The 72,089-nt window shown below is 38.8% G+C and overlaps 1 long non-coding RNA gene across 1 annotated transcript; it reads right to left on the bottom strand.

Moving 5' to 3' along the window:
• Positions 1-20,684: 20,684 nt before the first annotated feature.
• LOC141278472 (uncharacterized) lies at positions 20,685-42,029 on the bottom strand. Its single transcript, XR_012331229.1, has 3 exons — positions 41,681-42,029; positions 24,904-24,986; positions 20,685-20,778 (listed from the first exon to the last, which is right to left on the bottom strand). It is a non-coding gene; the product is annotated as an uncharacterized lncRNA (long non-coding RNA).
• Positions 42,030-72,089: the final 30,060 nt, after the last annotated feature.

Raw genomic sequence — 72,089 nt, 5'->3', positions numbered from 1 at the left:
GCTTTCTAGGCAAACGCAATCAATTGATCCCCTCCATCAGCCCTCTGGATTGCAGTGTGTGACTAGAGAAGCCACCAGAAGAAGACCTGTTGAAGTGGGCACTCTAAGAGGGAGAGAGTTGGAATTAGTTTATGGGTTATATTTAATGACCTTGGTGAACTGCTCATCACAGAACTGAGACATACGAAGCAGTCATTGTTTTAGCACAGATACTCACCATGTTAGAAATTTTTAATGCCCCAATAAAGACCTAAATTTTAGGGCATGACTAATAAAGAAAAAGTCCAAAATGACAGAATAGTCATTTTTAGCCTAAAATCTTAAACTGAAGAACCACATCATTATTTGGGTTCCTATCTGGTTACAGCAGCCCTCCTCCCTGAGTATAAAAAACCTGTATATCCACCTGCAACCTGGCGTAGAACATTGGTGTCTATTTGTCAGTGCTTCTGGAGTTCTTGGAAGTGACAAAATGTGACACAAATGCTATTATTTATAGTCTGTCCCTGTTCAATGAAAAGAATCCATGGGCTGCTGTTGCCAAGAGCAGCATTAGTTACCCAGCCTGACAATTTCATTTCAGGGTTCTCATTGGTTGAGACTGAACAGAGTTCTTTAGGCAATGAAAATCATAGACCTCTCTTATGACTAGCGAAGCTTCTTTCAGACCCAAGTTGCCTCTGGTTTCTAGTAGTGTTTGCACTGCACACATTCTCACAGGGTTTGACATGACAACCAAAGCCATTCTGTCAGGGAATAGATTATAGGTGTGGCCAGCCACCACCTCTAGTCTCAAACCCAATTCATTTGCCTTTTTCACTTCTATCAACTTTTTTTTCCCCTAAGATTTATTTCTGTTGTTATATGGATATGAATTCCAATAGGTCAGGTCCCTGCCTGCCTTGTGTCTCCTATTTGGTCCTTTACTTGATCTGAAACAATGTATCAAGTAAGGGAAAGGTAGATAAGGAGTGAGGGAGAGAGAACAAAAATATAAAAATGTAGAACAAAAACATTCTAACTGAATTAAACAATTATTGAATACCTACTATGTTCCGGACTCAATATTAGACATGGTATATATTCATAAATAATTAAGAGCTTAGTTATTTTAAGTAAATACATATAAATACCTTTACAGAAATATAAATAAAGTTCTATGGCATATGAGAAAAGAAATATAACACATTATTTGCAATGATAAGCAAAAGCATTATTCACTCAGCCATTCACTTCTTCGTTTATTTTGCATTTGTAAAGCACCTCCTATATACACTCAAGGAATATCAAAATAAACAAGACAGTCCCACCACTTGAAAGTTGTATAAGTAGCTTCTCAAAATTCAGTGTGATCAGAATCCCCTAAAGAGTGTGTTAAAATACAGATTGCTGGGTCACAACTCCAGGTATTTTTTTGATTCAGTAGGGCTCAGATTGGGCCTGAGAGTCAGCATTTCTACCTTGTTCTTGGGTGCTGCTATTACTGTGATCTCAGGATTATACCTGGAGAACTACGAGGCTAGAGCAGTGCTTCTCAAATTTAGTGTCCATGAATCCCCTTGAGTTCTTGTTAAGAACATTTAGTAGGACTGATGCAGGGCCCCAGATTCTGTAATATTCCATGTACTTCACTTTGAGTAGTGAGGGTTTAGTAGGTGGACAGAAACTTGTAAGGAAATACGCACAGAAGACATTATGAAATAAACAGTAATTAAGACAAACCTTGAAGAAGGGATGGGGTTTTTGCAGGGGGCCTGTGAGAGTGTGCAGACAGAACAGGTTCAGGGCAGGCTGGGGGTGTGAGAGAGGGAAAGGGACAATAGATTTTGATCAGAAATGGAAGTGTGAGGTGGTATGATTTGGGACTGCAATAACTTCCAGTAATGAGGAAGTCCAGGACATGGTTATATGGGTCAGTAACTGGAACAGAGCAGAAATGGGAGCTCCTTGAGTTAAGGAAGCCAAGGAAATGTGAGACTACACTATAGGAAGGACATCAAAAGGATACTGAAGTTCCCAAAGAGTTGGCAGAAGTAAAGAAGAAAATGGAGCCAAGTTACCGAGGAGAAGCTCCTAAAGTCAGTGCATTGTCATGAAGTTCAGTAAATCACTTTGATGGAAGAGGTTTCAGAAGACATGAAATTAATGAGTGATGGTGGGTAAACAATGATCTGAAAACAGCAGTGTTGAACGTGAAATATGTTAGGTCCATCCCTTGGCCCTCTGAATAAAAAGGCTTTGCTTCTACTGAAGAACAATGGGTAATATGGGTATTTGCAGAGAAAGAACAGCTTTCAGTTGAGACGAGCTAGCAGAGGAGTACAAGGAACAAAAGGTCAAGGTGGTGGCAAGTCAAAATACCACACTGGAAAAAATGTCACATGGGTAGTGGAAATGGGCAAAAAGGCTGAATTAATTTGGATAGAGTTGAGAGAATGTGGAAGAGGATTCTATTTATGTCACCAAATTTCATAACAGAAATTAGGGAATGAGGGATTTGTGAATTATTAACAGCAATGGGGGAGCAAAAGTAGTGATTCAAAATAAACAACAACAGTTAGAAAACAATTAAACTAAGGACAAAAGTCATCCCTACATAGAATCTACTGAGAGTTAATTAAGGTATGACCATAAAAAAATAATGTTATAGAAATCAAGATCCTACTCATCTCCACCAGTGTCCAGCTATTTTAACCTGGGCAGATTACACAGCCTCTCTGTGCCTCAATGTCTTCATCTGTAGAATAAGGATAAGAGCTATCGCCTATACAACACTTACTATGTGCCAGTTGCTGTCTTTAAGTCCTTTGTACAATTAACTCATTTAATTCTCAAAGCCACTCACTCAGGTAGGTGGTCTATCAATCATGCATGAGAAAACAAACACAGAGATTAAGTTAGGAGATCTAACAACTGGCAGAGAATTTGAACCAAGGCACCCTGGCCACAAAAACCAGTCTCTTAAACATTATACTACTGTCTCTTGGTTAGTAATAGATAATACTAGTAAATACCTCTTAAAGTGATTTGAGAATTAAATGTGTAAAGTGCCTAGAACAGTTTCTGACACATAATAAGAATTCAAAAAATACTAGATATTTAGTGGCTTATGTCTCATCCTCATTTTCTAAAAATACAGGATCAGAAGTTGAGATCCTAGAAAATTAGTAATCGTGGTTTCTGTAGTTATCTAGTTAATAATAAAAAAGTGCTAATTAAAACCATATGTCATCTACTAAATTAGCAAAATTTAAAAATAATATCTAAAACTGGAACTCTTAGGCAAAATTTATTGGCATACCCTTTTAATGAACGATGTTTTCCAGAAACTTGAAAAAGTATATACACTTTTATTTGCTAACTCTCTTACTTCTTAGCTGGCAGCATATTCTGGGGGAAACAGAAAAGACTTTAGATCAGGTCGTCCTGGTTTCAAATTCTGACTCAGGTAAAAATGAAAATACAAAGAGTTCCTTCCACATACTAGTTAAGTCATCTTGGTTCAGCTAGTCATTTCTCTGAGCATCATTTTCTCATCTGCAAACTGGGCATATTACATAGCTAAGAAAAAACAGATTACATGAGATAACAAGGGTAAATTACAGAGCAATTTGTATAGATTGAAAATGTATTAGTTGCTTTCCTTAAATATTTGGTTCATGAAATGAACCCAAGAAAATAACTCAAAAAAAGTGGCTATATACTATTTTTAACTTATAATAACCAATCTAAATATTCAATAAGGGAAATAAATGTATTAATTTGCATTGATATGATGAAATCCTTATGCAGTTATCATAAATACAAAATATATGACAAATGGAAAGGTCTTATGTAATTTATGTAATAGAATATTGAAATTATTTTATGATTACAATTTATATATAAAAATTATGGAGCCAGAAGATGACATGGAAAACAACTGTTTTACTAGATTTGTTTTTTTGGCTTCTACTATTGTTGAGAACACGTCATTTCTCTAATAATTTTTGATATCATTAATATCAAGTCACAAATGCTTTTATCTGAATATTTCATCTGAGAATGAATATTTCATCTAAAGTGCTCTGACATTTATGTTTCGACCTGAGCTTCAAAGATCTTTCTTTAACTTGCACTTAATTCATATGGTGCTAGAAGATCTGATATAGCAAAAACCAGTACTTAAAAACTTTGAATTTTTAAACTTCTTATCATATATTCATTTAATAAATATTTACTGAACATTATTGAATAATTTTGTAGTTTCCAGTAAGTTTGGACTATTTAAGCCTTTGTCATTTCCTTTTTTCTATTCCTCCTTGTCACCCCAACAAACAATATCTATCAGTTTATTTAAATATTTGCTAACTTACAAAACTCCTTTAAAATCTGCTTAGCAACTCAGATAAACTAGATAGCAATACTAAGACGTATTTTTAAATAAAATCCAGAAGTTATATATTTTGTCAGTTCTTAATTTTTGATATGTGGCTGTCATAATTTCTCTCACAAAATGCCCCAATTTTACTTTTGCAGAGCAAAGCTTGAACTAGTTTTTAAAAAACTGTTTTGTGACATTTTTAGCTTTTTCAGGAATATTCTATATTCCCAAGAAGCAAAGATACACAGAGCTTCTATGAAAGAGAGAAGGAAGAAGGGGGAGAAAAGTAGAGAGGGAAAATATTCAAGATTTAGAGGTAAAACTGTATATACATTTTATGTAGGAAGATAAGGTGGGTCCTCAAATGTCAGATAGAAGGGCAAGTAGTGCTTTCATAGACAAGCCTTTCACTCAGTGAAGACATGATTCAACATAAGATTCTATAAAGTGTGCCACATTCACACCAGTGCTAATGTGAAGAGAAGTCATCCAGTGAGATCTCTTCACTAAGCTTGAAATATTCATTAAAACCACATCAGCCTCTACAGGATACTAAAAAATAGCTTATGCAGGTCCATAGATATATCACATTAGATTGAGATGCTGACTTTTGATTGCTCATAATTTAGTTGGAAAATCCTGTCAAGAAGAAAGTTTTTCATTCATTGCCTGAGATAAAAGTGTTCACAAGAAAAATAAAATGGAAACATACATCTTATTAGCACTTTTTACTTAGGGGAGGTTGCAATGAAAAAAGTTGGAAGAAAGTGAGTTTTCCCATGGAAATCTTCAATAAATTATTTAGGTAGTTAAGAAGTAAATGACACTACTAAGTTCAAGCACAGAAATGGAAACACTGAGTCAGAAAAGGAAAAGAAAAGCTAATGCTAAATTTCAAATAAAATATCTAAAGCCTGATATTTTTAAGGAAGCTCTAAAAATTGACCACCTTGATGAAATGTCAGGATATGACTGGGGGATAAGTTAAATACAATCAACATGGGGGATAAGTTAAATACAATCAACAATCTTAAGACATGACACACTTAACTTTAGAGGCAAAAGTCTCTATTGCAGTGTTACCCCTGTCATAAATTTGTACGTATTCTATTATTTATTTCAATCTATATCACCATCTGTAAAAAAAGCTTACATTAAAAATCTACTCTAGGGCTTCCCTGGTGGCGCAGTGGTTGAGAGTCCACCTGCCAACGCAGGGGACACGGGTTCAAGCCCTGGTCCGGGAAGATGCCATATGCCGCCGAGCAACTAAGCCCGTGCACCACAACTACTGAGCCTGCGCTCTAGAGCCCGCGAGCCACAACTACTGAGCCTGCATGCCACAACTACTGAAGTGCGTGCGCCTAGGGCCTATGCTCTTCAGCAAGAGAAGCCACCGCAATGAGAAGCCCATGAACCGCAACGAAGAGTAGCCCCCACTCGCCACAACTAGAGAAAGCCCGTGTGCAGCAATGAAGACCCAATGCAGCCGAAAGTATATAAATTTTTTTTAAAAAAATCTACTCTAGGTAACCATGTGGCTGATTAAATTATCACACTAGCTTCCAATTTCGTACTTCTTTTTCTTTTTAAATTTATTTATTTTTGACTGTGTTGGGTCTTCGTTGTTGTGTGCGGGCTTTCTCTAGTTGTGGCGAGCGGGGGTCTACTTCGTTGCTGTGCGCAGGCTTCTCATTGTGGTGGCTTCTCCTGTTGCGGAGCATGGGTTCCAGGCATGCGGGCACCAGTAGTTGTGGCTCGTGGGCTCAGCAGCCGTGGCTAGCGGGCTCCAGCGTGCAGCCTCAGCAGCTGTGGCGCACAAGCCTAGCTGCTCCGCGGCATGTGGGATCCTCCCGGACCAGGGCTTGAATCCGTGTGCCCTGCATTGGCAGGCGGACTCCCAACCACTGCGCCACCAGGGAAGCCCCCAATTTTGTACTTCTTGACTCAAAATGCTTTATCTGTCTTATTATTATAATGCTGGTATTGCCCTCAATTATGAGACAGCTGCACGAGTTCATGGAAAGTGCGAATGGGTGCTGTTCAACTTGAGAAATTAAGTTTGCTCACTTGAAACAAAAGAAAAAGATGCGAGAAATTTAAAAGTGGCAAGGAGATTTTCAGCCCTCATAATTCTTCTTCTAAGCTTAATTATTTCACTCTGAACTTGAAAGAGTCTAATTCATAATAAAAAGAGTCAAATGTAAGTGAAGATTGGAAGGCAAACGATAAGAATAGAGTGACAACTCTCTCCGTCTAAATTATCCCCCAAATATTATGGCTTAAGGTAAAACAGAAATGTTAATAACTGTCATTTCCCAAAACCTGACAAACCAAAAAGTACACACCACCCCATGTCCATGTCTCATCCTATTTTAAATGGAACAAAGTGACTTTCAGAGGCTGGGAAGTGCATAATTACATAGGCTGGAGTCTTTGGACTTTGATCATAATTATAGTGCTTTATCCATCCATCACTTGTTGCTTGAGGAGTATTCCTTGGTGAGTTCTTTAAAGGAGATAGAAACCCTGTCAGGACAAATTTGAGCTACAAAACAGCTAATCAAAAACTTGGCTCTCTTGACTTGAAACAGATTGAAAATTGCCACTTTAATCTCACAATCCACTCGGCTTTTAAGTAAAGTGAGAACATGAAGTCTGTCTTTGGAAAGGCATGTGGTCTCTGCTGTTCATACCACCGGGGGTACCTTTTTACGAGCTTCAACTGGGACATTGGGTCCAAGTTTGTCTCGCTCTCTCAAAATTGGGTGCGCATACAAACCAATCATCTGGTGTGCTTGATAAAAATGCTGCTTTTGCATTCCTTGCCCTCACCCTCAATTTCTCAGAGGGAGGCATCAGTGTAATTTAAACCTAAAATTAACTGGGAAGCGTATACCACCAGAAGGCCTGCAGCTGTTTTTTCCCAAGAGTGGTCTGAGACGTTCATGAATCAGAATTGTTTGTTTTTGTTAACAATGCAATTCCGAAGCTCCACCTGGACTTATCAAGTCATAGTCTCAGGGTATCGATGTAACAGCTCTCTGAATTCCTGACAGCATCAGAAGTGAATGTGTATATTACTATATTTTCCTGAATCTGAATTTGGGCATCACAGTTTCAGTTACCTCCTAAGAGTCAAATGTATTTCACTATGAAGCATTTTGAGAAACCTCAACAGATGCTACTAACCAAAGTCACCCTTCAAACTTGCTGCCTTCAGAGGGGTGCTTTGTACTTGCAGTCCCCAGCCTGCATGGCCAGGGCCTTCTACCCTTCCTTGCACCTCACTGTAGTATTTCTTCTTCTTTTTTTTTTAACATCTTTATTGGAGTATAATTGCTTTACAATGGTGTGTTAGTTTCTGCTTTATAACAAAGTGAATCAGCTATACATATACATATATCCCCATATTTCCTCCCTCTTGCGTCTCCCTCCCACCCTCCCTATCCCACCCCTCTAGGTGGTCACAAAGCACCGAGCTGTTCTCCCTGTGCTATGCGGCTGCTTCCCACTAGCTATCTAGTTTACATTTGGTAGTGTATATATGTCCATGCCATTCTCTCACTTTGTCCCAGCTTACCCTTCCCCCTCCCCGTGTCCTCAAGTGCATTCTATAGTAGGACTGCGTCTTTATTCCCGTCTTGCCTCTAGGTCCTGCATGACCTTTTTTTTTTTTTTGATTCCATATATATGTGTTAGCATACGATATTTGTTTCTCTCTTTCTGACTTACTTCACTCTGTATGACAGACTCTAGGTCCATCCACTTCACTACAAATTACTCAGTTTCATTTCTTTTTATGGCTAAGTAATATTCCATTGTATATATGTGCCACATCTTCTTTATCCATTCATCTGTCGATGGACACTTAGGTTGCTTCCATGTCCTGGCTCTTGTAAATAGACTTGCAATGAACATCGTGGTACATGACTCTTTTTGAATTATGGTTTTCTCAGGGTATATGCCCAGTAGTGGGATTACTGGGTCATATGGTGCTTCTATTTTTAGTTTTTTAAGGAACCTCCATAATGTTCTCCACAGTGGCTGTATCAATTTACATTCCCACCAGCAGTGCAAGAGGCTTCCCTTTTCTCCACACCCTCTCCAGCATTTATTGTTTGTAGACTTTTTGATGATGGCCATTCTGACTGGTGTGAGGTGATATCTCATTGTAGTTTTTGTTTGTTTGTTTGTTTGTTTTTTTGCGGTACGCAGGCCTCTCACTGTTGTGGCCTCTCCCGTTGCAGAGCACACGCTCCAGACGCACAGGCTCAGCGGCCATGGCTCACAGGCCCAGCCGCTCCACAGCATGTGGGATCTTCCCAGACTGGGGCACGAACCCGCATCCCCTGCACTGGCAGGTGGATTCCCAACCACTGTGCCACCAGGGAAGCCCCCTCATTGTAGTTTTGATTTGCATTTCTCTAATAATTAATGATGTTGAGCATTCTTTCATGTGTTTGTTGGCAATCTATACCTAGGAATAAACCTAGCTAAGGAGACAAAAGACCTGTATGCAGAAAATTATAAGACACTGATGAAAGAAGTTAAAGATGATACAAATAGATGGAGAGATATACCATGTTCTTGGATTAGAAGGATCAACATTGTGAAAATGACATACTACCCAAAGCAATCTACAGATTCAATGCAATCCCTATCAAACTACCACTGGCATTTTTCACAGAACTAGAACAAAAAATTTCACAGTGTGTATGGAAACACAAAAGACCCCGAATAGCCAAAGCCATCTTGAGAAAGAAAAACGGAGCTGGAGGAATCAGGCTCCCTGACTTCAGACTATACTACAAAGCTACAGTAATCAAGGCAGTATGGTGCTGGCACAAAAACAGAAATATAGATCAATGGAACAGGATAGAAAGCCCAGAGATAAACCCACGCACATATGGTCACATTATCTTTGATAAAGGAGGCAAGAATGTACAATGGAGAAAAGACAGCCTCTTTAATAAGTGGTGCTGGGAAAACTGGATAGCTACATGTAAAAGAATGAAATTAGAACACTCTCTAACACCACGCACAAAAATAAACTCAAAATGGATTAAAGACCTAAATGTAAGGCCAGACACTATCAAACTCTTAGAGGAAAACATAGGCAGAACACTCTATGACATAAATTATAGCAAGATCCTTTTTGACCCACTTCCTAGAGAAATGAAAATAAAAACAAAAATAAACAAATGGGACCTAATGTAACTTAAAAGCTTTTGCACAGCAAAGGAAACCATAAACAAGATGAAAAGACAACCCTCAGAATGGGAGAAAATATTTGCAAATGAAGCTACTGACAAAGGATTAATCTCCAAAATTTACAAACAGCTGGTGCAGCTCAATATCAAAAAAACAAAGAACCCAATCCAAAAATGTGCAGAAGACCTAAATAGACATTTCACTGTAGTATTTCTATGTGTGAAGTTCTTCTTTGGATTCCCTGAGGTCTAGGATGGTATCTTACTCATACCTTCTATCTTCCCCACTCAGCACCAAGAAAATAAATAAGCTCATGGAATACTTTAGTTAAACAAACAAATCAAAACAAAGTTTTAGTTTCCATACCTACAATTTGAGGATAAAAATCCGTTATGTGGTGAATTCATTTCCTATTGCTGCTGTAACGAGTTACCACAAACTTGTGGCTTAAACCAACCCAGATGTATCATCTCACAGTTCTACAGGTTGGAAGCCTGATACAGATCTCACAGGGCTGAAATCAAGGTGTTGGCAGGACTGTGTTCCTCCTGGTGGCTGTAAAGGAAAATGTGCTTCCTTGCCTTTTCCACCTTCGAGAGACAGCCAGCCTTCCTTGGATCCTGATTCTCTTCTATGTTCAAAATCTGTTGAATCTTTTCTCACCTCACATCACTTTTATTCTTTCTCTACCTCCCACTTCCACTTGAGGACTCTTGCGATTACATTGGGCTCCACATGGACAGTCCAAGATAATCTACCTATTTTAAGGTTGGGTGATTAGCAGCTTTAATTCCATCTACAACCTAATACCCCTTTGCTGTGTAAGTTAACATATTCACAGGTTTTGAGCATTAGGACGTGGCTATCTCTGGAGGCCATTATTTTGCTTACCATACCTGCCACAGTGGATCAGCTACGTAATGTGTTGAATAGCACTTTGTTAATCATAAAGTTCTATACAGATCTAATAAAATGTTATGTTCTCTGGTAGAAATAGCACTGAACAGGGAAGAGACTTGAATTCTAGACTTGGTTCTGCTACTATTTTTGTGTGTGTGATTTTGGGCTAATCACTTAACCTCTCTAAGGTTTTAGATTTCTCAATTCTAAAGCAGAAGAATTGGGACAAGTCAAGATCATGTCAAGACTCATAATCATCTTTGTGCTTAATTGAAAGATGATATAGAGCAAAATGGAACTTCAGGTTTGCCTCCATGAGGACACAACTGTCGCTGGGAAGGAATCTCCAGTTCACTGTTGTGCCATACCCACAAGAGTAGAGCTGAGCAATACCCTAAGGGGATGCATTTCAGACTCTGGTTGGGTTAATATTTAATTCTCAATGTCTTAGTTGTGAACAGTTGGCCAGAAGTTGTTATCCCTACTTATCTCATGAAGAAACTTTGATTTAGATAGCTTAAGTGATTTTATGAAGGTCACATAATCAATGAGTGGTGGAGTTAAGACTATTGGATAATAGTCTTTTGACAAGTCCTATGTGCCCTCAGCTGACACACTTCCCTGCCTCTCTGCCATTTAAATGCACTCACAGCTCAGGAGCAGCATACAGAATTATAATACGTCATACTTTTGGCTAACTCTACAGTGGGTCATGAAGGTCTTTTGACATGTATTCTTGTGGAAATTGTAAGGGTTGGAGGCAGATTTTTCTTGACTACAACTGGTGGCTACATTAGTCCCTGCTGATAAACTGTACCTTTGTATTTCTTTATGAACCAGCTCTTCCTGTCCTCTGCCTTGCTTCATTTCAAGTACTGACATAACAACCTACATAGACTGCAGCATGTCAGCTCATTCCTTTCAGTCAGACAAAGAAACTTAGTGATTCTGGAGCTAGCTAAAATTAATGGATTAGCCTTATTAAAAACTGGCCTGCTCACTGAAATGGATGGATACATCCTTAATTGGCATCAGCAATTATATTATTAAATGTTATATCAATTTTTGAAGTTTCCATGTGCACATAAACAACACTATGGGCACATTTTTCATGTGTTTTTCTACTGGGTATGACCTTGGGAGGAAAAAGAGCATTTGAAAAAAAAGCAGTTGGAGATAGTTTAATAAAGGAACTATTGATCAAGGGAGAAGAGATATGGTATGGCTTTTTGGAGTTAGCAGTGGCTAGAAATGCTCGAAGGAAGCACCACTCCTATGCTCGAAGGAAAAGGAGAGAGCAGTTACTCAAACTCAAGACGTCCGGAACTGTGGTTGAGAGCCCCTACAGGACCTGCAGCCTTTAGTAGAAAACGTAGCAGAACAGCAGGGAAACATATACCCCAAATTCACTCTCCTCCTGCTCTTCGATCTCCTACTAGAGGTGCCCACTGGTTGAACCCAAGAGGAAACCAGAGGAGAAAGGAACTGTCAATGCAATCTTCATAAGTCAGCTTCCTGGGATTCAGAACAAGAAGGATGTAGGGTGGATGTGGAGAAGCAAGTGGAAGACACTCAACACAGGACTACATCTGTCTTTATGCGATTGCATTTGACAAACAAAATGATCCATTGTAAGTTCGCTGTCACCCACTCCCCTCCTCCTCCTTTTGGGATATATTTAGAAAATACAGTTAATAAAGTTGACCTTTAAGCTAGTAAAGCATAAAATTCACAATCAATATGTAATTTACACAGGAAATACTTCTTACTCATCCATACAGTACTTTAACAGTTCAAGCTTCTTTTGAGTAGAGGGTGAGTGAAAAAAATAACTCAAAATCATTTTACAAGTGGTTCAAATAGTAATATGTTTTACTTTCTCTTACTTTTAGTCCTCAGCTATCACAGTGTTTCAAAATTTAATCTGGATTCCTTTTTATCATTTTAGCTGGTTTATTTTCAAAATGATATTTGGAGGAATTTAATCTGTCTTTTAGAATTACTTGGTTAAAGAGATTTATGTTAAAAACTAGGTGGCAATTCTAAAAACTAAAGGGTGCAAGAAGACCCAAATTATAACCCAAACCATAAATTAACAAAAGTTTAACTTGTAAAATGCTAAATTTTAGATTCATTTTGAATATTTACTAATAAAAAGTAAACAGAACTCACTGTTATGGTTTTAATCTATAAGGAAACTGTATCTTACCCTTTGGCTCTTATTTATTGATTTTGCATAATTTCATCTATTTTTGTTAAAATTAAGTTAGCAATAAAATGACAAAACTTGTGATTTGTCCACCTTCTCTTTTTCTTGTAATGGTCAATAGCATCAAAGGGGAAATCTAAGCTCTATAGCTTAAGTACTGTTTTGATTTTCAGAAAAGTTTTTGTAAAGACTAGAGTAAATTAGCATCCACATCAGAGCACAACTAAATACATAATGTGTCAATATGTTCAGGTGCAAAGGAAAAAATAACAGAGGGTGAAATCTCTATTTTAACTGAGAGAATGATTACCATCATACTTTGAAATGTATATTAAAATTGGCTTTTGAGGAATGGCATTAACATTTAGCAGTAAATGATAATAACAGCTCTCATTTATTCTATTTTCCGATAAAAAGAAATTTATGCATTAAGGTAGCTTAGAGTTAAAAATAACAAGAAATCCTGTTCTTTCCTTTTTTGAAAATTCTCTTTTATAGTTTCTTTCTAAAGACAAGGTCAGGAAAAAGACAAATTTAACTATGTAGATGACTATGATTATGGAATGATTAAATTTGGTCTTACTTAAAATAGATTTTGTAAACTGAGAACTGCAAGGGTTGTCTGCTTAGAAAAAACAGCTCAAACTCATTCACTCCTTAGGTAGCAAAGAGAATATTGTTTGATTCTTGCTTCGACAATATATATTATTATAGATTTCTTATAGTGATATCCCATTTATTCATTCGTTCATTCACTAAGTAGTCTAGAAATATCTGACAAAGCAGTTAAAATATATGAGGCAAATATGTTATTAAATATATAAGTACTATAAAGTTAAATAAATAAGCATTACAGCTATATCTTACTCATTTTTGTATTTCCAGTGCCTTGCACAGAGTAGATGCTCGGCAGCAAATATTTTTCTTTCGTTTACTTGCGGATTAAGTTTTTATTACAAATGGAAAGTACATAATCTTGCCTAAAACAATTTACTTGGCAAATAAATATTCCCTGACCACCCTGCACCACCATCTCACAGCTCCCCAACATGCCCCCCCTTCCCCCAAAGTGACACTCACCATAATTAAAGTTCAGGGATTCAGCAAAATTTAAAATATTTTTAAAGTACTATTATTATTTTAAATTTTACAATCTGACAAAAACTGAGGTGATATTTGCTCCATGAATTAGCCGGTTTCCGGGACACTCCGCAAAGCAATTTCCTCATGTATCTATATTTACAGGCTTCCCTCATCAATCACTAGGAATACCTCTGGACAGAGGTGTACATGATTGACATGTGGGTTGCTAGTCAATAGAAAAAAACTTCTGCCAGAGCTGAGATAGATCCATGTACCTACTTTAAAAAAGATGCCATCAAGGGAAGCGTTATACAGCAAATGTTTCACCACAATTACCCTCTTAGAAATAGTATTTCAAAGATTTTATTGAAGTAGAAAATTTTGAGGCTGGAAAAAATTTCAAGAACTAGAAAATCTTTAGTGTTTTGCTTTTTATCCACCCACTCCCCAACACCAACGAAATCTTATGTAAGAACGTGAACTCCAGAGCCATTCATTTTTGCTACTATTGTTCATGGCACACAGCAAGGCAGGAATCAAATCACCATTCACATTTCCCGTTTCAACCTGGAGGACCACAAACTTGCTTCCTCTCTCTCTTTCCTTTTTCTTCCTTTCTTTTCTTACTCTGTCCACCATTCCATTTACATTTCTCTCTTACTTTTCCTCTTCTGCTGTCTCACACAGCCCACCAAAAATCTCCCAGGAAAAGAAGCTACGTCTACATAGTCCACATTCATGTTTACAAGGTAACAAATCTTATTAATGAAAAAAGATCACACAGTTTCCTTAACTGCCTGAGCAATGTGACCGTGAGTCCTGGCCAGAGAGCCCACTGGACTGCTGGGATGAGGCTCTAATAGGCACCATGGTGAATGACAAGTTAACCCCTTTGGAACCACACCATTTTCAGCAATCAGAGGACCTCCCTCATTAGTCTCAGAAAGTAAAGTATGAAATTCCAACATCAAATCTCATACTGTTAAATTAACAACATCACACTGCTACATACGACTTGAATATCTCCCATAACTTTATGACTGGAAAAACACTGTTCAGATTTCATTTACCAGTTTAAAAATAGCAAACTCTAATTTGAAACACACACACACACACACACACACACACACACACACACACATCGTGCATGCTCACTAATATTCCCTCTTAGTGCTAGGCAAACGTTCCTTCCTATAAACAGAAATAAAATTGAGTATAATTGTTAAGTTTTAAAAGTCAGATTTGTCAAAAGATGCTGTTTGTTATGAAACAAATCAAGAAGAAAATATGCCACAGAGCCAAAATGACAAGCCACAATCTGTTTGGTATAACAATGGCTATTTATCTGTTTTTAAGGTATAAATCAAAATTATTCTGTGTTTCTTTTGACTTGAAGATCACCCACAGACTATTCTATTCCTGTCCAATGAAATGTCTTCTTCTTGGGTTGGTGAGCGCTGATCCAGACAAATAACAGATTTTAAACATCTTAAAATGGTGTGACCATTTTTTAAGAAACCATGGGAAGATGGTCTACAAACTTTGTTACTTTGTACATCCAGATAGGAACTAAAAGAGAAAACCAGAAGAGATGCCCACAGACCACTTTAAGTCCACAGAAAGTGCAAAATAATATCACTGTGCTCATAAACAAAGAGAGGCTGCTCTTTGTACACAGCAGAAACACTCATCATACACAAGGCACTCCAATTAAGTTTTGATAGAAGTTACGTCACGTTTAAACTCACCGCTGGATGTAAGGGTCGGGACAGTACTGTAGGGTGGCACACCGTGAAGTTTCAAAATTCATTTCCTTCAACTCTCTTTGATATCAACAAATGGAGAACAGTATTATAACATATACACATATACCTGTGTATACATAGATATAAAGCCAGAAGGCTAAAAGCAATAGGGTCAAATGCTATCAGACATAGAAGTGTAGACACTTCCCCCCTTCACACACATTTGCAAAGAGGCGGAGCGTTTCTTGATTTGAGCCAATGAGATTCATCAAGGGACTAAAACATCAGAAACAGTCGAATCTTACCAGCTGGGCATCCTCTCTAAAGTTGTTCTTCCCCCTCTACCACGGCTTTAGAGTCCTTGTCGTATAGTGGCCACACTTGTTGGCAACTTGGAGTCATCTCTGAACTTCTGGTCTCTCTGGTGATTGGATGCTGGCATGAATGGCATCAGAGTTTAATTTCAGCAGCCTGGACTTTCACAACAGAACAAGAGCTAATGAGTGTCCACCCTGCTCCAGCTAATTAATGTTTCCTTGTCTCTGCATACTGATTTGATTTGAGGGCTTCTGTAACTGCTTCTAGAACTAAATATTTCACAGAGCTGCTTAGGAAGTTGTTTTGTTTTTTTTCTTCATCTCCACCTCCACCCCCCCCTTCCCCCCACCCTTCATTCTCCCTTTCAGCCAACCGCCTGTTGTGGTCACAATCTCAAATAGCAAAGACAGGGAAATTCCTTGATTATATTTAACCTAGAACTCACTCTTCGTCTCAACTAAAAGAGATACCCATTCACATCCCCTTAGCTTTGCTTTCCCTAATTAAAAAATAATAATAACCTTTACTGAGTTTTTCAAATATCCTACCTCAAACACACACACATATTAAAGTAATATTAAAGTAATATTAAAATGGAAAATAATGCACTATTTTCAACTATTTTAAAGCTTACAAAATTATTTCAAATTGCCTGTTACTGAAAACATTCGAGTTCTTTCCATCTCTCTCAGTCTCTCCCACTCTCTTATTTATGTCATTGTTTTTGCTGGTTTTGGTTTTGCTTTGGCTCGAGCTACTTTGGAGTAAAACCGTTAACTTGTTCATATATCCAAAAATTAATATAATATCAAAAAATCTACATACAGAATAATTCACTTCCTTTCTGAATACAGGCTGTAAACCTATCATGGTTTTGTGGATTTGGATATTGAATGAAATATGTTTCAGAAGCTAAATTAAAATAGACTCCAACAGAAAAAAAAAAAAAAAACACAACAGCGTGCCCAAGTGTCACTAACATGGCAAGTTCATAACCTCCTTTCACCCCCAACCATAGGTTACCTGTAAATTGGTGACATCAGAAGTTATCAAAGTTGTAAGATAATCTAAGGTCATTTCCAGAGCAATTTGACATCTCCTTTTGAGAAATTTTGGTTCAGAATATGTTTCATAAAAATATTTTATTTGTTGCTTCAGCCAGGATAGAAGGGAGAAGCTATTTAAAACTCGACATTCTCTTCCTTACTTAGCCTGAGAGTGTCTAACATCTGTGAATTGTGAAATTCACAAATATGCCGGCCTGAGCCCCAGCCAATTCAAACAGCTTGTTCTACAAAATGGGAAATTTGAGGGAAGGTCATTTTACTAATTAATTATAGATTTGTTAATTGGAGTTAAAGTGTTTGGCTTTATTCCCTGCTATTAGCAAATACAGATGACCGGAGTATATAGAGTTCTTAAATTAAAAATACTCAATTTCCTTTGAGCATGGCCAAGTTCCATCAAGTGCCTGGCCTTTCCCATTTATAAAATGAGAGGTGAAATAATGGTCCCTAATGCAGTGCTTCTCAAATGTTGATGCACCTGCGAGTCACCTGGAAACTTTGCTAATGCAGATTCCAGTTCAGTAGGTCTGGGGTGAGGCCTGAGACTCTGCATTTCTCACACGCTCCCAGCTGCTGCTGGTGCTGCTGGTCCTTGCATCACACTTTGAGTAGCAAGACCTAGTGCTCTTTTCAGGCTTTTTATATACTTTTATATACTTCTAGGAAATAAGCAGCGTTCTTCCAAATATTTTAACTTACCAACAGAGGCTCTAGGCTCCCACAGAAATTATTAATTTGCAAATATTCTTAGTACGCTTTTTTTTTAATTTTTTTATTCCTGCAGCACGCGGGCCTCTCACAGTTGTGGCCTCTCCCGTTGCGGAGCACAGGCTCCGGACGCGCAGGCTCAGCGGCCATGGCTCACGGGCCCAGCCGTTCCTAGGCATGTGGGATCTTCCCGGACCGGGGCACGAACCCGTGTCCCCTGCATCAGCAGGTGGACTCTCAACCACTGTGCCACCAGGGAAGCCCTAGTATGCTTTTAATTTCAAAAGTTTTATAGCCTAATTTATAAAAAAGACCATTTAAAATGTATGCCCTGACATCAATAGCTGTTATTTTTAAAAATCCTAAAATTATTAGGTAAGAGGGACAGATACTAAATGGTAAAAAATTATGTAAATAATTATGAAACATATTGGTTCCTACTGCATTGTGAAAATAAATGCAGAGAGCCACCCTGACCAAGGGCAAAAGGCAAACTCTCCAGAATTCAACAGCACACCCATGGCACACAACCATCCAGAACCTGGGAAAATAAGTGACAATTATACTATAATTACCATAATTGCCACTTACATTTATATTACAACCCTCTTCACCCAGGGGGGCTCAGGTCACTATACAAATGCATAAATTATTTCTTTGCTGTGCAAGTTAGATGCTTTTCCAACACCTTAAGTCTTTTAGGTAGAGATTGTAATAGAATAAGTTACGCATGAGGCTGGGAGAAGGTGATTGCCTTTCTGACCATGACCTACATCTTTGAATTATGTTGTTGGTGAAGATTTTTGATTTGTAGGAAGAGGAGGAGAAAGTAAAGAGCTTAGGGAAACAGTAACATTGAGGGCCTGGAACTCTGGACACAATGTAAGATAAAAGTACACTTTTTCCTTTCAGCGCCTAGCAGCCAAGTATGTGCACTTTGCTAAACTCAGGTATTCAAAACACAAACCCTTCTCATTTATATCCATGTGAATTACTTCTTAACTGCTCTCCTTTATGCACTCTATCCACTGGGTGACATACTTTTCTGTTTTGTCCCCCACCTTGGACCATATTTTGTCTTCCATCCAGAATGTTTTTAAACCCCATGTGCATATATCTCACAAATACTTCAAAGAACAGGAAGCCTTTCTCATCCCTCTAGGTAAAGGGAGCTACGCTACCTCTAATGTCTTAAATCATGATATTTTCACTTGTGAAAGGGCACCTGCTACTTTCTTCCTGGATTTGAGCTATTTTTGCATAAGACCCATCTCCTGTACTGGACCGTGAACAACTTGAGGGTGGGTTTGCTATGATTCATCTCTGTATCTCCAGGGACTAGCAAAATACGGTCTAGTGGACAAATAACATGTTTATATCTTTGCAAAAACACATCTAGGGGCTTCCCTGGTGGCGCAGTGGTTGAGAGTCCGCCTGCCGATGCAGGCGACGAGGGTTCGTGCCCGGTCCGGGAATATCCCACATGCCGCGGGGCGGCTGGGCCCGTGAGCCATGGCCGCTGAGCCTGCGCGTCCGGAGCCTGTGCTCCACAACGGGAGAGGCCACGGCGGTGAGAGGCCCGCGTACCACAAAAAAAAAAAAAAAAAAAAAAAACACACATCTAATAATTATTATAAGTGGTTAAAAAAGTACTTCCTAGATAGCTAGTGGGAAGCAGCCCGCATGGCACAGGGATATCGGCTCAGTGCTTTGTGACCGCCTGGAGGGGTGGGATAGGGAGGGTGGGAGGGAGGGAGACGCAAGAGTGAAGAGATATGGGAACATATGTATATGTATAGCTGATTCACTTTGTTATAAAGCAGAAACTAACACACCATTGTAAAGCAATTATACCCCAATAAAGTTGTTAAAAAAAAAAAGTACTTCCATGAAACACTTGACTTTTTAGAATCAACTTTATTGAGGTATAATTTACATACAATAAAATTCACTAATTCTACCATTCCATTTGAGGAATTTTGACATAGTATATACCATATAGTCTTTACCACAAACAAGACATAGAATATTTCATTATCCCCCAAATCCCCTCATTTCCATTACCTTAAAAACTCCCCTTTGTGGTTAATCCTTCTTCACCACTGACCCTAAACGATCACTCTCCTGTTTTTTTTGTCATTATGTATCAGACGTATGTTTTCTAGAACAACATTATCCCATCGACCTTTCTGTGATGAAGGGAATAGTCGACATTTGCACTGTCTGACATGGTAGCCACTAACCACATACGGCTAATGTGACTGAGAAACTGCATTTTAATTTTTATTTAATTTTAATCAACTTGTATTTAAAAAGCCACATGTGGCTAGTGGCTACCATGCTGGACTTCACAATGCTAGAATGTCACATAAACGGAGGCACATGGCATGCATTCTGTGCCTAGTAGGTTCTTTCATTCAACATATTGCTTTTGAGATACATCCATATAGTTATGTATGTCAGTAACTGGTTCTTTTTTATGGCTGTTGAACATGTGGATTGCTCTTTTTTTTTTTTTTTTTCATTATTAAGAACAAATTCTGGTCTCATATCCTCAATTATGGCCCAAAGCAGAAGTCCAATAGACTTTTTAAGAGCTCAATAATGACTCATTCCATTGAGTCCCTTAATGATGTGGAGTAGTTCATTCCTTCCAAGGCTGCTGTAGCTCTAGAGAAGGCAGCAGATGTAGAGAGAAACTGACTAACCTGGGTTTGGTTTGGGCTCTGGTCCCAACTTCCTCCCTGACTTTAGGCAAGCAGCCTACTGTCTTTGGGCCTTACATTCTTGATCTTTAAGAGGAAGGATGTACCAGTGAGGATTCTTTTGTTATTAGCAATGAAAACTAACTCCTGCTAAGTAAAACTAAAAATATAAAAATAGATTAAAATATGAAAATTCACAGACTGGAAGAGAAAGTTGAAAAACAAGATTTGGGAAAAGGCTGGAACCAGAATAGCTTCAGAGATCTAAGTAACAGGAACGAATAGAGTCATTTCATAGTGCCACCATAGCAATAAGTCAGACCCAACAGGTTTCTGTTTTTTGTTTTTTAAACTTGAGTCACTTACCTTAAGATTCAAATTCTCAGAAGGAAGATGCCATGTTAGGCCAGGAGAAATCCGAATGCCTTGATTGATAGCCCTACCAAGACTGGAGCAAAGAGAGTTTCTGAAAGAAAATAGAGGTTCTATTAAGCGAGGACAGGGCAATAGGTTCAGGGCAACAGAAAACAACAGATGCCACCGCGAGGGGCTTAAAGTGGATGATCTCTCACATTCCTTAGAGCTCTGGCTGTCTGTGGCTGTGTGACTGGAGAAGCTGAATTTCTTGTCAGGGTAACTGGACCTCAGGTCCTCTCTTCTCCAAGTCATCCTGACCTGCCCTTCTTTTATAATATGGGGATGAGGGGAGAACTTTCTAGCATAAGAGGTGGCCGAGTAAATTCATCGAGTGTCACCCAAATCAAAGGGACTGAAGAGTTTGATGGTTTTTAGTTTTAAAACACTTTTCTGGACATAACTTCAGTTCAACTCCACAATCTCTGTTTCATAGAAGTAGAAACCAGGCTCTGTTTTGGGGGGGAATCCTACCAACCCTCCCAGCTTTATGCTCTATTAATCTAATATTTGCTGAAGTAGGACATCTAGTAGGAGTAAAGCTGGGCCAAGAATTCAAGTGTCCTGGATTAGGGTCAAATGCTTTTTGATATCAATGAAAAAGCAAGTGCATTGCAAGCTTAGCCATGTACTTCTTCTAATTTGACCTCCACCTTCTTACAGGTCACCGGAATTCATCAAATAGAATGAAAGTGCATAAAGCTTATGTCTCAGAGTCTACTGAGAAGAAAGAAGATGCTTTAGAGAAGTGTCTGAGGAAAGGGACACTTCTCTAATCAGAGGGCATGCAAGGAAACACAGAGGCCAATTGGGGAAGGAGGAGGTTGGCAGTGTCCCTAACAGACAAACCCGATACCCTCCAAGTCACACCCAGTGTTCCAGAGCAATGTGGGTGGGCTTCTTTTCCAGACATCCCTGAACAGCTGTATGGGGGCTGCTCCTGACTCCCACCCCTCCTTTGCTCAGTGCCCACGTGAGAGAGAGATAAATAAGGAGACACAGGAAGTCCTTATTTGGCATTTGGCATTTTTTTTTCCTGAACCATTTGTCAGATGCAGATACGGTGCACCTTGACTCTAAGTGTCTTGGTGCATATTTTCTAAAATGAGACAATCTCTTATATGATCACAGTTCAGTTAGAAAATGAAGAAATTAACATTGATAAAATGCGATTACTTTCTCTACATACCTTATTCAGATTTTGCCAACTGTCCCAATGACGTTTTTTTATAGCAACAGAAAATTCTGGATCCTACGTTGCATTCCATTGTTCTGTTTCTTCAGTCTTTAGTAATCAGGAACAGTTCCTCAGTCATTGTGCTTCATGACAGATTTTTTTTTTTAACTGAAGTATAGTTGATTTACAATGTTGTGTATAGCAAAGTGTATGGCAAAGTGATTCAGTTATATATATATATACATATATATGAAGAAGAATATATATTTTCATATTCTTTTCCATTATAGTTTATTACAGGAGATTGAATATAGTTCCCTGTGCTACACAGTAGGACCTTGTTCTTTTTTTTTAAATAAATGTATTTATTTTTTCGTTTATTTATTTATTTATTTTAGGCTTCATTGGGTCTTCATTGACGCGCACGGACTTTCTCTAGTTGCCGGGAGCAGGGGATACTCTTTGCTGTGGTGCGTGGGCTTCTCATTGCAGTGGCTTCCCTTGTTGGGAAGCATGGGCTCTAGGCACACGGACTTCAGTAGTTGTGGCACGCGGGCTCAGTAGTTGTGGCGCACGGGCTTAGCTGCTCCGCAGTATGTAGGATCTTCCTGAACCGGAGATTGAAACCGTGTCCCCTGCTTTGGCAGGTAGATTCTTAACCACTGCACCACCAGGGAAGTCCCAGGACCTTGTTCTTTATCCATCCTATATAGAATAATTTGCATCTGCTAATCCCAAACCCCCAATCCAACCCTCTCTTGCCTCCCACCCTTCCCTGGAAAACGCAAGTCTTAACGGCATGACAGATATTTTTGAAGCATGCAAACCAGTTATTTTGTAGAATGTAACTTAGTTTTGGTTTGACTGATGTTTCCTCATGATTAGATTGAGTTCTCTACTTTTGGCAGAAACACCTGTGATACTGTGATATTGTGTACATCTCAGTGCATCATATCAGGAATTGCTCCGTTTTTAAAGCCCATTGAAGGGTTTTCTCCAAGCCTCATTTCAGGCACAGATTTACTGTGAACCTAAGAAAGTTTGACTGTCAAGACCTCTTACTTACATAGATAGTCCCCTCTAAGGTTCTAGGAAATATCTTAGTAATATGTATACATGGCCATTATGTTTCTGTAAAATATACAAATGTGAGATATTTTAAATACAGTCTTCTAATATTACCATCTCTTTCTACTCCAATTTCCCCTTCATCACCATTCGTCTCACATAGAGTGGTGATAGAGAGGCCGTGGGATTTCTAAGATCCAGGAAAGGGCAAGTTGAATAGAGGATACTTTTAGTTTGGGTTGGGGTAATACATTAATGTGGTCTGTAGCTGTGTTTGTGTAGAGTTAAAGTATTGCTACTCATCCTGGTATAGGAATGGCTTCCAAGTATATACTCCTCCTGCCCATGACACTAGGCATGGTGTCACTGAAGACCCAGGCTGGAGGACACATCACAATATGCGTGTCCCCAACAATGGCTGCCACGGAAAATGTGTGACTAGTGGAGGAGAGTTGGAACTGCACAGAGACTGAAACTTCTCTGTGGAAAGTTTTCCTCCTTTTATCAGGCATACAAACTTGTAAGCAGAGGAATCAATATCAAAGCCAGGTGTTCCCTGTCTATTGTTCAGCATATACAATTATAAATGCCCCATACATTATTTGGTCTTTTATGATGAGAGTTGCATTAAATAGTATTTATCCTTATACTGTGTGTGTTTGTAGGAACACAAATGTCTGTCAGTGATGTAAACAGCAAGTGTGTCTGTTAATTCTTATATTGGGGCTGCAGAAGATAAGGCTGAATATATGATGTTAAGATTCTGTCCAACCCTGAGAGTCCATGACTATAAACTTGTAGCCTCAGGAGTTCCCTGGTGGTCCAGTGGTCAGGACTTGGTGCTTTCACTGCCCTGCAGTGGCCCAGGTTTAATCCTTGGTCGAGGAACTAAACTCCCACAAGCCTCGTGGCTTGTAGGCTACATTTACAGAGAGTTCATCTATCTATCGTCTATCTATCTATCTATCTATCTATCTATCTACCTATCTATCTATCTATCCATCTACACGAAATCACTTTGTTCCAGAGTGATTTGAGGTGGCTTATAAAATACACAGAAGGAGATTTAAAAATACATATGCAGGGCTTCCCTGGTGGCGCAGTGGTTGAGAGTCTGCCTGCCGATGCAGGGGACACGGGTTCGTGCCCTGGTCCGGGAAGATCCCGCATGCCGCGGAGCGGCTGGGCCCGTGAGCCATGGCCGCTGAGCCTGCGCGTCTGGAGCCTGTGCTCCGCAACGGGAGATGGCACCACAGTGAGAGGCCCGCGTACTGCAAAAAAAAATAAAAATTTAAAAAATTAAAAAAAAATACGTATGCAGGGTAACCAGGGGCTGAGAGGAGGAAATGAGTTGTTGTTTAATGGGTACAGTTTCAGTTTTGCAAGATGAAAAAGTTCAGGAGAGTCATTGCACAACAATGTGAACTGTACACTTAAAAATGGCTTTGCTGGTAAATTTTATGTTATGTGGTTTTTACCACAATGAAAAAGTTTAAAAAATTAAATACGTAGGTAAATGATAAAATCAATAACCAGTATAAACATCAAGAGAAAGAAAAATAGGAGGAAACCAAGGACAATATTTGCCCACAAAATGTATTACATGATGTTCTACACTTGTGCGAAAGGGCCATTTATTTTTCTGTGAACTTCTAAGCAACCAATTACTTATATGAATTTTTTTTTATCCACAATAATTGCTTAGGCTCTTGTTACACACAGCACATCATAGGTACAAAATATATATTTGTTAAAAGAATGAGGGGAAAAGATAATATGTAAAATAAATTGACCTTCAGCTTCTAGACTCTGAATCTAATGCATTTGTTTGATTGCTTATTACAAATAAATGAGAAGGGATGATATTGTAATGAGACCTGAATTTCTAGTGGTTTCCAGTATAATTCTCTCGCAAGACTCTATGGTACTTACTCACTGATTTGATGTTTGATTAATAGCTTCAACGTGCATATTCCTTAAAGTCTTCCTCTGTGTGCCTGTCAGCATCCTGGGAGCTGTGGGCATAAAGGAGATCAATAAGATCCAGTCTCTGGCCTCCAGTAGAGTTGAGAACGATCTTCTTTGCCTTTTTGCATCTTAAGCTTCACAGATGAAAAAACAAAAGACTTTTGCAGAGCTGTGTCCCTGAGTTGCCGATGACCAACTTGCTCGCTGAGGTATGTGGTGCCTGATTAAATTGATGAGCTAAGAATATGTTTACTAGAATTCATGAAACGTGTGTAGGTGGGAGAGGATAGAATGTAGCATTCTTATTTACTTTCCTGAGGTTTGAGCCCAAGGGAGACAGCTGTGGCTGAACCTTCCCTCAGACACGCATTCAAAAATGTGTGCCTTATTTTTTGAATCCTGATTATCAGGAAGCCACAAAAGCCATCCTTTGTGGAAGGAAGAGGAGTGGGTGTGGGCCAAGAAAAAAAAGATCCGATCTGTATATACTAGTGACAACCAAAAACTATGGTGTGATGATTTCCTAAACGACCGGCTGCTTTTCTGGTACGTAGCTTTGTGAGATATACTGTTTTCCAATGGAGCACAGCTCCCAACAGAGGAACTAGGAGACATTTAATAAATGCTTTTTTAAAAAAATAAGCTATACTCAAAGTTAAAAAGGAATTTAGTGATCATTTGCTTCGAAAAACACCCCAGCAAATGACTTAAAAATAACAAGCATGTGTATAGTGATTTAAATTTTACAGAACACTTTCATAGAAGGTATCTCATCAGTCTCCCAAAAGTCATGTAGATGTATTAATACTAGGACAAGAGGTGTCATTTCCTCCATTGTATGCATGAGGAAGCTAAGACTCAGGCAGCTTAAGAAACAAACTCCTAGTCACACAATCACATAAACATCAGTGGCAGTGGACCCAGCTTCACTTACTCCCAGACATGAGTCCATTTACTCAATAAAATAACACGAATTAAATGCCTATGGTATGCCTTGTATTGTGCAGGACTCTGGGAAAATAAAGGTAACTATAAACTGTATCTTCTTTCCTTACAGCACCTCTACAAACCCAAAATTTTTATAGTGTTTGGCATTTATTAAATATCTCATGTCCATTATCTATTAATAGATAGCCAATACAAACTCTAGGAATTAGTCAAGTTAGGTCTTATTATCTCTAGATAGTTAGTGACTCTGCATTCATCACTCAGCCAGGTAGTGGTAGAATCATGATTGAAACTCAGGTAAACCTGTTTGCCTGAAAATATCACCAAACTTTTGACAGCCCGCTCCCCTGCCGAAAGATCCAGAATGCATTGTGTATATTTTTATGTCTTGGAGGGCTATGCACGGTCTCCAGCACATGTCTTTTGGTGACTTTTTCCTGGGCCAGTCAGCCTGTGATAACATAAGCACCACAAATGCCAACTCCTAAAGGAAGGCTTGAGTTCATGACGAGCACCCACATTTGGGCTGGGAGTCAAGAATGTTAACGCTGCTTATTTTGAAATCTGGGTTGTACACACTGTTTAAGCATGTGGGAGTGGATGCACTGATCAGATGCTTCTGTGGGATGGAAGTGATTCTCAGGGTATCCTTACAGGGGAATCCACATGGGATGACCCTTGAATGGGTCTTGTTTACAGAAACATCTCTGTGCCAAGTTTCTTAGGAGTAAATTTAAAGCACAACCTTGCAGGAATAACATCAGTCTGAAAACACAACTACTCTTGGCTGCCTTTGGGTAGGTAACATATTGTTCTGCTACTCAGCCACTGATCCATTTAGACCATCTGGATCCCTACTCAGTATCACTTATGTTATACTTCTGAAGAGAGTAAATAATTTTCCCCATGGGCCTGAATGATCATTTTTGTTAGAATAATGATTGTGAGACATATATTTTCAAAGTAAAAATCATCTTTCTTTTTCAGATTGTGAGATCCTCATAAAGAGAAATATGTGGAGAGAGGAAAGAGAGAGAGAGCCACAAGATATAGTGATGATATTTATACAGAGACACATGTATGTCTATATGTATAATATACAGATATATGTGTATGTTTACAAATATATATGTTTACAAATATTACCTATAATATGTGTGTGTGTGTATATATATATATATACACATATGTTTACATATATATATACAGGAAAGAGAGAGAGAGGAAAGAGGGAGAGAGCCACAAGATATAGTGATGATATTTATACAGAGATATATGTATGTCTATATGTATAATATACAGATATATGTGTACGTGTATATTTACAAATATATATGTTTACAAATATTACCTATAATATGTGTATATACTTATATATACACACATACATTTATATATATATCTAATATATTTCTAATAAATATATATTTATGTATATACACAATAATTATAGACAGAGAGAGTATTTATTAGACTACATTCTCCTCTAACTTGCTTATTTTCCTCCTAATAATCAAGACAAAATATCAAGGCAAAATTATTTAAAAAGTAAATTTTAAAAGCCCTTTAATAGAAGAAATAAAACAATGTAGGCAATGTATTCTCATGGTGTGGAAAGATTTATATGGACCCTATCACAAAGGCAAAACAAGGAAAGGAAGTTAATAAACTCTTAACAGTTATTATTTCTGAGTGGATGGGGTTATGGAGTGAAGAAAATATTTTCTTGCTGATACCTTTTTGTAGTTTTCAAATTTTGTACAGTGAAAATACTACATTTTGATACTCAAAAGAATAAAATAAAACCCCATCATTAATAACCATCAAAAATACCTTCCTGAAGAATTTGTCTCTGGAAGGTGTGCACAATAAGAGGGTGACACAAATTATGCCAGGATGAATGGGTGTCAAAGAATGAGTCTCAATTTCCTGATGGATTTGTTTCTATGTGGAGAATTTCTACTAAGAAATGGGAAATAAATGCTCACCCTGATTTGAAATATGCTTAGAAGTGTGGCATTCGAGGTTGAACGGAACTCAGAGAGTTTACGTGGGTTGGCGGATGAGGGTGGAATGGTGTGGCCCAGGGTCACCAAGTCAGGGTGCAGTGTTTCGCAATGAGTTCTGTCCATTGCCAACCACTGGCTCAAGAGGGGAAAAAAAAGGATTTTATGAGACATTTGTGATACGAATGTGGCGGCCAAGGAAATACACAGCTCAGCTCTTCTAATGTGGAACACATCACTGACTGACAGCCACAGCTGGTGCCCCTTCCATCCTTATTGCTTTCTCACTGAGGCCATTGTACATCCAGGCTCCTCCCAGCCAAGCACTGAACCTAGTGGGGCTACCAAACCAGGACCATTCTGGCAACACATGGGACACCTCCAATGTGATTTTGCGTCAATAATACCTCATTGGGCTGACTAAACTTTGGTCTGAAACTCTTTCTGCTGAATTCTCCTAATTTTCTCCTCTTCTTGGTTTTTCAGAGAGAGTTTTTATCACCCTCTGACATAACCCCCCTTATTCTGATTTCTTCTTCTTTATCCTCCAAAGACATTCTTCCTAGTACATCTTTTGCACATCTGATTCCATCTTGGGGTCTGTTTCTCAGAGAACACAAAGTGATACAAGCGGTCCTGAGAGTGGTCCAAGAATGCAGATAGAAGTTGAATATTTAGGACTGACTCATTCTGTACATGTCAAGCAAACAGAATGGCATCCAGAGCTATGTGGAGTCTGGATTGTTTCTGCTCCAAGATGGAGGCCCAATTGCTATAGATTTCACCAATGTTGACCTGGGAAAATACCCACTGTAGGGGCAGACTTGCAGCTTCTAAGACTCAGGCTTTTAGGAAGACAAGGGAAAACAGTTCCTACAAGGAAGTAGAGTTGTATGATTACTGCTCGGTTGTATTGACACTCTGCAGAGGGATATTGAGAAACAAAGGGCTCTTAACAGGCAGTTAAAGGCTAAGTAAGTAAGAGTCAGATTGCCTCTTTGATATCTTACAAAGACCTGAGGGCCTCTTTGCAAAAATAAACAAGCTAAGCAACAGACTGAGCTCCTGATCAAGTCACAGAGCTCAAGAGACATTTGAACGGTCAGCCAAGGCTGGTTGGAAATACCTGAGACCCTGAAATATGGACTGGGGACATTAAGTGGATGCCTCTGATAAGCTGGTTCTGTAGGCTTTTTGGTCTTAGTTGAGGCTGTTATAACAAAGTACCACCGACTGGATGGTTTATAAACAACATAAATTTATTTCTCACAATTCTAGAGGCTGGAAGTTTGAGATCAGGGTCCCAGCATGGTCGTGGAAGGGCCCTCTTCTGGATTACAGACTTCTTCTTGTGTCCTCACATGGTGGAAGGGACTACGGAGCTCAGTGGGGTCTTTTTTATAAGAGCATTAATTGCATTCATGAGTATTCCAGGCACATGACCTAATCACCTCCCAAAGGCCCCACTTCCTAATACTATCACACTGGGCAGTAGGATTTCAACATATGAATTTTGAGGGGACAGAAATATTCTGACCGTAGCATTCCCCTAAACCCTCAGAGCTTGTAGAATGGACTACCCTTTCCTAGTAAGAACTTCCTTCATATTGGAAGTGGCTACAGAGGTGTTTCCTATAAAAGCAGTAAATATTCCACATCAGGAATGATTTTACCTTCTCTCTTGGCTGCAAGGACCCTAAATACAGTTAAAGCACAGCACAGCATAACCCAGCTGGTCATAATAAGGGAAAAAATTAATTATATACCAAAGGAGTTACCAGAATTATCTAGCTTGTACCAACAAAAGTCAGGGAAATATCCCTGGGATTGGGTTTTGAGAATTCTTGATTGAGGGGGCTGGAATATAAGACTACATGAGAAAGAGTTCATTGACCTAGGTGTACTTTCTCATGACATGGGATTTAAAACCTTGGTAAGAACCATCGTGGATGGGGCAAGATCACTGCTGGAGTGGTTCTTATAACTCTGGAAAAAGTGATGAACAATGATGAGTAAAGAGGAATTGCTTGAGTTTTTCTAGCAGATGGTGGGAAGGAATAAAGAGTCTAAGGGAGGTAGACATGCTAGAAGGATATATTCTGAGGAGCCAGAAGATTCCCAGGGGAAATATCTTAGATGGGCCAAGAAGACACACAATCCTCCAAGGCCATGAGAAATATGCTAGGGAAAAGAGTAGCCACATCACTAAGAAGTTCAGTGCTGGCTCTCCTCTGCAACCCAAGGCTGCTTGTGGGAGAGATGCTCACAGAGTTGGGCTCAATGATATTCATGGCAATGATGTCCATTTACCACCAGGTAATAGAGTCCAGATAGTGGCACTTAGCTGCCAGATTCCAGGAGATCATAAGTACCATAATGACCAGACATGTTAGAGGTGCGGCCAAGGGGGTTTGGCCTGCAGGAAGTTTGTGGAGATGGTCATGGCCAACCTAGGGGAAAAATAAATGGACAGGAAAAATAAATTTAAGCCAACCAGGGTTCTGCTTAAATCTACAGCCAGAGAAAAGCAAGATGGGGGAGTGGGAGGCTAAAGGTGGTCATCCAACACAAAGTCACAGTCTCTTGCTTGATTTGTGGACCTGAGTCAATTTTTAGATATAGAATCCTTTGACTGAAGAGTTGGATGGATTCCTGGGAAAAAGTAACCTCTAATGCTATGGCAAGTATATGCCATGGCAATGCCTTTAGGTTCCCCTTAAGAAACCTAGAGCCAGGGCCGGCCTCAAGGGTGTGCTCTGTATTTAGAAGGGTTCCTAACTTGGTTTAATGCTGTATTGTCACCCTCTTGAAATTTTTAATAATTTTAAACAAGTGGCCCCACATTTTCATTAGTAGTGGACCTTGCAAATTATATAGCCAGTCTTGCTTACAGCTATTGACCTGAGTACACGAAATCTGAGTTGACATTGATACCCAGAGACCTTAAGTTAGTCATGGTACCCTGTTGAAGTGGGAGCTCACGTGATCAGGTCATATATGGAATTCTGGTTCCAATCCACCAGACAATGAGTCCACTGTGTCTGGAGACCCACCCAGTGGTCATTTATCCAGTCATCAAGTAATTGGAATTAATATACTTGACTGAGTAATGCCCACATTGGGTTTTTGGCCTGCGGAGTAAGAGCTATCAGAGTGGGAAAGTTCAAGTGAACACCTCTGAAACTGCCCTCTACTTCACTTGGCCAAAGAGTATATAAAAAGTAATATCACATTCCAAGAAGGATGGTGACTAATGATCTCATTAAATAGTGTAAGGAATGGAACAGGGGTGGAGGGAGTATCCTGATCATATCTCTGTTTAGGTTCTCAATGTGTGCAGAACTCAGATGGGTCCTGCAGACTAAGCCTAGACTCTTGAAAGCTCAATCAAGTAATAGCTCTGATTGCAAAGCTATGCCAGAGGTGATATCTCTGCTAGAGCAGGTTAACAAGCTCTCGGGTATAGGAGCTGTAGCTATTGATTTGGTAAATGCATTCTTGCCTATTCTGGTTATAAAGGAAGAAAATAAACAGGTCATATTCACATGGGACATGCAACAATATTCATCTATAGTTTTGCCTCAGGGCTATGTTAACTCTCCTGCTCTTTGTCGTATTGTAGAATGAAGGTATCTGGACTGCCTGGTCAACCCACAGAACATTACACTGATGCTTTATATCAATAACATCATGCTGCTCAGGCAGGACGAATAAGAGATAGCCTTGCTGGAAGCCTTGATAAGGCACATGCTCCAGGGCATGGGGGAGAAACCCTACAAAGATTCAGAATCCTGATAATTCGGTGAAGTCTTTAGGGATCCAGTGGTCAGGAGTTTGTCAAAATATGCCTTCTAAAAAAAAACAAAATGCTGCACGTTGCATCCCCTACCATAAAGAAGGAAGCAAGGGAGGCTGATAGCACTTTCTGGGTTCTGGAGGAAACATATCCCATGCCTAGGAATAGTGCTCAGGCCCAGGTATTGGGTGACACTGAAGACTTCAGGTGTCTGGTGGAAAAATATGCAGCATGAAACTTATGGCAAGCCCCGAAGAGAGAATCACAATGCAAACCCTAATATTCTGGAGTAAGTTTACACGACCCACGGTAGATAAAATAATACGCCTTTTGGTAAAAGAGCTCCTGGTTTTTACCAGGTCTCGAGAGCCATAGAATACTTGACCGTGGGGTACTCAATGGCCATGTATCTATAACTTCGCATCATCAGCTGGGTGATTTCCATTCTTCTAAATCATAAAGTCAGCCTGGAATCAGTCAAACAAAAGATGAAAATGGTACACCCATATTGGGCCTGAGCAGGACCAGAACTAGGTCAGAGCCATGAGAAGGTACCTAAGATACACCTGTCAGCTATAGCAGTTGCACCAGAAAGCCTCCTCAACTTTGCACCTAAGACTAGCTGAAGGAGGTGGAAGAGCCTGTCGATGCCCTCTAGCCACAGACCGCACAGTTCTGTAGCTGAACACGTAGGACTTATTGTTATAGCAAGGAAGAAGTTACACCATGGGGTTCATTGGACATCTCAGTAAGAGTGTTAGAAAGAAATGACTCTAGAATTTGGGTTTGTGTTAGCCTATTTGGGGGAGTGTTCAAGGGATTGGGAGTTTGCTATGTACTGGATGCTGTCAGGAGGTGGGACAATCCTATGAATGGGTATCTTGATAAATCTTATCTATAAGACAGGATGAATGAAGTGAAGCTGAAGCTATACTTGGGCAAAGAAGCCACACAATCATATCGGCTGTGATAAGGGGCTGTGTGGTCATTTTTGTGGTTTGACCAATGTTCATCTTTTTTACAGTGTTTATAAGTGATTACAGACTGGTCTTACTTTTGTCTTGACCCATCATAGTCATGGGGAGGCCTTGTCTAACACTGATACTTTGTGACATTGTGTTGGTGTTTAATAGGAGGACAGCAAGGCGTAGATATGAGTTCCAGGCCGGCTTCTAGCAATACCGAGGTTTGGCTGATGGTGCCCAACCAGTTCCTGGCAGGAACTGCTTTCCTCTTCCTCAAGATAAAACATGATTTATGAACTGGGTAAGTGGATGAAGGCCAAAAATGGACAAGTGGCTGCTTCCAGCACATTTGAAGTTGGCTTTGAAAGCCACTAGGGAGGAGAAATGTTACCAAAGAGTGGAGTTGTGACTAGTAAACCTGGTCACCCACTTTGTGAGGAAGAAAGAAGAAATGACCTGAAGTAATAAAATAAACAGATGTAAAAAAATGTCTGGGCAGTGAGCAATGGCCTGACTCTCTTGTTAGGGGACTGGAAAGAAAAGAGCAGGAAGACAGGAGGCAAGGAGGTCTAGCACAGGGGCACGGACATATGGATTTGGGCACAACGTGTGAAGATTTTTGTGTCACGTGCTAACTTCCACCAGAACTCAGGAAAGGCGACCAAACAAGTAAACAAATAAAATTATGTAAATGTGACAAGTACCATTAAAGGAACCAGTGAAGAGACTGAATTATGAATAATGGGAGGGAGAGGCAGTAGCAGTGATAAGAACTACTTTGGATTACATAGGTGGGAATGGTCTTTCTGAAGAACCGGTGTTTAAGCTGAGATCTGGGGAGCAAGGAGTGAGTCATGCGAAGTGGAAGGAAGAGCACGCCAGGTGGAGGGAACAGCATACATAGGACTTTGAGGTGGGAAAGAGGTTGGACTATTTAAGCGATTGAAAGAAGACAGTGCAACCAGACCAGGGCGAACAACAGGCAGATGGCACAAGTGGAGAGTGAGATATACAGAAGCCAAATCATACCAAGCCAGGAAAGGAGTCTGGGTCTTATTCTAAGAAGTAACGAAACAGTTTTGAAAGGCTTCACATAGAGATGTGATCTGATCCAGTGAAAGTTTTTAAAAAGATGACTCCTGCCTGTGGATAATGGACTGGAGGTGGGGAAAGAGGGGGATGGGAAGATTAGTTAGGAAGGTATTGCAATCATGTGAATTAATACCAATCCAAATCAAGACAGGCTTTCACCTGAATGGGTTACATGGGTTACATTGTCTATCCTTGAGTGGAAAGTAGCTGTGTAGGTGGATGACACAGCCTCCCTCTTACAGCTGACAGTGCAGTGTCTGATGTTCTGACCAACTCCGTTCCCAGTTTACATGTGATATGTTATTTTATACATATGGTTCAGCAGAATCAGTACAGATTTAATGTTAAGAGCTTACCTGCTGCTAGATGACGGAAGAGTAAGACGCGGAGATCACCTTCCTCCCCACAGATACACCAGAAATACATCTACACGTGGAACAACTCCTATAGAACAACTACTGAACGCTGGCAGAAGACCTCAGACCTCCCAAAAGGCAAGAAATCCCCCAAGTACCTGGGTAGGGCAAAAGCAAAAAGAATAAACAGAGACAAAAGAATAGGGATGGGACCTGCACCAGTGGGAGGGAGCTGTGAAGGAGGAAAGGTTTCCAGACAATAGGAAGCCCCTTCGCGGGCAAAGACTGCGGGTGGCGGAGGGGGAAAGCTTCGGGGCCGCAGAGGAGAGCGCAGCCACAGGGGTGCGGGGGGGCAAAGCGGAGAGATTCCCGCACAGAGGATCAGGGCCGACCGGCCCGCACCAGCCTGAGAGGCTTGTCTGCACACCCGCCGGGGCGGGCGGGGCTGGGAGTTGAGGTTCGGGCTTCGGTCGGAGCACCGGGAGAGGACTGGGGTTGGCGGCGTGAACACAGCCTGCAGGGGGTTAGTGCGCCACGGCTAGCCGGGAGGGAGTCCGGGAAAAGTCTGGACCTGCCGAAGAGGTTTTTTCTTACCTCTTTGTTTCCTGGTGCGCGAGGAGAGGGGATTAAGAGTGCTGCTTAAAGGAGCTCCAGAGACGGGCGCGAGCCGCGGCTAAAAGCGCGGACCCCAGAGACGGGCATGAGATGCTAAGGCTCCTGCTGCCGCCACCAAGAAGCCTGTGTGCGAGCACAGGTCACTCTCCACACCCCCATTCCGGGGAGCCTGTGCAGCCCGCCACTGCCAGGGTCCCGGGATCCAGGAACAACTTCCCCGGGAGAACGCACGGCGCGCCTCAGGCTGGTGCAACGTCACGCCGGCCTCTGCCTACGCAGGCCCGCCCCGCACTCCGTGCCCCTCCCTCCCCCGCCCCTGCCTGAGTGAGCCAGAGCCCCCGAATCAGCGGCTCCTTTAACCCCGTCCTGTCTGAGCAAAGAACAGACGCCCTCCGGTGACCTACACGCAGAGGCGGGGCCAAATCCAAAGCCGAGCCCCTGGGAGTTGTGAGAACAAAGAAGAGAAAGGGAAATCTCTCCCAGCAGCCTCAGAAGCAGCGGATTAAAGCTCCACAATCAACTTGATGTACCCTGCATCTGTGGAATACATGAATAGACAACGAATCATCCCAAATTAAGGAGGTGGATTTTGAGAGCAAGATTTATGATTTTTTTCCCCTTTTCCTCTTTTTGTGAGTGTGTATGTGTATGCTTCTGTGTGAGATTTTGTCTGTATAGCTTTACTTCCACCATTTGTCCTAGGGTCCTATCCCTCCTTTTTTTTGTTTTGTTTTCTAAATTTTTTTCTCTTAATAATTATTTTTTTATTTTAATAACTTTATTATATTTTATCTTACTTTATTTTATTTTACTTTATCTCCTTTTTTTTTCCTTCTGTCCCTGCTTCCTTCCTTCCTCCCTCCCTCCCTCCTTCCTTTCTTTCTTTCTCTCTTTCTACTTCTACTAATTCTTTCTTTCTACTTTTTCTCCCTTTTATTCTGAGCCGTGTGGATGAAAGGCTCTTGGTGCAGCAGCGAGGAGTCAGTGCTGTGCCTCTGAGGAGGGAGAGCCAACTTCAGGACACTGGTCCACAAGAGACCTCCCAGCTCCACATAATATCAAATGGCGAAAATCTCCCAGAGATCTCCATCTCAACACCAGTACCCAGCTTCACTCAACGACCAGCAAGCTACAGTGCTGGACATCCTATGCCAAACAACTAGCAAGACAGGAACACAACCCCACCCATTAGCAGAGAGGCTGCCTAAAATCATAATAAGTCCACAGACACCCCAAAACACACCACCAGACTTGGACCTGCCCACCAGAAAGACAAGATCCAGCCTCATCCACCAGAACACAGGCACTAGTCCCCTCCACCAAGAAGCCTACACAACCCACTGAACCAACCTTAGCCACTGGGGACAGACACCAAAAACAACGGGAACTACGAACCTGCAGCCTGCAAAAAGGAGACCCCAAACACAGTAAGATAAGCAAAATGAGAAGACAGAAAAACACACAGCAGATGAAGGAGCAAGATAAAAACCCACCAGACCTAACAAATGAAGAGGAAATAGGCAGTCTACCCAAAAAAGAATTCAGAATAATGATAGTAAAGATGATCCAAAATCTTGGAAATAGAATAGACAAAATGCAAGAAACATTTAACAAGGACCTAGAAGAACTAAAGATGAAACAAACAACGATGAACAACACAATAAATGAAATTAAAAATACTCTAGATGGGATCAATAGCAGAATAACTGAGGCAGAAGAACGGATAAGTGACCTGGAAGACAAAATAGTGGAAATAACTACTGCAGAGCAGAATAAAGGAAAAAGAATGAAAAGAACTGAGTACAGTCTCAGAGACCTCTGGGACAACATCAAACGCACCAACATTCGAATTATAGGGGTTCCAGAAGAAGAAGAGAAAAAGAAAGGGACTGAGAAAATACTTGAAGAGATTATAGTTGAAAACTTCCCTAATATGGGAAAGGAAATAGTTAATCAAGTCCAGGAAGCACAGAGAATCCCATAAAGGATAAATCCAAGGAGAAATAGGCCAAGACACATATTAATCAAACTGTCAAAAATTAAATACAAAGAAAACATATTAAAAGTAGCAAGGGAAAAACAACAAATAACACACAAGGGAATCCCCCTAAGGTTAACAGCTGATCTTTCAGCAGAAACTCTGCAAGCCAGAAGGGACTGGCAAGACATATTTAAAGTGATGAAGCAGAAAAACCTGCAACCGAGAGTACTCTACCCAGCAAGGATCTCATTCAGATTTGATGGAGAAATTAAAACCTTTACAGACAAGCAAAACCTGAGAGAGTTCAGCACCACCAAACCAGCTTTACAACAAATGCTGAAGGAACCTCTCTAGGCAGGAAACACAAGAGAAAGAAAACACCTACAATAACAAACCCAAAACAATTAAAATGGGAATAGGAACATACATATCAATAATTACCTTAAGTGTAAATAGACTAAATGCTCCCACCAAAAGACAAAGATTGGCTGAATGGATACAAAAACAAGACCCATATATTTGCTGTCTAAAAGAGACCCACTTCAGACCTAGAGACACATACAGACTGAAAGTGAGGGGATGGAAAAAGATATTTCATGCAAATGGAAACCAAAAGAAAGCTGGAGTAGCAATTCTCATATCAGACAAAATAGACTTTAAAATAAAGACTATTAGAAGAGACAAAGAAGGACACTACATAATGATCAAGGGATCAATCCAAGAAGATATAACAATTGTAAATATTTATGCACCCAACATAGGAGCACCTCAATACATAAGGCAAATGCTAACAGCCATAAAAGGGGAAATCAACAGTAGCACATTCGTAGTAGGGGACTTTAACACCCCACTTTCACCAATGGACAGATCATCCAAAATGTAAATAAATAAGGAAACACAAGCTATAAATGATACATTAAACAAGATGGACTTAATTGATATTTATAGGACATTCCATCCAAAAACAACAGAATACACATTTTTCTCAAGTGCTTATGGAACATTCTCCAGGATAGATCATATCTTGGGTCACAAATCAAGCTTTGGTAAATTTAAGAAAATTGAAATGGTATCAAGTATCTTTTCCGACCGCAATGCTATGAGACTAGATATCAATTACAGGAAAGATCTGTAAAAAATACCAACACATGGAGGCTAAACAATACACTAGTTAATAACGAAGTGATCACTAAAGAAATCAAAGAGGAAATAAAAATATACCTAGAAACAAATGACAATGGAGACACGATGACCCAAAATCCATGGGATGCAGCAAAAGCAGTTCTAAGAGGGAAGTTTATAGCAATACAATCCTACCTTAAGAAACAGGAAACATCTTGAATAAACAACATAACCTTGCACCTAAAGCAATTAGAGAAAGAACAAAAAAATCCCCAAAGTTAGGAGAAGGAAAGAAATCATAAAAATCAGATCAGAAATAAATGAAAAAGAAATGAGGGAAACGATAGCAAAGATCAATAAAACTAAAAGCTGGTTCTTTGAGAAGATAAACAAAATTGATAAACCATTAGCCAGACTCATCAAGAAAAAAAGGGAGAAGACTCAAATCAATAGAATTAGAAATGAAAAAGGAGAAGTAACAACTGACACTGCAGAAATACAAAAGATCATGAGAGATTACTACAAGCAACTCTATGCCAATAAAATGGACAACGTGGAAGAAACAGACAAATTCTTAGAAATGCACAACCTGCAAAGACTGAATCAGGAAGAAATAGAAAATATGAACAGATCAATCACAAGCACTGAAATTGAAACTGTGATTAAAAATCTTCCAACAAACAAAAGCCCAGGACCAGATGGCTTCACAGGCAAATTCTATCAAACATTTAGAGAAGAGCTAACACATATCATTCTCAAACTCTTCCAAAATATAGCAGAACGAGGAATACTCCCAAACTCCTTCTACGAGGCCACCATCACTCTGATACTGAAACCAGACAAGGATGTGACAAAGAAAGAAAACTACAGGCCAATATCACTGATGAACATAGATGCAAAAATCCTCAACAAAATACTAGCAAACAGAATCCAACAGCACATTAAACGGATCATACACCATGATCAAGTGGGGTTTATTCCAGGAATGCAAGGATTCTTCAATATATGCAAATCAATCAATGTGATACACCGTAATAACAAATTGAAGGAGAAAAACCATATGATCATCTCAGTAGATGCAGAGAAAGCTTTCGACAAAATTCAACACCCATTTATGATAAAAACTCTGCAGAAAGTAGGCATAGAGGGAACTTTCCTCAACATAATAAAGGCCATATGTGACAAACCCACAGCCAACATCGTCCTCAAGGGTGAAAAACTGAAAGCATTTCCACTTAGATCAGGAACAAGACAAGGTTGACCACTCTCACCACTCTTATTCAACATACTTTTGGAAGTTTTATCCACAGCAATCAGAGAAGAAAAGGAAATAAAAGGAATCCAAATCAGAAGTAAAGAAGAAGTAAACCTGTCACTGTTTGCAGATGACATGATACTATACATAGAGAATCCTAAAGATGCCACCAGAAAACTACTAGAGCTAATCAATGAATTTGGTAAAGTAGCAGGATACAAAATTAATGCACAGAAATCTCTGGCATTCCTATACACTAATGATGAAAAATCTGAAAGTGAAATCAAGAAAACACTCCCATTTACCATTGCAACAAAAAGAATAAAAAATCTAGGAATAAACCTACCTAAGGAGACAAAAGACCTGTATGCAGAAAATTATAAGACACTGATGAAAGAAATTAAAGTTGATACAAATAGATGGAGAGATATACCCTGTTCTTGGATTGGAAGAATCAACATTGTGATAATGACTATACTACCCAAAGCAATCCTCAGATTCAATGCAATCCCTATGAAACTAGCACTGGCATTTTTTCACAGAACTAGAACAAAAAATTTCACAATTTGTATGGAAACACAAAAGACCCCGAATAGCCAAAGCAATCTTGTGAACGAAAAACGGAGCTGGAGGAATCAGGCTCCCTGACTTCAGACTATACTACAAAGCTACAGTAATCAAGGCAGTATGGTACTGGCACAAAAACAGAAATATAGATCAATGGAACAGGATAGAAAGCCCAGAGATAAACCCACGCACATATGGTCACCTTATCTTTGATAAAGGAGGCAGGAATGTACAGTGGAGAAAGGACAGCCTCTTCAATAAGTGGTGCTGGGAAAACTGGACAGCTACATGTAAAAGTATGAGATTAGATCACTCCCTAACACCATACACAAAAATAAGCTCAAAATGGATTAAAGACCTAAATGTAAGGCCAGAAACTATCAAACTCTTAGAGGAAAACATAGGCAGAACACTCTATGACGTAAATCACAGCAAGATCCTTTTTGACCCACCTCCTACAGAAATGGAAATAAAAACAAAAATAAACAAATGGGACCTAATGAAACTTCAAAGCTTTTGCACAGCAAAGGAAACCATAAACAAGACCAAAAGACAACCCTCAGAATGGGAGAAAATATTTGCAAATGAAGCAACTGACAAAGGATTAATCTCCAAAATTTATAAGCAGCTCATGCATCTCAATAACAAAAAACCAAACAACCCAATCCAAAAATGGGTTGAAGACCGAAATAGATATTTCTCCAAAGAAGATATACAGACTGCCAACAAACACATGAAAGAATGCTCAACATCATTAATAATTAGAGAAGTGCAAATCAAAACTACTATGAGATATCATCTCACACCAGTCAGAATGGTCATCATCAAAAAATCTAGAAACAATAAATGCTGGAGAGGGTGTGGAGAAAAGGGAAGCCTCTTGCCCTGCTGGTGGGAATGTAAATTGATACAGCCACTGTGGAGAACAGTATGGAGGTTCCTTAAAATACTACAAATAGAACTACCATATGACCCAGCAATCCCACTACTGGGCATATACCCTGAGAAAACCATAATTCAAAAACAGTCATGTACCAAAATGTTCATTGCAGCTCTATTTACAGTAGCCCAGAGATGGAAACAACCTAAGTGTCCATCATTGGATGAATGAATAAAGAAGATGTGGCACATATATACAATGGAATATTACTCAGCCATAAAAAGAAACGAAATTGAGCTATTTGTAATGAGGTGGATAGGCATAGAGTCTGTCATACAGAATGAAGTAAGTCAGAAAGAGAAAGAAAAATACTGTATGCTAACACATATGTATGGAATTTAAGGGAAAAAAAAGTCATGAAGAACCTAGGGGTAAGACAGGAATAAAGACACAGACCTACTAGAGAATGGACTTGAGGATATGGGGAGGGGAAAGGGTAAGCTGTGACAAAGCGAGAGAGAGGCATGGACATATACTACCATACTACCATACACTACCAAACATAAGGTAGATAGCTAGTGGGAAGCAGGCGCATAGCACAGGGAGATCAGCTCGGTGCTTTGTGACCGCCTGGAGGGGTGGGATAGGGAGGGTGGGAGGGAGGGAGACGCAAGAGGGAAGAGATATGAGAACATATGTATATGTATAACTGATTCACTTTGTTATAAAGCAGAAACTAACACACCATTGTAAAGGAATTATACTCTAATAAAGATGTAAAAAAAAATAATAATAATTCCTCAGGTAGTTTGTCTGAACTCTGAAAGGATAGTATAGCTCTCAAAATCTCAGCAGAGGGGAAAAAAATTACCTCACAGCTGCAGTTATTATGCCTTTATAAAAATACTTTCTGAAAAAAAAAGTGTAGTGAGAATACTCATTGATGTTTAAAACCAGTTACTATTGAGAACTTACAAGATCTTTTTCATGGAGCACATTCACTTCATAAATGGATATTGAAACCTAAAAAAGAAGTCTTCAATATATAAATATTTCTCTCATGAATATATGCAAATAAGAAAGTTTGTCAAAATTGCTAATATTGAACATGCTTCAACTACTGACTTACTTTAAACAAGAATCTTATAAATTACTCACATGCATTAAATGGAAAGAATGACACAACAATGAGAAGATATTCCTCCGTGGGTTCCTCATAACTTCTTGGAAATTAGCAAAATGCAAGCTTCATTTATTTATCCAAATTTTTCCACGTCTATATGCTCACGAAGGACACTATTCTGTGAGGCATTTACCCTGCCCACAAAGAGACCTCTTGTATCATGGTGTTTGGCCACAGCTTCAGAAAGAATGAAAATATGTAAATGGAAAAAGAAAGAAAGAAAGAAAGAGTTTACTTGCTGTACCTTTCAAACATCCCCCGGCCCCATATCTTGTCTTTTGAAAGCCGACTTCTATAGTCAATTGCAGATTAAATGTCCTACACATGAGCTTCTACCCCTAGACCCATATTGAAATAAATAAGAAAACCAAAATCATGAAGGAATTAAATCTCTGTGTGTACATATATCTGTATACAAAGAATTGTTTACAAGGGTCTGGATGCAGTTCAAAAGAAAAGGAGTAAGTTCCCACTTAGCTTTGTTGAGTCTGCGAGGTTGCCTGGGTGCTAGCCATACAGGGCAACACTTTCCCAAAGAACACAGAATCTTCAAGAACATCTGCCAACCTTGAGCTTAGTCAATTTGATTGCTCTTCGAAAAAAACATCAATGAGAGATAACATAACCACTTCATTGAAAGCATTGTAATTCAATTCTTATTTACTCTCTGTTAATGGTGTCAACTCATTGAATATTACTGTTTTCCAATAGAAAAAAGGAGAAGCATTCACTTAGATAAACTGGGCTCACAAATCTGTTCTATGCTTCATGAAACTCACTTGTCATTCAAATATAGAAAGAATTTTAAAAAGAGAATTAAGATTTATACTAAAATGATTTCTCATTTGTAGTTTATGAGTATTTTTCATCAGAAATCTGCCCTTAATGATTACTAATTCAGAAAATATAAAAATGCAATGATACAATCAGGCTGGTGGTATCTCAACTAGATAATATGAGAAGGACAAAGAAAAAAATCATCATATAAAACTACAGCATTTTTTTCCTGAGTCCTAAGATTGAAACCAGTTGTACCCATTCATAAAGTCCATAACTGATGTTTCAAATGTTGGGGGAAAGACTATTGTATATTACTGAGAGACTGGAAGTTTGTGACGTTTTTAAAATGTACCCTTTTGATTTTAATATTGAAGTGCTGTGAATGCGGGTTTCTTTGGAAAGATATTAAAATAATTATAATCCTGACAGAATAATCAGGGCTTAGTGTTTGGGTAACAAATTATGGCATTGCTGATTGGAGCTCTAGCTTCAAGGTGAAAAAAGATAGGATAAATACCTTCAGGGACAATTTATGTAAATAACTGATAATATATATAAACCACATTCTGCCTTAAATTTGTTTGAAAATGAGGTACAAAATGAACCAAGGCAAGCTGAATAAACAGCCCAAGAAAGTAAAATATATAAAATTTTTTACATCACCTGCACTCTGGAATTTTGACCTGTCATGATCTCACACCTTAATCATTGCCTGTCTCCTTGTGTTTCTGACTATGAAAGACATATGGCCTCAGTAACCCTGGCTTATCACGTGCCCAAGAATTTAGCCCATGAGCTGAAGGATGAATCACAAGGAAATTCATTTCTAGAAATCTGATCACAGATGAGCTGGTAAGATGAGAATTAATGAACTGAACTTATTACAATGGACTCTGCCCACTGCTCTAATTCCTTACAAAACTTTCATTTGGCCTGATGTTATACTTAATAAATGTCTTTCCTCAGGACTTTTCAGGGATTTTCAAGAGTATCCACATCTTCTACCCCAACACAAACACACATACCTCCTTCTTTCTTGCTTTACTTAGAAATAGGAACTTGATTAGTTCCATAATCATTTTATTTTAAAAAGCCAGGTTATAGTAGTTAATTAACTCATAACGTATGAATTTGTTGTGATCAAATATCTTTATATCTTAAGCAATTTAAAACTTTTTCCCTCTTTTCATAAGGACTAAACCTCCCAAATTCACTGTTCGTTCTTCAAGTCAAATGAAGTTTTGAGTTATGTTTGCTAGCTTTTCATTAAATTTACCACCAATGATAGAATACTAGGATCATTAGTTTTGAGAGACTGTATTTTGTATTCAAAAACATTTTATACTTATCTTAAAAACTACATAAATACATTAAAGTGAAAAACATAATTATCCTGCTATCCACTATTTTATGTTTTGGTACTTCCTTCTAGACTTTGTTTAAAAGCATACAAATTTATGTATGTAAACGACTTTTGGAGATATATATATATATGTATATGTATATTTATAATGACATGTACACTATTATTATAAATATTCTGCTTTTCAACTTAACCTTATAATAGAAGAAATTTTTATATACTCACAATAGTCATAATTATCAGTTTAAACTATTTCATGTCTATTGGCTTAAAATGCTCCCACTTACTTAGCAATTTTACTATAATAAAAATTTCAACGTTTCTTCAATTTTTTACAATTGAGAAAAATTATATGTAATAAGAGATAAGGCTGCAATAAATACCTTCTCACAAATGACTCTACTGAGTTGACTTTTTTGAAATAATTTTGATTTACAGAAAAGTTACAAAGAGAGTAGACATGTTCCCATGTATCATGCTACCCAGCTTCCCTATGTGTTAATATCTTGCATAACCATGATACATTTGTCAAGATTAAAAATATTAACGTTAACTAAACTACAGACTCTAGACAAATTCACCAGTTTTTACGTTAATGACCATCTTGAAACTTTTGGTTGATATCTTTTATTAGTTCTGGAAAATTATCAGCCAGCGTATTTTAAAATATTGACTGTACTCTGCTATCCCTTTCTTTTAACTTCTTTTTTGCTATTTCTTATGTCTGTCCCTCTATGTTGCATTTTGGGCCATTTCTTCAAGTTTATCTTCTAATTTTTTAATTCTCTCATCTGCTGTGTCAGTCTGCTGCAAAGCCCCTCCTCCAGGCTTCTGTTATATTTTTTTGCATCTTTTTAATCTCTAGAAAGATTTATTTGGTACTTTTTCAAAAATATTTAGTTCCTCTTTACCTTTTTTAAATTTCCACATGTATTTTTCATGCTTGCTTTCATTTCCTTAAATATAGTAATATATTAATTATCTATTGCATAACAAATTGCCTGAAGACATAGCAGCTTGAAACAACACACATTTATTAGTTCCCATTTTCTATGGGTCAGAAATCCAGGCACAACCCAGCTGGGTCCCCTGCTTCAGGGATTCTCGCAGCGTTGCACTCCTGGTATCCGTCAGGGCTGTATCTACATCTCGAGGCTTGACTCATGGTTGTTTGCTGGACTCTGTTCCTTGCAGGCTGTTGGGTTACGGGCTTCAGCTTCTCACTGGCAGTAGGCTGGAGGTCACCCTCAGCTGCTCTTTAACATTACAGCTAGCTTCATTAAAGCAAGCAAGTCAAGGAGACAGAGAGTGCTGGTAAGACCGAAGTCACAGTCACACACAATCATGGAAGCGACATTCCATCACATTTGATGTCTTCTGTTCCTCAGAGTAAGTCACCACATCTGGCTCTCTCACTCAAGGGGAGAAAATTATAGAAGAAAGTGAATACTAAGAGGTGGGAATAATTGAGGACCATTTCAGAAACCTGTCTAACACAATTAAGCAGTTATTTTATAGACTCTACCTAATAATTTCCCTATTATCAGGCCTAGCTCTGCTCTGTTGTTTTTACCGCTTCTCACTCCTGGTGCCTTGTCTCCTTGTGTGTTTTGTTATTTTTAACTGCAAACAGTTTGTTTTATTCAGTTTTATTTGTGGCAAAACAATTGTTTTGAGATCTGGAACGAAGGTGAATTTCTCTAGAGAGTATTTGCATTTGCTTCTATCAGGTACCTATGGGAATTACCAGTCAATGTGCAATTAAGTTTTCATCTCTACACCTTGGGATCAATAACATACTGTGAATTTAGGCTGAAACTGGCACAAGAATTTGCTTAAGATTCTAAATTATGAGTAGTGATGTTTTCTTCTTTTACTCTTATTTAGGTTTGTGGCTGTTGATTTCCCCTAACGTCATCCTGGTGAGAGGGAATACATGCTTAGTTTTGTTTCAATATTTTGTACTGTGTGTAGTGTTTGATACCCCAGTTTAATGGCAGGTTGATATCTTCGTAGACTCTTTATATTGGGTAGACATTTTATTTTTTGTTCTTTATGCTCTTTGAAACTGTGAACACTAAAGCTCAAGTTCACAATGGTCAATTAACACCCTCAGAGTGAAATTTACCTTTGGTACTCCATCATATTCCTGTGTTCCTACCTTCACTTAGTGCTTTATCAAGAGGATATTTTACTACTTCTCTAGCTCACTGATGCATATAAGATTAAGAATTTTTTTTCTATGATACTTAGTTATTTTCAGTGAGATTGTATCCAGTTTCCTAACATCATACTACCAGAAAAAGAAAACTTGAGGGTTTCTCATGGTTCTTCATTTTATTGAACAAATATTTATAGATCTGATATTAGGTCCCAGGATCCATACTGGGCTTTGGAAGATCAGACATTGCTCTACCTTCAAAGAGCTCACTGTTTAGCAGGGAGACAATTTTGCAAATTGTGACATAATACAGTATAAATTCATCGTTGAAGCAAAGATATTACTATGAGGGCACAGAGGCAGGTACAAATAACTCAGCCACAATGGGACTTTCAAGGTAGGTATCTGGCTTTTGTATTTTGAAGGATAACTCAGATACTCTTGTATTTTCTCCAAATGACAGTGAGAGACCTTTGACAAAAACATACTTCTGAGAAAATGTTTACTAATTATATGAAACTTCTTGTCAAATTTAAATGAAATAGTGTATTGACTTGTGAGGAGCAGTGGCCTCACATTAGGAGCCAGAGTTTCCTTCTTGGCTTTGGTGTCAGTAGACTAGGCAGGCATCTTTGTTTTCATTTTGTTTGTAGGAAATTGAGCCCTCAGGAGGTCATATGCCTTTCTCTTTCAATTCTGTGTGTTGTTTCAGTGAGGACAAGTGATACCCCTAGAAGAGAACCAAACTGCTAGAAAGCTCTGAGATACTGCGTGGTAGTCACTGGGGAAAAAATACATCAGAGCCTGGTCACTGGTATGATTTATGTCTCTGTATCACATTTTGGTAATTCTCACAATAGTTCAAGCTTTTCATTGTTGTTTTATTTGTCATTATATTGTGTTTGAAAAATAAATAGGATGTCTGGAGGTGTGCATCTAAGGAAAGTCCTTCTGCTTACTTGTTCAAAGGCTTGGAAAGATGACATATTCTCTTTTCTTCCCAGGTAAATAAGACATGTAAAGTGAACTTCTCATCTATCTGTATCCCAGGATTTTTAGAGGATCAAATAAGATAATTAATGTGAAGGCTTTACAAACTTTACAAACTGTAATGGTGGTTTTCTCAGTTTTGTTTCATATTTTGCCTAGGGAGTAACATAATAAAATATAGTTTAATTAAATGGCCCATTTCCCAAACTCAATCCCAACTTTCCTTCCCCCCACCTTACAAGAAATCTAAACCTTTCTAACACATGGTTGAATTTTGGGTTCTTGTTAGCCTAGAGATCCTGTTTCACCATGCTTTTAGCCAAGACCTTGTTTACATCTCCCTAGAGGTTATCTTCAGCTAAATATCCAAGAAAGGAAATTAGCAGAGGCCTAGGTTTCTCTTTAACCCATCTGAATTCATGTGGAAAATTTCCAGTCCTCTTTCTACTTCTTAATTTTTACCAAAAAAATCTCCCAATCTGGCTAGATGGGTAAGGATTTGGGTGGGGGTGGGGGTGAAGAAGAGTGAAAGCATATTTTTAAAAATCTATCAGATAGATGAGAGGTAAATAATATAATTTAATGAGTGCCAGTTTACCAAACACATTATATTTACTAGATCTAATCCTTTCACTTACCTTGCAATCTAGGTTTCATTTTTTTCTGTTTTACAGATGAGGAAGATGAAACTCAGAGAAGTAAAAAAACTTATCCAAGGTCACACCCCATTGTAGTGCCGTATCTAAAATCCAGACACAGGACTCTCACTCCAAAGACCATGTCCTTTGCACAATGCTTCCCTACGATAGTAAAATAATTTTGTCTTTTCTACTCATTCTTTGTTAAGGAAAGTAAATTTATGATTTTCAAGTGCTCCATTAACCTATTCATTTAGTAGCTGACCATTTAGTTTAAGATAAATTGTCGGTAGGAACTTGGCTGGAAAATTAACTGTTGGGGCTGATCTTGGAGTAAGAGGGGCTTTTGATTGTTTGTTTTGTCTCTGGTTTGTTTTTGTTTAGTTTTTCTGATGGGAGAATAAAAACGAAAACATCTTTTCCAGGTGAGGGCTGAAGTCCTTCAACATTGAGTGATGCTGCATTTTGTTTTATTTGCACTTTACAATTGAAGGTTTGTGGCAGCCCGGCATGGAGCAAGTCTACTGGTGTCATTTTTTCAACAGCATTTGCTCACTTTGTGTCTCTGTGTCACATTTTGGAAATTCTCACAATAGTTCAACCTTCTCATTGTTATTGTATTTGTTATGGTGATCTGTGATCAGTGATCTTTGATGTTACTATTGTAATTGTTTGGGACGCCCGTATAAGACGGTGAACTTAAATGATAAATGTGTGTGTTCTGACTGCTCCATCTACCAGCCATTCCCCCCATCTTTCTCCTCCTTGGGCCTCCCTATTCCCTGAAATACAACGATATTGAAATTAGGCCAATTAATAATCCCACAGTTGCCTCTAAATTTCAAGTAAAAGGAAGAGTCACATGTCTCCCACTTTAAATCAAAAGCTAGAAATGATTAAGCTTAGTGAGGAAGGCATGTTGAAAGCCAGAATAGGCTGAAAGCTATGACTCTTGGTGCCAGTTAGCCAGGTTATGAATGCAGAGGAAAAGTTCTTGAAGGAAATTGAAGTGCTACTCGAATGAGCACAAGAATGATAAGAAAGTGAAGCAGCCTTATTGCTGATTTGGAAAAAGTTTTCGTAGGTAGATGATCAAACCAGCTACAACGTTCCCTTAAGCCAAAGCCTAATCCATAAGAAAGCCCTAACTCTCTTCAATTCTATGAAGGCTGAGAGAGGTAAGGAAGATAAAGAAGAAAAGTTTGAAGCTATCAGAGCTTCATTCATGAAGTTTAAAGAAAGAAACCATTTCTGGGCTTCCCTGGTGGCGCAGTGGTTGAGATTCCGCCTGCCGATGCAGGGGACACGGGTTCGTGCCCCGGTCCGGGAAGATCCCACATGCCACGGAGTGGCTGGGCCCGTGAGCCATGGCCGCTGGGCCTGCGCATCCGGAGCCTATGCTCTGCAACGGGAGAGGCCACAACAGTGAGAGGCCCGCGTACCGCAAAAAGAAAAATAAATACGTAAAAAATAAAAATAAAGAAAGAAACCATTTCTATAACATAAAAGTACAAGCTGAAACAGCAAGTGCTGATGTATAAGCTTCAAGTTATCCAGACGACCTAGCTAGGATCATTAGTGAAGGTGGCTGCACTAAACAACAGATTGTTAATGTAAACAAACAGCCTTCTACTGGAAGAAGATGTCATTTAGGACTTTCATAGTTAGAGAACAGAACTCAATGCCTGGTTGCAGAGCGTCAAAGGACAGGCTGACTCACTTCTTAGGGGCTAATGCAGTTGGTGACTTTTAAGCTGAAGCCAATGCTCATTTACCATTCCAAAAGTGCTAGGGCCATTAAGAATTATACTAACTCTACTCTGCCTGTGCTCTATAAATGGAAGAACAAAGCCTGGATGACAGCACATCTGTTTACAACATGGTTTATTGAATATTTTAAACCCACTGTTGAGAATTACTGCTCAGAAAAAGAGATTCCTTTCAAAATATTACTGCTTACTGACAATGCACCTGGTCATCCAAGAGCTCTGATGGAGATGTACAATGAGATTCATATTGTTTTCACACCAGTTAACACAACACCTATTCTGTACCTCATGGATCAAGGAGCAATTTAGACTTTTAAGTCTTATCACTTAAGAGATATCCTTTGTATGGTTATTGTTGCCATAGATAGTGATTCCTCCAATCAGTCTGGGAAAAATCAATGGAAAACCTTCTGGAAAAAAGTCACCATTCTAGATGCCATTAAGAACATCTGTGATTCATGGGAAAAGTTCAAAATATTAACATTAACAGGTGTTTGGAAGAAACTGATTTTAACCCATATGGATGACTTTGAAAGATTGAAGACTTCAGTGAAGGAAGTAACTGCAGATGTGGTAGAAATAGCAAGAGAACTAGAATTAGAAATGGATCCTGAAGATGTGACTAAATTTCTGCAATCTCTTAATAAAACTTGAACAGATGAGGAGTTGTTTCTTATGGATGATCAAAGAAAGTGGTTTCTTGAGATGAAAATTATTCCTGGTGTAGATACTGTGACGATTGTTGAAATGACAACAAAGGATTTAGTATATTACATAAACTTAGGTGATAAAGCAACGGCAGGGTTTGAGAGGATTGACTCCAACTTTGAAAGAAATTCCACTGTAAGTAAAATGCTATCAAATAGCATTGCATGCTACAGAAATTGTTCGTGAAAAGAAGAGTTAATTGATGCAGCAAACTTCACTGTTGTCTTATCTTAAGAAATTGTCACAGCCAACAGCAAAAAGATTATAACTTGCTGAAGGCTCAGATGATGGTTAGCATTTTTTGGCAATAAAGTATTTTAAAATTAAGATACGTACATTGTTTTTTAGACATAATGTTATTGCACATTTAATAGACTATAGTGTAAACATAACTTCTATATGCACTGGGAAACCAAAATATTTGTGTGATTTGCCTTATTGAGACTTGGGCTTTATTGCAGTGGCCTGGAACTGAACCCTCAGTATCTCCAAGGTATGCCTTATACACTTTTGTTATAATAGTAAAAAGTAGTTTAATTATTTAAAGAAAAAATATGTAGGTGAAATGTCTAAATAAGTCAGAGAATAGAGGGAAAAAAAATTGGTACTTCAGAACTGTGCTTCTTTTCCTTCTTTTTTCTTTGAAGCAATAAAAACTAGGGTGGAATAAAACCTCCAAAAGTGACTACCTGTTGCTTACATGGGGTGTCCAACGGCTCCTGGCAAAAGAAAAGCAGAAATCAGTTTGAGCCACTGACATCTCACCTCCTTTGGCAAGCTAAACAAAATAAAATAAACCCTCAAAGGAAGAAACCCTTCTGCCTCGCCATGCTTCTCTCAAGAAAAGTTAGAATTAGTAATAGTATATTTACTATAGACGAAATAGGTCATACGGTAAACTCAGAGTGGGGAAAGAAGAAAACAGAACCTGAAAGGCCCGCATTGATATGTAGTCCAACTTCTTCACTTTATGGGTGAGAAAAGAGGCCCAAAGAGGGTCAGTGACTTGCCTGGGAATACACAGGGAGTTAGAAACCAGTTGAGATGAACATCACAGCCATCTGCTTCCAGCCCAGTGATGCTTCCACCACTGCATTATTGCTTATGTAGAAGGGAGGAGAAACATACACACAGCATTTCAGGAATTTTCATGTGTGCCTCTACTCTTACATAACTGGTTTTCAACCTTCTTATATTCCTAGCAACTGAGCTCCAGGAGAAAAGAGACTCTATCCTTTTGCATTAGATGTTTATCCTTCAGAGCTAACGTACTAGTGCATCTGAGAAGCGTATAAATGAATTCTTAACCCAGGAGCCTATATCTATGGCGGCACATTAGCTCTGTGCTATTAAAAAGAAACACGTGCCTCTATTTTAACAATAGAGTGTTCATTATGAAACAGCAGACTCTATGAGCTATATAATTGAATACAGGGCCATCCAGAATTTGCAAACAGAGCTTCTGGTACAAAAAGAGTGTGTGAAATCCATGTCATGATGTGACAGCCATTCCCTGCAGCCCAAAGAAGAGGCTGAAAACACAGTCAAAGAGAATTAATATTTTCTGGTGTGAATGCATCACTGGCTGCACAAGGTGATTTTACTGTGCATTATACTTTAATTATAACTGAGCTGTAGCTATCTATTCCACTTCATTCCCTAATTATATATGCAAAAACATTTCACAACTTCCACACGTAAAAAAGATCTGAGGGATTTCGTGGCAGGCTGGCTCTGAGTTCCTCCTTCCTTTCTTGGCTTGTGGACTCTCCCTTCAATGGTACATTTGAATAGACCAAGACAATGTTTGTGACGCTCTGATCATCTCAGAAGGTCTGGAGTGTCTGAGCTTGTTCCATTCGTGAATAATTTTCTTCTGCTGTTATTATAAACACTCTGGCCAGCTAACTCTTCCAATGCCATGGTCATATGTAACTTCCTGTTCACAAATCTTTTCCTTTCTTTTTATAAAAATTTTAATCATTTCAAAAAATTGAGCTGTAATTGACATACAGCATTATATTAATTTCAGATGTACAACATAATGATTCAGTTTCAAAATGATCACGTAAGTCTAGTTAACATCCAACATATCTTCTTTCTATATCTACTCTCCTCCCCGCCAAAGACAATCTTTAATTAGTCATTTTACTTTATTTTCTTTATCTTCAGTGCTATCACTTCAAGCTACTATTGAACTCCTTCTGAGAACCTACAAGAAAGCTGTTTTTGTCCTCATTTTTCACTGGAGAGGAGAGAGAGAGTTTAAATGGTTTCCTTAAGGTGACACAATCAGTGGCAGAATAAGGTTTGAAGTCACATCTTTTGATTTTGATTCCCACTCTTTCACACTCATTACTGTCATGCATCATTTGAAAGCAGTATTTAACTTCTCATTGGGCTAGTACGGGTGTGCCAGATACAGCTCGCAGTGCCTCACAAGAGCAAATTGTAGGCAACTCTTTACAGTCTCATGTTCAGTGACTCCTATCAGTAGCTTGAAGTTGGCCATGGTGAGTATGAAATTGACACACACTGCAAATCAGAGCTCCACCTGCTTTCTCCAAGAACCAGGTATTCATCACCCACTAGACTGCCCCGAATATGGGAAATAGATCTACGAATTCCCCGAGAAATACCATAATTTGTAACACAATGCCATCTTCATTTCTGAACTTGAATAATGTGTGTATGAACACTACTCATGACTGAGGAAAAGTTTAGCTATTTATCTAGACTTCCTCTCATTACTCTTTCAATATTCTGAAGACAGGAGAGTCACCTGATAGAATAAGGGCTTCTACTCAAGGTGGTAAATTCAGAATTTTTGAATGAATCCTTTGGCTTTCAGAGTATTTATGGTTTTAAAAGCAATCAGCAAATGAAGAGCTTAGGTGCCCAGGAAGGCTCAAAGATGATACGCAGCACTCCCAAAGCAGGAGGCTCCAGGAAAACAAGTGGTTCTTGACATCCAAATATACTCCAACCAGACATGTGAGGCATGTGAGGGAATGATTTCTGGAAGCTAGATCTGGGCATTTCTGAAAAAAAGTAAATGAGTGCATGTGGCTTTTTCAAGGGTGCTAAAAGGAAAACCATTTAGAAATTCCCTATTTCCTTCTCATCAAAAATTCCTGGACTTTCACAAAAGCACAGATTTTAGCTACTCACGAGATTGAAGTTTAAATCCAAGAGCAAAGTCTAAAAAAACTCACATTAAACCTGAACTGAAGAAGGGTTTGAAACATCAACGCTGGGACCAAAAATAAGCACCGACTTTCTAGACAGAAAACGAAGTGTAAGCTTTTTACCAAACATCTAGTGCAAATCTCAAATCACAAAGTAATAGAAACACAACACTAAAATTCAGCACATGTTATACTGATTAGAGATTCAATTAGGTTCTCTATATAGCATAGACAGCTGCATCAGATGGTATGTGTGTTTCCTAATGGACATTTGAATTTATATATGTGCTGATCTTAAAAAATGTATTTGTGGTGACCTCAAAAGCTGATACGGAGGGCTTCCCTGGGGGCGCAGTGGTTGAGAATCTGCCTGCCAATGCAGGGGACACGGGTCTGAGCCCTGGTCTGGGAAGATCCCACATGTCGCGGAGCAACTGTGCCCGTGAGCCACAACTACTGAGCCTGCGCGTCTGGAGCTTGTGCTCCGCAACAAGAGAGGCCGCGACAGTGAGAGGCCCGTGCACTGCGATGAAGAGTGGCCCCCGTTCACCACAACTAGAGAAAGCTCATGCACAGAAACGAAGACCCAGCACAGCCAAAAATAAATAAATAAATAATTAAAAAAAAAAAAAGCTGATAGGGAGATTAAATACTAATATGTAACTGCCAGATTCTGCAGATGTGTTTTTGCCACCTTTATTGGAACTACCTTTGGAAAAACTCTAAAAGGCAAATTTCTTCAGTTAATAGAGAACAGTCCTGACAGGAGTTTTAGTAGTCTTATAGCCAACATTAATTAGAATAAAGGCTTTAGAGAATATCTAAAATAGTGGGGAACAGTATAAAGAGGCAGAAGAGGGTAATAACTAAGAGAATGGATTTGAGAGCTAGACTATCTAAACTCTCCCCCCAACTCCCACCCCCATCTCTGCTTCTTACGAGTTGTTAGACTTTGGGCAAGTTGCTTAAACTTTATGTCCTTTGGTGTGCTCATCTGTTAAATGGGTGCAACAACAAAACTGCATTCCTCTTAGGGTTATTTTAAATAATTTCAATATAAAGGGTTTAGAATAATTGACATGTAGTAAGTGTCTAATAAATGTTGACTTTTAACTCAGTCAGCTTTCTCATTTCACAAGATAAAATACTGAAGCCTATAGAGGTGAAATGCATTATTCAAAGTCATGTAGCAAATTTAAGGTAGAATTGGAGTTAGAACCCATGCCCTCCTTTCCCTTGTTCCACCACCCTCCCCAATAGTACTGCATAAGTTATTTGTATTTATTCAATTAAACAAGTATTATCAAACTCTTCTCAGGATTGGAGTTCTCTCAGCACTTCCTCCTATACAAAAGTAAAAGACAAATTTAATTCTCAAACATAAGGTCTTATGATTCCAAATGAATTGTTTTCACCTCTTCAACATGCTACTACTTCTCAGTTATGTGTTTTGGAATGAGATCTTACCCATTTGTTTGTGAAATAGGAAAAATTCCTGTTTCAACAATAGTCCCAGGAAGCTTATGTAAATGAATTATATAAAGGTTTTTCAAACGTTGCTGAGAGAAATAAATACATTCAAAAGAGAGGAAAGAACAAATGAAGTACAAAGTTGGGTAAACAATTTTCAAATTCGATATTTTACCCAGACAATGATAAAACCAGCTACCAAACAGGTTGAGATGGAGCCTTGCTCTGTGTTCCTGGAGACAGGAAACTCTTCTGAAAGAACTATAAAATATGGATTAGCACCACAGAACCTATTAATGACTTGGCTTTGGTAAACTCTTTAATCTGCAACCCTAGAAACAGCTCATAAGGAAGAAGCTGCCAGGCCTCACTGAACATTACTGCCACTACTGCTGTTACTGCTGCTGTTGCTGTTACTGTTCTGGTCTCTCATCATTATTCACTTTGGATATTCTTCTGCCTCTGAAAAAAAGATGATTAATTCATGATTTTCTCAGAGTACTCCAGCTTCAAAATGAAGATGATGGTTGAAAAGAACAGAGAGAGCCTCTGAGAAAGCAGGCCATGGTTGTAAGTCCAATGTCCTTGTAAATTATGGAAATTGATGGGTCCAGAGAGTTCATAGAGTCTGAAATCCAAGACTATTGATTACATTTAGGCCAAGTTGGATACAGGTATGAGGCTGAGGCAGTGAAGTGGCTGGTAGCAGCAGGAAATTGGTCAAAGTTTCAACATGAGGCAAATTCTAAGTGCAAAGACTAGGAAAACAGAAACCAGTTAACAAGATAATTATGCATGCAAAAATTGAAGTAAAGGTAAGGAGAGAGAGACTGAGATCTGAAGAGGTGAATATAATGTTGAAGCAAGCTCCAAATTTGAAGACTGAAAGGGGGCCAAGGAGCTGGAGGGACTCAGAGGTACGTTTGGGCATTATTTAAACCAGTATGAGCTCTTCAGTTTCTGCTTTGCTGTGGTCTAGGTCATGATACCCCATACAGATTCTTAGCAGTTAGGCCTCTGAACCTTGGGAAATGTTTCCAGGACCTGCCTTCTGTTGGTTTCTCCCAAGAGCTGACTCAGTCTGAGACATGCAAATTCTATCCCATACATGCATGGATTTCTGTGAGTCTGATTTCTGCCCCTGTCCAGACTATTCGGGTGAATGCCTTACCCCTGAATATGTTTTTTTTTAGGTTCCTTTGACTTTATACACCTCAGACAACAGGCCAGGTTGGATTAATACTCTCCACAGGCTCTGGAGTTCTAGTTTAAGTCCAGCCCTACGGTTCGCACTAGACAAGATTTTGTTGGACATGGTGGTTTACTAGTGGTATTGTTGCAGCTTTTTAATGGCCAGGTTCAGGTGTTATGCAATGCTTCATAGTGTTGAAATAAGCTTATGTACTATGAACCCTGTGCTTCCTTCTATGTACATTAGATATTCTTTTTGATTTTATCTGGTTTGAGGTTCATAGAGCTTACTGTGGTTTCATGCCTTTCACTTGTGTTGAAAAACAACTAGAATCTTATTACTTCTGTTTCTCTCTCTCTCTCTCTCTTTCTCGTCCTCTCCCTCTTTCCCTCTCTTATCAGTTCTCCTTCTGTATTCCATTTATTTGTTATATTAAAAAAAATTGTCTCATATGTTTCTTAGATGCTTTTCTTTATCTTTCATCTTCCTCCTTTTGGTGCTTAGGTTGGATATTTTCTACTGATCTGTCATTTAGTTCACTATCTTCCATCATTTTGCTTCTAATCTGCTACCAATCTTATCTATTGAATTTGTAAGTTTACTTTAGTATCTTATAGGTCTACAATTTCCATTTGACCTTTTCATAAATTTTAAGTTACTGGTGAAATTATTTCTCTTTTCCTCTATTTTCTTACATAGTAATCCTAGTTATAAGTCCCCATCTGATAACTATGTTATGGCTTTGTTTCAATTATCTACATTTTTCTCTGAGGTTTTGGTCATTTGATTCTGCTTTTACCATATTTTATAATTCCTAATTTGATTTCAGATATTTTGAGTAAAGCACTTTAGACATTCTGAATAATGTTATTTTTCTCCAAAGAGGAATAAGATTTCCTCAGGCAGGCAGATAGAATACCTGCACATCACTTTGGTCTTACTAGGACTGGTTTTTGACTTTGTTAGGTCAGCTCTATTTCAGCTTTGCTCATACTTTGAAGACACAGCCCTCAGTCCTATCTCCTAGTCATGGTCCTTTCTGGGTTCTCAACTGAAAGCCTGAGTATTTATCAAGGCTCTTCCACCTTGGTGGGGTTTGAGCCCCAATCTCTGTGTTCCCAACACTTCATGGTTGTTTACATTTCTGACCATGTCTGTAGTCTCCAAACTACTGTTCTGCATTTTTTCCTTCTGGATTTCTAGTCCTGCCCATGTCCAGCACTGGAGTTAGCCAAAACTCCAATGAAATATTTATATCATATGTTGGAGTTCACTTGTAGGGTTTCCACTTCTCTGTGATTTCTTACCTTAAATCCTTGCCACTTTGGTAGCCACAAACTTCAACCTCTGGCTCCTGTTCCTGGTAAGACGGCTGCTTTCTGCTCAGGCGCCGCACCACCCACCCCTAGCTGCCCTACAGTGCAAATGAGAAAATCTTTCCGGGGGAACTGGCAGGTGAATTTGAAGCTGAATACTTGTGCATTTATTCTTTCGGGGTTCATTGCCCTCAGATCATGCCTATATTATTTGTTCTTAAATGCCTTCGAATACTTGTTTTATATATAAACATAAAATATACATATTTTAACACAACAATGTAAAGCAATTATACTCCAATAAAGATGTGAAAAAGAAATACATATTTTAATAGTTATATTTGTCTTCAGTATAATAAAAACTATTCTATCATGACTGAAATCCAAAGTTTATTAGACAATTTAAAATATGTAAACACATGTTTATTTTATGATCCTTATACATTTTAATTTATTTTCAGTTTTAGCTAGAGTTTAAGATGGCTTAGGGAAAAAAGCCTATTTGTGAAATTTGTTTACTAAATACAAATAAAAAATTCAGTACAAAGTAAAAATGAAATAAATAAACATATAAAACTGAAGGGTTGATATGTTTCTATGAATAAGCATAGTATCACATCTGAATCTGTTTCCAGGTGGCCAAGGCAAAAAAGGAAACATTATCCAATACATAAATCTCATTATCAAAAAGAAAAAGCATATATGCTACTTAGAAAATATAATTTTTCATAGTATGAAATTTTTAGATAAAACATTTTAGTAAGATTATCTATAAAGGCTTTATCTAAAATGCCAAAGTGGTTTCTTGCAACCTACATTAAAAGCCAAGGTGATGGCATTACATAACAACAGAATAAATATATATTTGTTTGCATTGACAACAGATGACAATAGCCAAATATTTACTAAAACTTGAAGGATATTATAAGCTTCTGCTACCTTTTTCTTTTGTTATATTTTTCTTATACCTTTGGAAATATCAATGAAATAAAAAATAGTGAATGGAAATCCATATTTACTTCATTATGCATTTAATTTTTAACTGTAATATCTAAAGGCATTGAACATTGAGGAAGTGTCATCACATATGTGTGAACACTAAGCTGATAAACTTAGAAACAAGTACGTGGGCAGACTGGAATCAAGATATCAATATATTGGTAACAGATAGATTACATAGAAGGGGTCTGGTCAAACTTATTAACAAGCCAGTGTCAGACTATCCTCCCTGTTGGTGGATGCAGCTGAGTTTCCAACATAAGTAGGTGTACTTGTTGAATAAATGGATGGAAAAATGAATGGATAAATACACAAAAAAAGTGAATGGATTTTGGCCCCAGACATTAGGACAATGCTCACCTCACAGTCAGAGTTAAAGGACCCCAGCTGTGGGATTTGGAGAGCTTGGTGGGTGATGAACCAGGCATCTCGAAACTAACTTTCCAATTTCATCGGCATCTTTTATAAGCCATCTGTAACATTACAGTGTTGCTTCAATTAACAAAGCCTTTGGAACAAAGCTCCTTTATAATCAAGTTGGCAGCATTAACAATAGCTCATAAACATGCAAAGTATGCTACCATGTGTCATTCAGCTCAATGACAATGTTCCAATTAGGCTGCATGTGTGCACATGGCAAAATACTGTTGTGCGTGGCTCTCATTGGCACGCACAGTCAAAAGAACAGATCCCAGTGTCCCTGTGGAATTTTTTAGCTTGCTCTTTCCCTTGGCTTTTTTTTTTCTTCTGATTTTTGTTCCACATTTAATGGTAATCTTCCCACTCAGTTGTCTGATGTCCTTTTGTTCTTTAGTTACTTATCTTGACCTTGCCAAAAAAACTGAAAAAACAGGTCCCATGGGTAGCTCTCTACACTTGTGGCTTACCCTACTGATCTCAGTTACTTCTTATGTTTATGCAGTAAGTAGTATGCATTTTATAACCACATCTGCCAATAGCGCTGAGCATGGATAACAAATGTTTTAGAATGAGCGCTGGGAAAAGCATCACATGATCTATGGCATAAAGGCTCCACTGTTGACTCCCACGCTCCTCAACAGTCTTTCTTGCTGAGCTCCAGTTTCTATACTTACCAAGTGAGAAGATCAAAGACCTCTAAGGATCCTTCCAGATCTAAACTTTCTAGGATTCAAAAGTCAAAATTGAAAATGTATGGAGAAAATGTACTATCTCTCTCCCATTTCTAAGAGTTGGGAGAGTTGAACATGTAAATTCTGGCTGATGCTGTTTTACGGGGCTGAGTCACAAAAAAAAAAACAGATGTATTTGATAATATTTCTCTTGAAATGTGAAAGATATTGTGTCTGGGATGCTTAGTAATCCCTTAGGGGAAAAAACACAGAGAATTACAAAACTAAGTGGCATGATACCACTGCTATCACCTCAGAATCTGGGTAGAAGTTTCAAGAGTCAGGACATGATTCACCATGTTCTTTTTTCTTTGTGTCTGCAATCATGGAAGTGTGTACCAAAATGTAGCCTCCATCAGCCTCTGTCCCTGAGTGTCTGTGATGAGCGTATCTCTCTTGTCCACTCACTTCATGCACATAATGAGTGAGAGAAAATCTTGGTAGCAGTAAGCTATTGAAAAACAAACCAACCAACCTGAAGTGCTGTGAACTGTCAAACCCAGCTTTCTTCCACTGCAGTTCTCCTGCCCCTCCGCTAGCACAAGGCATTAGGGAAGGTGGAAAGGAGAAGTCTGCTATTTGGGGTTACTGGAATAGTCCTGCTGGCACAGCAATGCTGGGCATTTTGCCTGTAACTCTTCAGAGAGGATATACCAGGGTCTGTTCTTGAGCTTAGAATTTTGCTACTGTGAAGGTGAGGGGTTTAAAAGGTAGGAAGTATATCTTCACTGATGCAAAAGTATGCAAAACATTCTTTCTTCTCCTTTCGTTTTATTCTATCCCTCCAGAGTTCTGGAATGTCACATTGATAAGGACCTTATAAGAAATGCTATCATTGTTCTCAAAGGTGAAAAACTGAAATCATTTCCACTAAGATCAGTAACAGGACAAGGTTGCCCACTCTCACCACTATTATGCAACATAGTTTTGGAAGTTTTAGCCACAGCAATCAGAGAAGAAAAAGAAATAAAAGGAATCCAAATTGGAAAAGAAGAAGTAAAACTGTAGTTGTTTGCAGATGGCATGATACTATACATAAAGAATCCTAAAGATACTACCAGAAAACTAGTAGAGCTAATCAATGAATTTGATAAAATAGTAGGATACAAAATTAATGCACAGAAATCTCTTGCATTCCTATACAGTAAGGATGAAAATTCTGAAAGAGAAATTAAGGAAACACTCCCATTTACCACTGCAACAAAAAGAATAAAATACCTAAGAATAAACCTACCTAGAGAGACAAAAGACTTGTATGCAGAAAACTATAAGACACTGATGAAAGAAATTAAAGTTGATACAAACAGATGGAGAGATATACCATGTTCTTGGATTGGAAGAATCAACATTATGAAAATGACTATACTACCCAAAGCAATCTACATATTCAATGCAGTTCAATGCAATCCCTATCAAACTAGCAATTTTTCACAGAACTACAACAAAAAATTTTACAATTTGTATGGAAACACAAAAACCTTGAATAGCCAAAGCAATCTTGAGAAAGAAAAACGGAGCTGGAGGAATCAGGCTCCCTGACTTCAGACTATACTACAAAGCTACAGTAACCAAGACAGTATGATACTGGCACAAAAACAGAAAGATAGATCAAGAGAACAGGATAGAAAGCCCAGAGATAAACCCATGCACATGTGGTTACCTTATCTTTGATAAAGGAGGCAAGAATGTACAATGGAGAAAAGACAGCCTCTTCAATAAGTGGTGCTGGTAAAACTGGACAGCTACATGTAAAAGAAAAATATTAGAACATTTCCTAACACCATACACAAAAATAAACTCAAAATGGATTAAAGACATAAATGTAAGTCCAGACTCTATCAAACTCTTAGAGGAAATCATAGGCAGAACACTCTATGACATAAATCACAGAAAGATCCTTTTTGACCCACCTCCTAGAGGAATGGAAATTAAAAAAAAAAAATAAACAAATGGGACTTAATGAAACTTAAAAGCTTTTGAACAGCAAAGGAAACCATAAACAAGATGAAAAGACAACTCTCAGAATGGGAGAAAATATTTGCAAATGAAGGAACTGACAAAGGATTAATCTCCAAAATATACAAGCAGCTCATACAGCTCAATATCAAGAAAACAAACAACCCAATCCAAAAGTGGGCAGAAGACCTAAACAGACATTTCTCCAAAGAAGATATACAGATTGCCAACAAACAAACACATGAAAGGATGCTCAACATCTCTAATCATTAGAGAAATGCAAATCAAAACTACAATGAGGTATCACTTCACATTGGTCAGAATGGCCATCACCAACAAATCTACAAACAATAAATGCTGGAGCGGATGTGGAGAAAAGGGAACCCTCTTGCACTGTTGGTGGGAATGTAAATTGATACAGCCACTATGGAAATACTATGGAAGTTCCTTAAAAACCTATAAATAGAACCACCATATGACCCAGGAATCCCATTACTGGGCATATACCCTGAGAAAACCATAATTCAAAAAGAGTCATGTACCACAATGTTCATTGCAACACTATTTACAATAGCCAGGACATGGAAGCAACCTAAGTGTCCATCAACAGATGAATGGATAAAGAAGATGTGGCACATATATACAATGGAATATTACTGAGCCATAGAAAAGAAACAAAATGGAGTTACCTGTAGTGAGGTGGATGGACCTAGAGTCTGTCATACAGAGTGACATAAGTCAGAAAGAGAAAAACAAATTCCGTATGCTAACACATATATATGGAATCTAAGAAAAAAAAACAGAAAGATTCTGAAGAATCTAGGGGCAGGACAAGAATAAAGATGCAGACATAGAGAATGGACTTAAGGACACGGGGAGGGGGAAGGGTAAGCTGGGACGAAGTGAGAGAGTGGCATTGACATATATATACTACTAAATGTAAAATAGGGGATATATGTATACGTATAGCTGATTCACTTTGTTATACAGCAGAAACCAACACAACAATGTAAAACAATTATACTCCAATAAAGATGTTAAAAAAAAAAAGAATTGTTATCAAATGTTCTTTCTAATGCAGAATCTTCCACATAACCTTTGAGGTGAAATCCAGCTGCTGCCTCAGCGCGTTCTTTGATAAGAAACTCACCTTTTCACAGGCAAACAGCAACATTTACACATAGCATGGACTTTAATAGAGTTCTTTTCTCTATGCTAAAGTGAAAGATGCATCACTGTAATTTCTACCCAGTAAAATCCTTAATCCTACCTCTTGAAGCCACATTTTAATCCTTACCCTTGATAGCCCTTAAAATATTTTAAGACAGCAAGCAAATTCCCTTCAATGAAGTTCCTTGAAATTTTCTCCCAAAGAAGGAACTTGAGTCACATAATTGGTTTACAGAGGAAATGATAATTATGGGGATGTGAAGTGATTTCCAGGTAGTCACAACATTATTATTATTATCATTAGTGCAGATGGAGTGAAAATTAGATAGCAGGAGAGAAGTGAAACTGTCAGGTCCTCATATCTTAAATGAGTTGATGAATCAGTTTGATTCATTAAAAACAGCAAGAACCATAAGCAGTTGGCAAGAGCTCTATCGTGGCAGGAAGAAATCTCTATTTCACATTCCCCTTGTTTACTCCCACCTCGCTGACTCTCTTGTTGCTAATTGTCTAAAATCAAAGTTTTGATGCAAGCTTACTGATGATGAGAAAGAGAAGAGAGGGATAAATCAGTGAAGTTACAAAGTTACTAAGGATAAGCTCAGAGATAAACAAAGGATGTGTAGAGAATGACACATTCTGAGCAGAAAGAAGCATCTCCCAAGTAGATAAACAAGCCACATCGAATATTTCAAAACTTAAAAAGGACAGCTAAACAACTCTGCATTTGGATCATACATAGAAATGCAAAAGTACAAAGGGAGGGTAATGTGATTAGCAAAAGCACAGGTGAACGATGTAGGGCTTTTTTTTTTTTTTTTAAACCTCAATGGTGTGGTCACTTAAAGAAAAAAAAAAAAGTACAAATGTAAGCTACATTCATGGCAGGGTGTTTCCAAACAGAGGAAGTATGGCATATTGTGGTCAGACCATAACAAGGGTACAGTTTTAGCTACCACAGCTTTCAAGAAAAGCAAACATCCTGGAAAGTTTTAGGAGGAATTTGGTTAGGTAGGTAAGGTGACAAAATCATGCCTTAAGAAAGAGGAATGAAGCCTTTTGAGGATGTTCAAGTTGGATCAGAAAGAGTTCATGGAGAAATGTAAATGGCCTCTGGCAAAGAGGAATTAGAACTAATATTAAGGAGAGAAAGTTTCAGGAAGGAAAAATAAGGCTTAATATAAAGAAACAGTTTACAAAGAATAGAAACCATCTAACAGTATAATAGGACATCTCAGACAGTAGAAAAACTGAGTCCATTGCTAGTAATGCTTTAGGAGCAATTCAGGCATCTGATGAACATTCCAACTCAGTAGGTTCTTAAATTTAAAAATTTACCACCAAACAAGATGGTACCTTGAGATTTGGATTTGCTGCAGTCCCAAGAAGAGTCTCATCTAAGTAGGAGAAAGGATCCTGGACTAGAGTTCTAGTTTGTGCTTTCCATGAAACAGTTTTGTGAATTTCAACAAATTATTTTCCCTCTCTGGGTTTGTTCTTCCTTCTACAAAAGCCCGGGGTTTGTTCTTAGATCAGCGGTTTTCAAACTTAAGATATTACTCAGACATTTAAATAATTAATTTAAATTTTTTTAGAAATGTTCTTGAATTGTAGTAAGGATGGGATCTCTTCTCTTCCCAAGACTCACCAAGGCAGCCTCTGTAGGGACTTCTCATAATTCCTTAGGTTATTCAGGCAACAAGGATTGTAAACCATCACCCCACTGATCTCTGAAAGCCTAGGGTTTCTTGTTCTAAGTGTGATCTAGCATTTCCTACCTCTGAACCAGGAAAAAGATTCAGGGCTTTGAAAACCATTAGGAAACTTCCTTCAGGAATCAAGATATTTAGCACACATTCAGACACAGTGCCCTGAACATCGTCTGCATCTTACTGAGTCCTTGTCTATTCTTTTTCCCAGGCCTGGAATATATTCCTACTTTCCTGCTCTGGCCCAAATTTTATATACTCTTCAAAATCCACCTCAAATTTCCTGCAGGAAGACTTCTTAAATCAGCGCCCCACCCCTTTGCAATTTCTTGGAATTTCTTTATGTTTGCTTTGTCATCCCAAAGGATCTGTGAATTGCTTAAGACAGCAGAGTGAAAAGTGCTTGGGGTTAGGAGTCACAGATTCTCTACTTGCTAATTGTGCAAACTTGGGTAAGTAACTGGACTTGGAGGTTCAGTTTCCTCACCTGTAAAATAGAAATGGATATACCCACTCAAAAGGGTTTTTGTAAGAATCAAATGAAATAGAGCATGTAAAACACCTTTCCCCCCAAAATAAAAATGTGATGTTATTAATTCCATACATTTCCTTTACCCCAGAGGAAAGGAAATTTAAGCTTTTTTTGGAGGAGGGTCTTTTCATTTCTTATTACTTAGATATCACTACTTCCTGCCTTCCTTTGACTCGGTCATCATTCAGTATTTATCAACACTGGAAAAAAAGAAAAAGTGAAAAAAGAAATTGGCTAAGTAAGGAGGAGAGAGTAATATCTCCTTCATTAGCAATGCTTTACAGAGTGTGTGCTTACATATCTGATCTAATTTGATGTTCATATCAACACCCTGTGGTTGACATTCTCTTTCCTTTACGGCTGAGAAAATGGAGGCTAAGGATTAAGTGATTTGCCCTAAGTCACTTACTAGTTAGAGAGGAATTGAAATTTAAAACTGATTTTTTCCTTATTCCAAATTTCATGATTTTTCTGCTTTGTTTTGCTGCTTAAGGGAATCCTTCTTTGTTCCTGCCCTTGGGAAAGCCTTGATGCTTCCTCTTAGTGTGGGTGATGGAGAAGAGGAGGTGAGCTCTTGCTCTAGATCAGATTGGACAAAGAGAAGCTAGGTCTTCCTCACCCTTCCAGGAAATAGTCTGATCCAGCCTTGCCTCATCTGTGGGAACCCTTCCTGGTAGAGCCACTCTGGGACATCAAGATTTACAGCCTTATCCCATGGGAATAACCCTCGCTCTCAAAGCCTGTGTCTGAGGAGTTAAACTCTTCTACAGAGTCCTTTATTTGTTCCAGCCTTGCCCTTGCTTGTCTGTAGATCTGATCCACAGCTCACTTTCCATCTCCCATACCCTGGATTTTGCAATCTCCCTCAGGCTTTTTGAGGAAGACTCCACTTTCCTCGTAGGGTTGTCCCTGAAGTTCATTAAGGGCTGTTTCCCCTTTTACAGCAGTTATGATGTCCCCTAACCCTTGGCCGAGACTTGCAGATCCAGACTGATCATTGAAATAAGCCCAAGCAATTCAGCAACCCCAAATTTGGGAGGTCTGGGTATAGGAAAACCCATAACACTCCTGATGCAACAGTTGCTGGCAGATCTCACTGACCTCCCTTCATCACACAGCCAGCCACCCACATCTTAGCCTGATCTGTAGTCCGGAAGAGTCACACATGTGCTCTTGAAGGGAGGACTTGGCAACAACCCTTCCTTCCCCAGGGCACGGCTGGGGATTATGAATAACCAATAACTCACCGCTAAGGGTGAATGCATGAAGACAACCATTTCAGGCAGGGCGGGTTTCTTCACTTCAGCTGAATTTGTGACATAAGAACAGACTGCGGCTCCACCCTGACCTTAACAGGAGCACACTGACCTTCCTCCCTCTGTGTGAAATATAGAAACATGCCCAGGAGCTTTTGACAGCGGCTCACCATTAGCTTCTTCCTTGTCTTGATTTAGTCAGAGAAAATGGCAATCTAAATTAGAATTAAGACAAACTCATGGGCTCTGCAGGAGACACTTCCTCCTAAAAAAAAGTCAGTGAACTGCATATTAATGTGGAAATGTCAGACAAAGAGTGGGGCAGAACAGAAACATCGAGCATGGTTCTCTCTACCTGACCAATATATTTGGCAAAGTTGCAAAGAACAAAAAACTCACTAGGAGTGTTGGGGCCCTTGCCTTCTAATAACAAGGAAGTTGCAAAGCATTTTCACCTGTAACCTCTGAGGCAATATGGGAACTAGGATTTATGGCTTCAGTGCCTACGATTTGCCAAGCATTGTGCAAATGTCTCATACATTTGTCTCATTTCATCCTTACAACAGCCCCTGAAGTAAATAGTATAATGACCATTTTCCGATGAGGAAATTGAGGCTCCGAATACCAATAAGTGCAAGAATCTGGATTCAAATCCTGCTCCTTCTTCTACAGAGATTCTTTGATTATTCCATTCTGAGTAAGTAGCCATCACAATTTAGATCTCTAGTCCTTGCTAACCTACTGCATTCCAGGTCTTTCAGGAATCGTTGTAGTGAGTTTATACTGAGTGCGTATTGAGTGCTGTTCACATACGAAGGTAACTTGAGAGGATGTGATAGAAGGAGATGACAGCTGACACCCTTTCTTTGAGAGGTTTAAAACTAATGACTGAGAACTACATGCAAGGAATTTATAAGTAAGTTCAGATTTGCAGGGTGAGATGCAGATTGGACCTAAGTGCCAAGGGGATGCCCAATGAGGGAAGGATGGCCGTAGGTCCTAGTCTTCATGGACATCTTCATGGGAGAACTGGTCTCTGAAAGAGTGAGGCCTACCTTAGGCAGAGCACTAAGCCTAAGGAAGATTGTGGGTCAGCCTTACACACCACTCAACCTTTTTTTATTTTCATGGAATAGATTTCTTTCCAAAGTCATTATTTTGCAATGTACAGTAATCGCAAAAATGGCTCTTCTGGGCACATCCATGCTCATTACCACAACAGGGTCATCTACTCTCTAGGTGACTCTAAAAACCAGGTTATGATGGACAGATTACTAGAGTGTAAATTGGGGCTCTCATCCTGGCTTAGCTACGTGACTGGGGTAAGTCTTTTTTTCCACTAGTCCTCAGTTTCCCCAGCGATAAAGTGTTGGTACTGGAAAAATAGTCTATGAGGTTGCTTCTTATGTTGGCATGCCACTGGTCCTCTCTCAGAAAGCTCCTGTTTTGAAGTATAATGGAATGAGCACTGGAATGGGAGTCAGGATCTACTGGTCTCAGAACTGACCCAGCCCTAACTAGCTGTGTGATCTCGGATAGCTCCTTTTTACTCTCTGGGTGTCAGTTTTACTGTCTCTTCAGTGTCCACGCTAAGGGAGTTCTGTGAAGTCCCTTTCCACTGTGACATTTTATAAATCTAAATACCCTATCTTCAATTATTCTTAATAAAAAAGTATCTATTTGGATAAGAAACTAGAAGAAACAGAATAGACCTCCTGAAGGCACCAGATTGAGTATTTGATGTTATTCAATTAAGTTGGTTGTAACTGGAATATAGCATCTTTTCCACAAACAATGACTCAGAAAATTAATTAGCCTCTGCTTTAATTAAATAATAATTCTATTTAGGGCCAATTAAAATACCACATCTGAGTCAGTTCACTGAAGCAAGTTGTATTTGATGCAGGAAACATGCTCCTTTGCCATGTGGAGCTGGGTTGATGACTGAAGTGCTGGGGCTCTTGATTTCCAGATAGGCACCCAGGGCTTGCAACCACAGTATGAAAATTCCCAGAGGCCATGGGCGCAGCCTGCTCTGATGAAATCTTGCATACCTGAGCTTTCTTCATCAGATTATTTTTCAGGTCTTATTACTAGCATTAAAGAAAAAGAGAAAATCTAATAACAGCCCTGAATTGTTCAGATGCATTTCCAGAAGCCAAACCATTTTTGCCCAGTACAGCATCATTCCATAAAACTCCAGTTATGGCTGGGCTAAAGAGACTTTGTGATGTCTCTGAACTTTAGTATGATATCACCCATTAGATTCCTGTATAGTCGAGATAGTGGAATCACTGAATAATAATAATAGTTTTCCTACTGTTGCAACCAGATATAATCTTTCTCTCCTTTGAAACAACATGACTATGGTTTATGCTACTTTAAGGCAGCCACCATACCTGGTATTAGATTTGTGTGTGTGTGTGTGTGTGTAGTTGTGTTCTATCTGACTTCAATTGTGTCTTATTTTCTTGACTTAATAGGTACATTAATAAAGGATGCTTAAAAAAATTAGTTTATAAAATTTTCCCATACATTAATAATACTTTTGGAGTTTCATAAGGACTTCTGAACTTTGGGCATGTATTTTTGTCCCATTTTTACAGATAAGAATATTAAAGCTCAAAGAGTTTAAGTAGTTTGCTCAAGTTCACAGATTAGATCAAGTTCACAGATCTAATCCTCACTCTGCCTAACTGCCTGTAGACACTACTCTGTCCATAGTAGGAAATCAATATGTGTCCGGATGAAAGGATGGGAAATGGCTTCTTCCATCCTAAGCAAAGTCCCCCAAGGAACATTGAATTTTATGACTATATAAGGAAGATCTTTTTTGTTGTAGACAGGTAGATGACAGTTGTCTAATGGGAGACCTGAAAGAACCAGCCAACAAGAAGGTAAAAAAAACTTTTTTCAGATATAATAACAAGTGTGGTTAATTAAAAATGGCCATAAAACACTTGCTACTTTTCCCCCTGAAAGATGGGGACTAATTCCCTCCTTGAACATAGGCTGGCCTTAGTGACTTGCCAATAAATTTGACAGAAGTGACATTCTGGGACTTGTAAGATTAGGTGAAAAGTCTTTCAACTAGGCCCCCTGAAACATTTTCTCTGGGAGCCCTGATTTGCCATGAAGAAGATCAGCTACCCTCAAGTCACCATCCTGGTAAGGTCACATGTAAGTATGCTTGTCAATAGTCCTAACTAATCCTAGCCTGCTAGACATCACTGTCAAGGCATGAGACACGTGAATAAAGCTGTCTAAGGGCCTCTAGACCATCCATCCGCCAGTTAAGTACTATCAAATGACCTCAGTTAATGCCATGTGGAGCAGAAATATTGCTCAGTTGACTCTGTCTGAGAATTCCTGACCCTCAAAATCATGAGATATAATAAAATGGTGGCTGCTTTAAGTCACTTAGCTTTGGGGTAATTTGACACTCAGCAATAGATCACTGGAACACAAAATTACAAAGAAATAGGAAAAGAGGTAACTATAATACCATGATCCATACCCTAGATCTCTTCTTTCCAACATTCTTGACCAGACATCTAGGCCATTGGTCACTACCCAAGGATCTATGTACATTAACACATTGGGTCACATCTCCTTCCACATAAAAGGTATAACCAGGTTCCTGCTCAGATCTATGCATTGAGAATATTTTTATTCTCAACTGTCTCTCAGGATTACCCCTGAATGTGGTTGTAATGCAGCACCATCTATTTTTGTATGTACCCAGAAATCAAGTTCATTCATCTGTAATCAAGCTTGGGTTTTTTTCCTCCTTATTTAAGATCCGCATATAGTCATAAGTACAAGCCAGAGGGGGGTTACTTGTACAACTGTGGTGAGTGGCAGGGAAGGTTGAACTATATACTCATGCAATTTATTATAGCCCTGGTCCTTCTCAGGCACAATTCCAATTTATAATAACTATTGCTGGGCCTATCTGACTTTATTACTTGGTGGGTGTCTGAGAACCCAACCCATAATGCATAGTTCCAGATTCCTAGTAACTTGGTAACTTGTGGTTAAACTTTCTTTCTCTACCAGGATTCAGTAACATGCCAAGAGCTATTCTTCAAAGGGTCTGTAATTCTCTATTGCTGAAGACGTAGCCTTGCTTCGGAATCCAAAGAGTCTGTGCTACAGTTCTTTAACTGAAAGTTGTCCTATGCTCCATAATGTATCTTTTCCCACCATTGACATCTCCAACACCATAGAGTCTACTGTATCATTTTGCCCAAGTGACAGGGCTGATTCTACTGTGCTCTGGATCTGCTGTAGAACTCTTTTCTGATCTAGGCCCTACTTAAGGCTGGCAGACTTCCATGTCACATAGTATATGGGCAAGAGTAGTATTCCTAAGTGTATAATGCTTTGTCTATAGAACCCAAAGAGGCCTACGATGTGCTGTGCTTCCTTCTTTGCAGTATGGGTTATAAGATGCAACAACGTTTCTTTTATTTTGGCAGGAACTTCCTGCATAATTCTAGTCAATGCCCATCCTTGTCGTCATGGAAAGGGACCAAATATTAAGGCTCACAATTCTTGTTCTTAACTCTTCTAATCAACCAAATGTCATGCTGGAAAAGTTATTTTTTCCTCATTTCCCCGTATGTAGTATATTCATGTTCACAGCACCTAGCACAGTGTGTGATGTACATAAACAAAAAACTTTGCTGAGTCAGCAAATGTTTAACTACATGATAGACTTTGGTGGGATGGCTGCTACTTATCTTCTAAACCTGATATCCTCTGAAAATGTCATCTAATATAGGTAGTTAAAGTTATCTCCAGACCACTACTAATCATGGATTTTTCATGTCCCCATGCTAATGAGTTTAAACAAAAATGTAAAGGGTTCTAGTTATCTAAATCAAGTATGTGTGAGCCCGCATTCAAGGGCATTGTTGAAGAGTTTGAGATGTCTCTCTAATCCTGCCAATCATTCTGACTCAAAGGAATCCCAAAGGGGGGGAAAAAGTCCATTTTGGAAATCAACAAGATCATATTCATGTAGCCCTTGACTTTGCATCCATAATCCTGTGTTCAGTGATGCAGACTTTAGCTTGTTTGTCATGAGCTCTAACACCAATTTTTTACCCATGTCATAGGCAAGGCGTAATAAGTGAAACATCAGATGAACATTAAGAATTTTGTTTCAGATTTAGGAGAACAAAATCATAGAATGTGAGAATGGTAGGGACCTTATATATCATCTAATCCTCATTTTACATTGGAGAAACTAAAATTCAGAGTAAGCTTCTAGAAAGATTATATATCAGGTCAAGCCTCTTTTCTGTTTAAAATTCTTCAATTACTTCCTCATCATTCATTCATTCAAGAGATGTTTACCTAGCATCTGGCTGCATACTGGAGACTTAGTTCTGCACAAAACATACTTTTCCTTCTCTTGTGGAACTTTCATTCTGGTAGTAAAGAAGGCATTAAACAAGTTATTATAAAATATAGTTATAAATCTATAAAGAAGTGCAACAAATGAAAAGTGCTATGTAAAACAGAGTGGGCCAAAGGCTGGGAGTAAGAGCGCATGAGGTAGAAGGGATAACAGCACAGGAGAAGGTTTTGAGAAGAAAAAGTGAATTGGTTGCCTTCTAGTAACCAAATATAGTATGTCAGAGTGAGGAGAAAAGTAGTATAAAATAAGGTTAGTGAGTTAGACTGGGGTCAGATCGGGTAATATGTCCGAAGATCTTATTAAGAATGGGAATCCAAAGAAGTTTTGTTTGTTTGTTTTCTTTTGTTTTTGCCTGAAAGTATGATAATCACATTTGCATTTAAAAAGATCTCCTATTCTGGCTACTTTGTGGAAGCCTATTTGAAAGAGCTAAGATCAGAAGCAGGGTGATGAGCTAGGAAGCTATTGCAGTAACCCAAGGGAGGATGATGGTAGTTTAGACTAGGGTCGTGGCAGATGAGATAAAGAGTCATTGAGAGATCTGGGATATATTTTGAATCAATAGAGTTTGGTGAATTATTGGAAAAGTTGACTTATGCTATATATAA

Source organism: Tursiops truncatus, chromosome 4 (assembly GCF_011762595.2).
Source record: "Tursiops truncatus isolate mTurTru1 chromosome 4, mTurTru1.mat.Y, whole genome shotgun sequence".
Taxonomy (NCBI): Eukaryota; Metazoa; Chordata; class Mammalia; order Artiodactyla; family Delphinidae; genus Tursiops; species Tursiops truncatus.
This window is presented reverse-complemented; position numbering and strand designations above follow the sequence as displayed.